Source organism: Humulus lupulus, chromosome 7 (genome assembly GCF_963169125.1).
Source record: "Humulus lupulus chromosome 7, drHumLupu1.1, whole genome shotgun sequence".
Classification (NCBI taxonomy): domain Eukaryota; kingdom Viridiplantae; phylum Streptophyta; class Magnoliopsida; order Rosales; family Cannabaceae; genus Humulus; species Humulus lupulus.
In genome coordinates, this window is record NC_084799.1 from 55,916,968 (window position 1) to 55,989,056 (window position 72,089).

At 35.7% G+C, this 72,089-nt stretch overlaps 2 long non-coding RNA genes and 2 other non-coding genes across 9 annotated transcripts; 2 read left to right on the forward strand and 2 right to left on the reverse strand.

Moving 5' to 3' along the window:
- Positions 1-4,253: 4,253 nt before the first annotated feature.
- On the forward strand, positions 4,254-4,360 carry LOC133793330 (small nucleolar RNA R71). Its single transcript, XR_009874778.1, has one exon. It is a non-coding gene; the product is annotated as a small nucleolar RNA R71 (small nucleolar RNA).
- Positions 4,361-12,920: 8,560 nt separating this feature from the next.
- On the reverse strand, positions 12,921-15,524 carry LOC133789617 (uncharacterized). Its single transcript, XR_009873635.1, has 3 exons — positions 15,438-15,524; positions 15,273-15,320; positions 12,921-13,001 (listed from the first exon to the last, which is right to left on the reverse strand). It is a non-coding gene; the product is annotated as an uncharacterized LOC133789617 (long non-coding RNA).
- Positions 15,525-24,372: 8,848 nt separating this feature from the next.
- Positions 24,373-31,163, reverse strand: LOC133789618 (uncharacterized). Of its 6 annotated transcripts, XR_009873638.1 has the most exons (9): positions 30,965-31,161; positions 30,800-30,863; positions 28,060-28,628; positions 27,121-27,356; positions 26,856-26,960; positions 26,445-26,531; positions 25,872-26,057; positions 24,710-24,978; positions 24,373-24,629 (listed from the first exon to the last, which is right to left on the reverse strand). It is a non-coding gene; the product is annotated as an uncharacterized LOC133789618 (long non-coding RNA). The 6 variants fall into 6 exon arrangements; XR_009873639.1 differs by having other exon boundaries at positions 26,856-27,406; positions 30,965-31,163; XR_009873636.1 differs by having other exon boundaries at positions 26,856-27,356; positions 30,965-31,162.
- Positions 31,164-32,475: 1,312 nt separating this feature from the next.
- On the forward strand, positions 32,476-32,582 carry LOC133793038 (small nucleolar RNA R71). Its single transcript, XR_009874501.1, has one exon. It is a non-coding gene; the product is annotated as a small nucleolar RNA R71 (small nucleolar RNA).
- Positions 32,583-72,089: the final 39,507 nt, after the last annotated feature.

Sequence of the window (72,089 nt, forward strand, 5' to 3'; positions counted from 1 at the left end):
TGAGGCAACAATGCATCAAATTGCTTATTGCAGACATTGTTTCCTTCATTACTAACTATAGCTCTAAGAGTTCCAAATCGAGTAAAAATAAATTTTGAAGGAAATTGAGAACCATTTTCACGTCGTTAGCTAGTGTTGTTGCTGCTTCAACACAATTTGATACATAATAAACATCAAGCAATATATAGAGATTGTTGTATGATGACGGAAAAGGCCCCATAAAGTTAATTCCCCAAACATTGAAGAGTTCCACTTCCAAAATTCCTGTCAGAGGCATTTCGTTCCTCCTTGAGATGTTTCTGGTTCGTTGGCAAAGATCACAAGCCCTGATGAAGTTATGAGCATCTTTAAAAAGACTAGGCCAGAAGAATCCTGATTGAAGTACCTTGGCTACTATTCTATTGCCCCCAAAATGTCCCCCACATTGAAGAGTGTGGCAGTGAGACAATATGGAATAAATTTCCTCTTCAGGCACGCAACGACGAATGATTTGATTGGCACAATGCTTGTAGAGGATCAGTTCTCCCCAATAATAGTGTTTTACTTCAGAATAAATTTTTTTGAGCTGGTGTCTAGACATCTTCGAAGGAACTATGTTAGCTGCAAGAAGTTCACATAATCAGCATACCATGCGACAATCACCTCTTCTCTAATTGCAAATAATTTTTCATTGGGGAAGTTTTCATTTATCTGCATTTCTTTCATACTTAGTGTCTCTGCAACCTCCAACCTCGATAAGTGGTCAGCTACTAAATTCTCTGTTCCTTTCTTATCTCTTATCTCCACATCAAACTCCTACAATAATAGTATCCACTTAATCAATCGAGGCTTGGCGTCATTCTTTGTCATGAGGTACTTTATTGCTGAATGATTAGTGTACACTATCACCTTATTTCCAACGAGAAAGGGGTGAAACTTATCAAAGGTAAACACTATTGTAAGCAGTCCTTTCTTGTGGTGGTATAGTTTCACTGAGCGTCATTCAATGTTCTGCTTGCATAATAAATAGTACGAAAGACCTTATCAACTCTTTTACCCAAGTCTGCCCCAACTGCATAGTCAGTGACATCACACATCAATTCGAATGGAAGGTCCCATTTTTGTGCAACAACTATTGGTGCATAAATTAACTTCTCTTTTAACGTTTGGAAAGCTTTTAAATAATCTCCATTAAAGTCAAATTGCACACTATTCATCAACAAGGTCGAAAGAGACTTTGAAATTTTTGAAAAATCCTTGATAAATCTTCTGTAAAATCCAACATGCCCAAGGAATTTTCTTACCCCTTTCACTGACACCGGTGGTGGAAGAATTTCAATTGTTGAGATTTTGGCTCGATTCACCTCAATACCTTTACTAGAAATTATGTGCCCAAGTACTATGCCTTCGTTTACCATAAAATGATATTTTCCCAACTGAACACCAGATTTGCTTTTTCACATCGGTTCAATACATTCTCCAAGTTACCCAAACACACATCAAACGAAGAGCCCAAAACAGAAAAATCATCCATGAAAATCTCAATGCTCCTTTCCACCATATTCGAAAAGATAGCAACCATGCACCGTTGGAATGTTGTTGGTGCATTACATAGTCCATGGCATTCTCTTGAAAGAAAACGTTCCATAGGGACATGTAAATGTCGTTTTCCCTTGGTCCTCTAGTGTAGTGGAAATTTGATGATACCTTGAATAACCATCTATGAAGCAATAATACTCATGACCAGCCAACCTATCCAACATCTGATCAACAAAGGGAAGTGGGAAGTGATCTTTTCGTGTTGCCTTATTTAACTTGTGATATTCAATGCAAATGCGCCATCTGGTCACAGCTCGAGTTGGGATTAGCTCGTTATTTTCATTCTTTACTACTGTTATTCCACCCTTCTTTGGAACCACCTGCACTGGACTCACCCAAACACTATCAGAAATTGGGTAGATCACCCCGACGTCCAACCATTTAAGGATCTACTCAAGTACAACCTCCTTCATAGCTGGATTGAGTCTTCTCTAAGCCTCTATAGATGACTTGCTATCTTCCTCCAATAAAATTCTATGCATTATTGTTGAAGGGCTTATTCATCTAATATCCGCCAATGTCCACCCTATGGCCAATTTATGAGAACCCTCAACAATTTCTCGAATTTAGTTTTTGAGAGGTCAGCAGAAATAATTACCGATAAAGTCTCCTTCTCACCCAAGTATGCATAACACAAATGATCCAGAAGAGACTTTAATTCCAACTATGGTGGCTGCTGAATAGATGTTAATGGTCGTTTGGGTCCCTCTGCCAACTGTTCAAATTTCTTCTTGTACGGTTGGTAAGAGTTAATCCACTTTACATATTCTCTCGTCTCGACATCATCATCATCTTCCTCACCACCTGCCAACACCACCTCGAAGGCATCACTACTCACCCTTCTTCCTGGGACTGCTTTATCTATCACATCCACACTGTAGCAACTGCCACTAGCCATCGGATATGTCCTTCCCTTGAAGACATTGAATACCACCTCATCCCCTTGAACTCTGAGTTTAAGCTCTCTCTTTTGAACATCAATGAAAGCTTGTCCTCCATGTCTAACACAATAAAGTGTGCTGGAAAAATAAATTTATCTACCTTCACGGGGACATCTTCAATTATCCCCCTCGGATAGGCCATCGATCGATCCGCCAACTATAGGGTAATAGTGGTTGCCTTTGCCTGACCCAAACCAAGTCTTTTGAATACTCATAGAGGCATGAGATTGATGCTGGCTCTTAAATCACAAAGTGCATGTTTACACTCAAAGTTACCAATTGTGCATGGGATTGTGAAACTGCCAGGATCCCTCAACTTTTGTGGAAGCTTCCCTTGCAGAATAGCACTGCACTCTTCGGTCAAGGCCACACTTTCATAAATTGAACTTAACTGGGCATCTTTTTTAGTGCTTCTACAAAGGGGATGCTGCTATGCAGCCTCTTGAATACCTTTAAGTACTTTGCAAACTTCTTGTCAAGATGGCTCTTTTGGAGTCTCTGCGGATATGGAACCTTTATGTGGTGATCTATAGACACTAGAGGTACCACTTCTCTTGCTAGAAGATTATCAATAACCTTCTCTTCTTGTCCTCAATAGTAGGCGCATGTTGATCCTGCTTCTGCTCAACTTTCTTTTCCATACTTGGTCCCTGATACATGGCTTTCCTCCTCAAGGTAATAGCGTGGCACTGTTCATTAATATTTCCCTTTGGATTTACTTCAGTAGTGCTTGGCAAGTTCCCTTGAGCTCGGTTTGCCATTAACGTAGCCAACTATCCAATATGAGTTTCCAAGCTCTGAATTGATGACCTCGTTTCTATCATAAATTGAGTTAACACATCAGCCTAACTATCTTGTTTTGCTTGCATCGGTTGCTGTGCAGGTCTTACTAGTTGCTGCTGATAAAACCCAAGAAGAGGTCGTGGATACTGCGGTTGATTCTGTTGAAATTGTTGCTGACTACCCTGACCACTTGTCCAAGAAAAATTTGGGTGATTCTACAACCTAGGATTGTAATTCATGGAATATGGGTTATTGGAGGGCCTTGGGAAGTTCCTTATTGCTTGCACATGCTCCATAGGAATGTTATTAAAATCCCTCATTGTGCAATGTTCAAATAAATGCGGTCCCCCACATAACTCACATATGACTTGCATCTGTGTAACTAGAGCTTGAATATTGTTCTATTGTAACTGTTCGGTCAATGTTTCCACTTGAGCTAACAACATCGAGATGGCATCCAATTCATGCACTCCCCAACAACGGCGCCAAAAACTTGTTACAAATTTTCTACACTCAAGTATACACGTTCATTTAACAAGTAATATAATGTAAGAAAGGTCGAACCCACAAGGACTGTTACCAAGTACCAATCATTAATCCTAATATTCTATTTGGTAAACAATAATTTGATTATAAGAATTAAGTAAAACTATTGAAATAAGAACGTAATTGTAGGAATAAAAGATAGCGAAGGAAATAGAATTCAATAATTAAATGAACTAAGGCAATGAACTTCATCTACCATCCACTTTATATTTCAGTATTACAAATTATACTATTTAATTCTCTTTCTGATGGCAACTGATAGTTATTCATAGCCATTTCTTCCAACAGATCATAAGCCTCATTAGTGCTCTTTCTCATGAATGCTCCTCCAGACGCTGCATCAATGATTGTGCGGTAGTACCGCATAAACCATTGTAAGAAATATGGACTAACATCCATTTCTCAATTCCATGGTAGGGACATTATCTTAACAACTCCTTAAACCTCTCCCACGCATCATACAACGACTCACCATCTATTTGGTGAAAATTGTTGATTTCACCTCTATACCTTGCAGATAATGATGATGGGAAAAATTTGGCCAAAAATTTCTGAGTGAGGTCCTCCCATGTTGTAATAGAGTTAGCTACCAAAGAAATAAGCCAAGTCTTTGCTTAGTCCCTTAATGAAAATGGAAACAACCTCAACTTTACTGCATCATTTTTTACTCCATTCATTTTAAATGTGAGGCATAGCTCTAAGAAATTTTCCAAATGTAAGTTTGGATCTTCCGTTGGTAATCCCCCAAATTGAATTGATGCTTGTACCATTTTCAGAATAACGGGCTTGATCTCAAAGTTATTGGCCTCAACTGCTGGAGGTGTAATACATGATTGTGCCCCTGTGACAGTACGTAGCATGTAATCTCTCAAACTTCTTTGTGCTGGTTGTTGAACTAGTGCCTCTTGTTCCGCAACTCCGGCAACACCAATATTACCAGCTTGATTATGAGCCATTCTTTCTACCCGTTTCTATTTCTGATTTCTTCTACAAGTTTTCTCGATTTCAGGATCAACAGGCACCCTTGATTCTGATCCTGTCGTCACATAAACTACTTGAACACCTGAAATCACAAATTGCGAAAAACCAGAATTATAAAGTATAAAAGAATAATAACCAAATTAGAAAAAGAATTGGTTTCCTTGATATTAGCAAAAACAGTCCCTGGCAACGGTGCCAAAAACTTGTTACATATTTTCTTCACGCAAGTATATGCATTCGTTTAACAAGTAATACAATGTAATAAAGGTCAAACCCATAAGGATTGTTATCAAGTATTTAACACCTGGATAACCAAGATCGTTACACTATGTATTTGAAATGGTGCAAGCCTTGCTAATCAAGTCATTTGAATAAAAAAATATGATCATAAAGTCATAAACAGGTTAGGGTTAAAAGATTTTGATCATAAACGGTTAATTTTCATTAAAATAGATGTTTGGTACATGGGATTCCAAAAACAGAGTTTAAAAGAAAAATTTACAAACTCTCAAAAGTTATATATAATTATTGGCCACTTTAATGGAAAAATACAAGTTTTAGGCTTCCGTCAATGTACTTCCCACGACCGTGGTGGATGAGCAGCTGATAATGTACACCTCGACCCCAGAGCTCTCCAACTCATGGCTGATCCATCTTGGCCTTTCCTTTACCTACACCACGTACACCATGATAGTAGACACATATTCAGTGATGAAAATTAATGAATCGTAAATCAATCATCCAAATAATCAACAAGCCCTAGACATTAGATTAATAGCAGTAAACATATACATATTCATCAATTTATCTCAATCATCATGTAATACTCAGGGTCGACGCCCTTAGGCTGCACCCTTTGTTCAACCCACCGACTCCGGCTCGCTTAGGTCAAGTCTAGTGTATATCTAGCTGACCCCAGCTCACAGTGGCCAAGTCGCGTCCTATGCGCAAATTATCAGCCCCCGACTCTCTTAGGAAATTCATTTCATGCTCACATGGCATCATCACAGTTATACATCATATGTATTCAATTACAGGGAATCTCAGTCCCAACACAGCCAAACAAGTGTGCAGTTTTCTTACCTTTAATTCCAAACTAAGATAATGGAATGGTCTTGAGCACGATCCTCAGTCCTGACCCTTGGAGATAAACCTAGTCACAGTGTCCAATGGGTAATTGTTAACTTCCAATCCAAATAAATACTTAGGAGGCAAAAACTAGCCTCTAGGACCTTAATTTCTACTAAACCGGGTAGTAGAAATTGTCCCGAGCGCCTAGGTTCGAACCCCCGAGCCTTACCAATTCGAAAATCCACTCCAAGGCTAAAATCCCTAGACAGGTCGCAACCTGGCTTAGTGGGTCGCGACTTGCCCTTATGTCAGAGAGCAAGGACCCAAGCCAAAGGGGAGGCGGACTGCAACTTGGCTTAGTGGGTCGTGGCGCGCCCCCATATGAGAGAGCATCCCAGGGCCAGAAGGCCACACGCGCCACAGTGCCCCAGGGCTGGGTCGCGGTGCGCTCCATTCGAGCCCAGAAATTCTGGGTTCCTTCCACACATTCCCCAGCCAATTAACCCATAATTTCCCCTAACAAACCTCCCTAATTCAACATCAAACTAGCTACGAATTCAAAACTATAGCACACATTTTTAGACCCCAAAAACATAACAACTATAACAAAATCACTATCCCAATTCAACAACCATTATCACCCAAAATCCTTGTCTAATTCTACTCAGATACCAGAATTCCTAACATAATCAATAATAGAGAACTTACCTTAATTGTGTTTGAATCTCCCACCAGCTTTCAATCTACTAATCTTGAGCTTAAATCCTTAAGCAACTAAGCTTAATTTCCGACTTCCAAGCCTCAGCTCAGCCTTTCCCTTAAATTTTCCTTCAATGAACACAAGCTCAAGGCCTAGGTTTCTTCCCCTTCCTTCCTTAACCTCAAAGCACAATGAGAAAGATGAGAGAAATCGTGAGATTGAAGGAGAGAGCTTGAGTTGTTTCTACTTCCTTCTACATTAATCCCAAGTAACTTTTGAGTATATCACTTGCCTACCAAAAGACCATTATGCCTCTGAAGCCTTCTAACCTTCTTAGGGTACTAAAGGGTACAATGGTCATTTTCCACAATTCCCACTAATTCCTCAAATGTTCCTTATATTTACCAATTAATCTCGTCATTCCAATTTATTACCATTCACTTATTCACTATCTAATAATTCCCTAGAAAAGTTCACCAGTCTGAAGTAGGGCAACTTAACAGTAGCAGAGTATGCTCGACAGTTCGATCGACTAGCCAAGTTTGGACCAGAGTTGGTCCCAACCGACTTTTTGAGGGTCACTAAGTTTGTTAGAGGAATCAGACCAAAGATTGAGCTAGGAGTCAAACTAGCAAATCCTGGAACCACTTCTTACGTCGATGCTGTAGAAACAGTTATAGAAGTGGAAAGGCTTCACGCGAATGTTAGTAAGGAGGAGGCTAGTAAGCCTTAACCTAAGCAGTAGAATCAACCTCAGAATGGTCGAAACCACAATAAAAATCATAAGCATAGCAACAATAATGGCCATAGGAGAAGGCATCGTGATAGTAAGCAAGCCGACAATGAGAAAAGAGCACGGACTAGCAATGGAAAAAATAGGTCGGGTTATGTAGAATACCCACAGTGCTCCAAATGCCAAAAGAAACATCCTGGGGAGTGTCACGCAAACACTAAAGGATGTTACAATTGTGGTCAGGAAGGTCATCGGAAGAAGGAATGTCCACAACTCACACAAGAAGAGAAAATGGACAACAAGATGGTTCCAGCCAGAGTCTTTGCCTTGACCCAGGGAAAAACTGAAGCTAGTAACAAAGTGGTTATAGGTCAGATTCCTATCCTTGATAAAATATTTTCAGTATTATTTGATTCGGGAGAAACACACTCGTATATCTCATTAGGAATGATAGAGAAATTAGACAAACCTTATGAAAGATTTAGAACTAGGTTTGTGATAGAATTACCTTTGAGCGAAGCAGTCCTATCATCACGGATAGTACTAGGCGTACTGATCAAAATTGAGAACATAGAACTAGAAGAAGACTTGATAGAGCTAGATATAAAAGAATTCAACGTGATACTGGGCATGGATTGGCTAGCAAGGCATGGTGCAACCATCGACTGTAGACGCAAGAAAGTGATGTTAGGAACTCCTGAAGGTCAGAGACTATGTTTTATGGTAAAGGTTTCAGGACTATGAACACCACATATTTCATCTCTCAAAGCTCAGAGGGTGATAGAGAAAGGACATCACACATTCTTAGCCAGCGTCACAGATGTGGTAAAGGAAACACCAGTAAAGGTTGGAGACGTCCGCATTATAAAATAGTTCCTAGAAGTATTTCCTAATGACTTACCAGGGTTGTCGCCGACTTGGGAAATTGACTTCACAATTGAACTAGTACCGGGAACCGAGCCTATCTCAAAGACAACCATACCAGATGGCACCAAGTGAACTCAAGGAGTTGAAAACGCAGCTACAAGAACTCTTAGACTTGGGTTTCATTCGACCAAGCCATTCACCATGGGGAGCATCAGTTCTATTTGTGAAGAAAAAGGATTGAAGCATGCGAATATGTATAGATTACCACGAGCTGAATAAGGTGACAATTAAGAATAAGTACCCGCTACCCCGGATCGACGACTTATTTGATCAACTCCAAGGAGCGACTGTGTTTTCTAAGATTGATCTACGGCCCGGGTTTCACCAGCTCAAGGTACGGGAAGAAGATATTCCAAAGACAGCTTTTAGAACTCGATATGGACATTATGAGTTTCTAGTTATGTCTTTTGGTCTTACCAACGTTCTAGCCGCATTTATGGATTTAATGAATTGGGTCTTCAAGGATTACTTGGAAAAATTCATCGTAGTGTTCATTGGCAATATTTTGGTGTACTCCAAGGAAAAAGTTGAGCACGAGGAACATTTAAGAATGACCATGTTCCGAATGAAGGAGCATCAACTTTATGCTAAGTTCAAGAAGTGCGAATTTTGGCTATCGCAAGTAGCCTTCCTCGGCCATATAGTTTCCATGGATGGAGTTACTGTAGACCCAGCTAAGGTAGAGGTTGTGAAGAATTGGCGAAGACTTAAGAATGTGCCAGAGGTTAGAAGTTATCTCGGGCTAGCAGGCTATTATCAAAGGTTTGTGGAAGGCTTTTCTAAGATAGCCACTCCGCTTACCAACCTGGCCCAGAAACAACGGAAGTTCAACTGGACAGATAGATGTGAAAAAAGCTTCCAGTTAGCATCCTAGATAGAGGGATGAAGGAATTCTGGTCTAAGAGTATTCCGATAGTCAAGGTCCTATGGAGTAATAGTTCTGAACGGGAGGCAACGTGAGAGTTGGAGGAAGACATCTTAGCACAGTATCCTGAATTGTTTGGTAAGTAAATTATGGGACGAAATTCTTTTAAGTAGGGGAGAATTGTAGTGTCCAAGAATTTTTAATTAGCTAGATAGTAGTAGCAGTTAGTAGTAATTAGTAGTAGTTTGTAGTATGTTAGTTTTCGTGGATTTTGGTTCAAGCGAGGACTTAGTTAGAAACTCATAGCAATAGTTATGGATTTTATAAGTTTAACCTATAGTTTAGAAATATTAATTATAACATAAGGTTTGATTAATATTGCTGGTCCTAGAAATATTAATTATTATAACCTAAGGTTTAGATAGAATTATTAAGAATGTGACACTTGTCATAATCATGTTTATTAAGGATTTAAGTATTTTTGATGAATAGTTTAAATTAAAAGAAAGATCTAGAATCTCTAGAACCTTCCAGTCAAAGTTGTTAGGATCACGTTTTGACTCAGTCAAAGTTGTTTAATCAATTCAAAATATGCTGAAAAAGTGCAAATACGTGTTTGATATATCAACATATGCCGATATATCGCAACTATAGGGGCTGGTATATCGTCTGTGGGAGATATGAAAAATACGTCGACTCCGCACGAACGAACAAACGGGGCTCGGGATATAGGTTTAAACCATATATCGCCCAGGGTAGGCGATATATCGCCCCTAGGAGTGATTTTTTGAAGCGTGAGGTTTTTAAATTTAAAAACAGACTTAACCACTTGGACCTACCCTTGAAGGATTTTGACCGAGTTCTAGACATCTGCTGAATGAAAATTCAAATTTTTTTCATTTTTACTCAAATTAAAAGGGGTTAGTTTCACTCCTTGAACTCTATAAATAGGACCTAGTACTCAGCCATTTCGTTCATCATTCAAGCATTGTTCAAAGCCTCCAAGCATCTAAGTTTACTATAGAGAGAAACACTTGGGTTTTGGGACAAAATCTTTTCCAATCTAAGCTTTTCTAAACACTTGGGAAGTAAGATATAGTGTTATTTCAATATCGAGGTGTAGATCAAGTCATAGTTAACCAAGGTATTCTTATCCTTAAGTTCAGTTCTTCATGGTTCTATAGTTTTCTTTTATTTTCTTTCAGATCCTAACTCTTGTTTATGATTCTTTATTAGGTATTGAAGTTTCTTGAAACTTAAGGTTCTTTTCGGTAAGTTTCTTCTTTGATGGTTTAGGTTTTTTCATCCATTTTCTTTAGAAACTCATGGTTTTACTATTGGTTTTTGGAGTGTTCCAAATCACGTTCTTGTCTCCATATCCCGGTTTTTGGTAAGGAAACTAGGGTAGATTATGTGTGTTTATATCTTTGATATGTTTTATGCTATGATATGTGCTATGAATATATGTATAAATATGTTTTGTAGTCACTTGGGGCTTATAGTTGCTTAGATAGCAAACCCCAATAATTTTTATCATTTTCATGGTTTAGAGTTATGATTTACCCTACCTCGATTAGTAGACACATGACCTAGATGGGTTATCATATACTATAGTTGTGATCTAACCTACCTCGATTAGTAGACAGAGGACCTAGATGGTTTTATCACATACCATGTTAATGAGTTAATGGCCATTAATATTTTAGTCCTATATGATATACGTTTTTATAGTCATATGTTTTATAGTATACGTTTATGATATAGTCTTATGTTTATGATTTTTGATATATGTTGTTAGTAGATTTTCCTTGCTGGGCATTAGGATCATTCCTTTCTTTTTAGAATGATGCAGGAAAATGAACATGGAAGGCAGGAAGGATTCGTGGCAGCTTGGCATGTGTGTTGAGGATGAATGGACTGAGTGGACTGCTGGAAGATCAAGGATGAAGTCTTTTGTTTTATGTCTTTATGTATTTTCACACTTAGTTTTTAAACATTTGATTAAAGTTATGATGTTTTATTTATGTTTTTATGTACTAAACAATGGGTACCCATACCGTATTTTATATTTCATACTTACTTTGTATTTTGCACAATATTTTGTGTTTTAAATAAAGATATGTTATTTCTTATGTATGTATTCAAATTAGTAGCTATGTCTTAGTAGATTTTAATGGTCTAAAGTCTTAGAAATAGTCGGGTCATTACAAGCTTGGAAAACAGTGGATGTGAAATGGCCTGAATTCGGCGATGAACCGAGGAATATTCCCTTGGGTCTTTCTGCTGACAGAATTAATCGACACACTTCCTTTAGTAGTAAATATAGTTGTCGGCCTGTAATGCTAGTAATCTATAATTTACTGCCATATTTGTGTATGAAGAGGAAGTTTACCATCTTGACCTTGTTCATATCTAGTCCTAAACAACCTCGAAATAATATTGATGTATACCTAGCTCCTTTAACTGATGATTTGAGCACATTGTGGTATGAAGGGGTTAATATTTACGATGCTTATAGGAAAGAAAATTTCAATCTTAAAGTAGTGCAGTTGTGGACCATTAATGATTTTCCAGCCTTAGGTAATCTTTCTGGATTTAGTGTGAAAGGATACAAGGCATGTCCCATTTGTGAAGAAGGGATTCATTCTGAATATTTAAAATACTCTAGAAAGATTTGTTATATGGGACACCAAAAGTAATTACAAGAAGAACATGAATTTCAAAGTTAGACAGATGCTTTAGTGGTAAACTTGAATTTAGAAAGGCTCCACCACCTTTACATGGAGGACAATTGTTAACAAAGTTGAACAAAGTCCAATGCAAGTTTGGTAAGCCTAGAAATTATACAAATAAGAGAAAAAATGTTAGACGTGAAAAAACAAAGGAGATTGTAGATGGTGCGACAAGTTGTTGGAAGAAGAAATCTATTTTTTCTAATCTTGAATAATGGGAGCATTTGGTTTTGCGGCATAACTTGGATGTGATGCACATTGAGAAAAACGTGTCAGATAGCTTAATTAGTACATTGCTGAATATTTCTGGTCGGAGTAAGGATGGAATTAAAGCTCGATTGGATTTAAAAGTAATGGGCATACACAAATTCGGCCCACCGAGTACGGCTTTTACTTATCGTATTGAAATTTTTGACATATTTTTATTATAATAACTTGCAAAATATAATGCTTACATTTGGATAACTATGTTGTAATAGTGTCGAAACCAAACCGGGCCAACCAAGTGTGTCTTTTACATTATGAAGTTTGCGAGAGAGTTGATTTCACAACCTAGAGCAAAGATCTATTTGGAAACGAGGTATTGTTATATCTTTTAATTTTAATTGATACTATCGCTCATGATTTTATGTGGATAATTTCTAACTTATTATTTTAAATATTTCCTAATTAGTTTACGAATAAGGCACCATATTTTGCTGACGAAATCAACGAGATACAGGATGAGTGGACTGAATTAATTATGGAGTATCTCAGTTAGCAAATGAGCAAGTTGGTGAGGAAATTTTAGTTTCAGTAGTGTTTAATACTTATGTAAAACGCCCTTAAACTAATACTTTGTAAAACATTTACATGCTTATAAACTTAAAGAAGAAAACCACTTATTATATGAAAATCCTAGTGGGGCCTTGCTAAAACATGTAACTTGGGTCGAATAGTTTAAAATAAAATTAAAGTTCTCATGCAACGTTTTAAAAATATATATAAGTTCAAGTCCCACTGATAAGTTCTAAAAAAAAACATAACATATTTTGGTGTTAAGCTGATCGTTTGCTCACCCATAGGATACCCCCACATCATACACACCCCGACGTCGCAACTCCCCACATCACCATGCGTGCCAAAGAGAAACCATATTTTCTACCTGAAGGGAAAGTAAGGGAGTGAGTTAAAAGGCCAGTAAGGAAGTACAAATAACAGACAACGAACAACACAACAAAACATAATCTTATCGTAAGACTTCTACAACGTCATATACATACATCGTCAAACATTGCACTTAACGTCATCATTATACATCGTTATCAAGCATCATATATCATAGTCATGATCAAACATCATCATCATAAACATTATCATCATAAGCATCATCATCATATCTTTGTGAACATGGCCCCCTACCTTGTCCATGTCACATCTTGAGGTAAATATGAGGTTTTATTCCTTGAATAACCTTGGCACGCCCGCCCTATGAGTTACGTCTTTATATCCTTAGTAACTCATTTGTTGTGTCGTGTTCAACACGCTAACAACCATTTACATATCATACAACATACAGAAATACATCCAATCCAATAGCATCATCACAAAAAGGATATACATGGTTCATCAAATCTCACCATATCAATAAACAACAACATTTCATACTTCATATCAAAAAGTATATCATCACACATTGCATTTATCTTCATACAAACCAATCATACCGTTGACACCATAAATAAACAAAATTCTATCTAACTTCTTTACTTTTGATCCGAGCAAAAGCAAAAATTGAACAACTGCACAACGAGCCTATAATTATAATCAAATAGCATTCCTTAGTATCACATAAGACTTTCTTGTGCCCAACTCATATACCCCATGTGTGCATTGGTCATGCACACACTTTGAAATCTACACATATTTTCCAAGCAGACACATTTTATACTTACAATCACAAAAGAATAATGCAACTTCTGCCTATTATTATACATGCATGGTTTTCAAGTAAAAATCATATGGTTGAATATTAGACATATTTTTAAACGTAAAAGTGCATTTGCTTGCGAATTGCATACGTGGGAACGTTGTTAAAAAGTGACGTTAAAAACAATAATTTCTACGTGCTTATTTCTATCATTTTCAAAATAAGGGTTTAGCAACATACTTTCTCACCCTTATTTATTTCTTTTAAATCCCTTGTTTATTAAACCTCTTAAGACATTATATTTTATTCCATAAAAATAATTTATTTAGCCATTTAAAAATACAATAAATTCATTTATTATTTTTAAATTGCATTGGACTAACAAAAACTTGAAACTATTTAAAGTACTTATAAATATCATGTTCCCTTAGAAAAATAACAATTTTATTTAAATTAATAAAATTATAAAATTGATGTGAGGAAAATATAATTTTAAGTGTGAGAAAATATATTTTGCTTGTATTATTTAAGACTTGATTTTATGTAATATAACCTTAGATGTGATCATCAAATAATTATTTTAATTTATTAAACTAAACTTTCAACCACCATTTATTTAATTTAAAGATAACAAGTGAAGTAATCTCAACATTTTTCTTGATTAAAATAGAGAAATCATACCCATTAAAAGTGAACACTCAAGGTTACATTTAAAATTACCGTTTTTAATATTTACATAGTTTAGGGTGTTATATTATTTCAACAAACATACAAACTTTCTTTCATTTAAAAGACTTTTTCAACATTTTTACAAGAAATTCCAGGAACAAAATAAACCCTCAAAAATCACCATCTTGAAATTAAAAACTCATATTTTCTCTAACAAATCATGAAATCCATCTTTTTACATCATGCTTCATAAAAATTTACACAATAATCATACATGTTTAAATTTATATAAATAAATCACCAACCCTAGCATGTATCTATTATCATGTTGTTATTCTAAGACAATCCATATCATCGCATATATATTCAACCTATAGGCATAATTCTAGATCAATCATACATATACATGGCACAAGAACCCTAGGCCGAAATTCATATGACCTAAACATAAAAGAAAACCAAAATTCTCATAAACATATTCATCAACTGTCATGAATTCAATAACAAGAAATCCAAATAAATTATCGTGCCAATATTTACACAGGATCCTAGAACTTGGATCTAAGAAAATTAAAATAACAATCCTACAAGGAGGATCCCTATACATGCATAAGCCAAAACCTATCATGAACATGAACATAGAATATCCAAAAATCAACATATCCCAAACATTCAAACTCACAAGTATGCTTATCAACATAAAAAAAAAACACGATGAACCCTAGATTAAGACTAGGCCGAAACCCTTCATCAAAACAATCCCTCAAAACCACAACAAACACAACATTTATAAATCAAGATCCATCACCACAACAACCAAAAGGCTAGATTCACTACCTCCTTGATAGAAATCAATACCACAAGGTTGATTCTCCTCTTGTGCACCTATAATTTTTGAACCCCAACAAGAACAAGGAAGAAAACAAAAGAAAAAGAAGAACATCATTACTTTAGATTCAAGAAGAAGAGAATAAAAGAAAAAGAAACAACATAATAGAGTACCTACACCTAGGGATTTTGAATCCCTTCTTCTTCTTCCTCTCCTTCTTTCTTTCCTTCTTCATTTCTCTCTCTAGCTCATGCTCTTCCTCTCTCTCTCTAGCCGTGGATTCCAATGAGCAAAAATGCTCTTCTCTTCTTTCCTTCCCTCTTTATTCTAACCTAGCCCATAATAGCCTAATGAAAGAAAAAATAAGTTTCCTATTTGTCTTTATTTTCATTTATTTGTTTTTTTATTTGATTATTTTCTTAATTATAGGAAAATAAGAATGCATATAGATGACAACATCTTTTCCTATTTTATCTAAAATCACCCAAATAAAAAATGGTAATGAAACCCTCCTTTCCCACCAAGCCTCACACGTCCACCTCTTCCTTTCCTCTCTTTTATTTATTTATTTATTTAAATAAACAAGATAAATCTAATAAAAGGAAACAATAAAGTGTGTAGAAAATTCTATACAAGTGCACCATGTAACCATGCACATGCACACACTCAATCACTAGGGTGCATCGCTACCTACCATGCACCTTGGTGCATTCAACCAGAACTCAATTATTCACAAATTTAATAAATAAATAAAGAATTAATAATTAAATTTAGAAAATTCTACCAAACAATTCTAAAAATTAATTTAAACAAATAAATAAAATAAATCACAACACCTAACAATTAATTAAAATAAAGCACACTATTTAATAAATAATAAAAAAAAATTGGTGCACTACAATACACCCTCTTGAAAAGGAATTTCGTCCCAAAATTCTTTCTTACCAAATAATTCAGGGTATCTTTCTCTCATGTCCTCCTCCAACTCCCATGTTGCTTCTCGTTCCGTACTATTCCTCCACAGGACCTTAACTAATGGAATCCTTTTGGATCTCAGTTCCTTGATTCCCCTTTCAATAACACGCTCTGGTTATTCATCATAACTTAGGTTCTACTTCAGCTGTAACGGCTCGTAACTCAAAACATGAGAGGGATCTGACACGTACTTATGCAACATCGAGATGTGAAAGAAATTATGTGTTTCAGCTAGTGCTGGGGGCAATGCCAAACGATACACAACTTGCCCTACTCTGTCCAAAATCTCAAATGGACCTATATATCTAGGGCATAACTTCCCTTTCTTTCCAAAACACATAACACCCTTCATCGGCGAGACTCTCAAGAAGACAAACTTGCCCATTGAAAACTCGATCTCACTTCTCTTAAGGTCCGTGTAACAATTTTGCCTACTCTGGACAGTAAGCATCCTTTGGCGAATCTTCTCGATTGCCTCACTGGCTTCCCAAACTACCTCAAGGCCTAAGATCTGTTTCTCCCCAACTTCATCCCAGTGTAAAGGAGATCTACAAACTCGCCCATATATCATTTCATAAGGAGCCATCCCAATAGTGGATTGGTAACTGTTATTATAGGAGAACTCCTTTAGGGGTAGGTATCGGTTCCAAGAATCTGAAAAGTCCAAGGCACAACATCTCAACATGTCCTCTAGAATCTGTATAGTTCTCTAAGACTTCCTATCAGTCTAAGGATGAAATGTGGTGCTAAACTTTATCCTTGATCCCATAACTCTCTATAGTCCCTTCCGAAAGTTCGATGTGAACACTGACCCTCGATCAGAAATTATCAACTTTGGAACCCCATGAAGTCTCACTATTTCACTCACATACAAATATGCATACTGGTTCGTCGAGTAAGTGGTCTTAACTGGTAGAAAATGGACGGACTTAGGGAGTTTATCCAATATTACCCAAACAGAATCATGCTGCTTTGTGGTCCTAGGGAACCCTATCACAAAATCCATTGTTATATCCTCCCATTTCCATTCCAGAACATAAAGCGGTTGAAGTAACCCTGCTAGCCTTTGGTGTTCTGCCTTAACTTGCTGGCATGTCAAACATCTGGCAACAAACTCAGCAATATCCCTCTTCATACCAGGCCACCAATACAGCGCCTTAAGGTCTTGGTACATCTTCGTTGACCCTGGGTGCAAGGAGTAGGGTGTTTTATGTGCCTCTTTCATACTACTTTCCTTAATTTCGTCATTATCAGGCACACAAATCCTGTCCTTATATCGCAGCAATCCACCGTTGGACATGGTGAAATCACTGCTACCACTTTCTTGCACGAAAGTCTCTTGCTTCATTAGGGCTTAATCCACTTTCTTTCCTTCTCTAATTTGTCGCGTTAGGTTTGATGTCGACGTTTATAATCTCCTTCTAAAGAGGCATCTCTATTGCATTCAGTAATGAGACGCTCCCATGTCCCCGCCTACTCAATGCATCAGCAACTACATTAGCCTTGCCTGGGTGGTATAGAATTTCACAATTGTAGTCTTTCACTAATTCCAACCACCTCTGTTGCCTCATATTTAGTTCCTTCTGCGTAAAGAAGTATTTCGGAATTTTGTGGTCAATGTAGATTTTGCAATTGTCCTCGTATAGGTGATGTCTCCATTTCTTTAGTGTGAACACCACTGCTACCAACTCCAGATCATGAGTGGGATATCGTTGCTCATAATCCTTGAGTTGTTTGGAAGCATAAGCTACCACCTTCCCATCTTGCATCAACACACACCCTAAGCCATTCTTTGACTCATCACAATATACCACAAACTTCTCGCCCTCTGTGGGAACACAAAGGTTTGGTGCAGAAATCAACTTATCCTTCATGGTCTGAAAGCTTTCTTCACATTTCTCGGTCCATGCAAACTTTTGAAGTTTGCGGGTTAAGTTGGTCAAGGATGTGGCGATCTTTGAGAAACCCTCAACAAACTTCCGACAATAACCTGCCAATCCTAAGAAGCTTTGAACCTCTGAGGCATTCTTCGGCTGAGGCCAGTCTCTAATGACCTCGATCTTGGACGGATCTACTGCTATCCCACTCTTGGACACTATATGCCCAAGGAAAGTTACTTGTTCCAGCCAAAACTCACACTTAGAGAACTTAGCATATAGCTGATGTTGTCGTAGTCTTTTCAAGGTCAACCTCAAATGCTCCTCATGCTCCTATTTTGTCTTCGGGTAGATAATGATATCATCTATGAAGACTACCACAAACATGTCCAAATAGTCCTTAAATACCACGTTTCATCATGTCCATGAATGTTTCTGGGGCGTTAGTGAGTCCAAAAGACATCACTAGGAACTCATAGCGTCCGTAACGAGTTCTGAAAGCTGTCTTCGGAATGTCTCCCTCTTTCACTTTTAACTGATGGTACCCAGATCGCAGATCAATCTTTGAGAATACTGCTGCCCCTTGTAGTTGATCAAAAAGGTAATCTATCCTAGGCAAATGATATTTGTTCTTGATGGTGACCTTATTGAGTTCTCGGTAATCGATGGACATTCTCATGATCCTGTCCTTCTTTTTCACAAATAGAACTGGTGCTCCCCACAGCGAGTGACTAGGTCTTATGAACCCTTTGTCAAACAACTCCTGTAGCTGGTTTTTAAGTTCCTTCAACTCCATAGGTGCCATTCGATATGGAGCTTTACAGATTGGTGCTATTTATGGTGGAAGTTCGATCACGAATTCGATTTCTCTATCCAGGGGTAATCCTGGTAACTCCTTGGGAAACACTTCCGGAAACTCACAAACGATATGCAAATTTTCTGGTTTTAATTTTGACTCCTTGGATTTATCTACCACACTAGCCAGATATGCCAAACAGCCATGTTGCATCATATTCCGTGCTTTAAGTGCCGATATTATGGGCGTAAAAAAATCCGCTAACTCTCCTTTAAAAGAAAAGAGTTCCGCTTTTTCTGGTCACTCCACAGTCTTTTTCCGACAGTCAATTGTTGCTCCATGTTTAGATAAGATCCATGCCAAGTATGGCATCATGATCTGATATACTTAGTTATATAAGGTTTTTTGGGCATTCCCTGCCCTCTATTGTTATAGGTGTTGATGGTAACCACCTAGTTGACAACATCATGTCTCCCGATGGTAACATCGTACTAAAACTATGCTAAAAAAGTTTACAAGGCATACCTAACTTATCAATCACATTCATGGAAACATACGAGTGAGTCGCTCCAAAATCAATAAGAACTCTACACAGTCGACCAGATATAGGGAGCTGATCTGTGACTACGGTGTTGTTGTTGGCAGCTTCATTCTGAGTTAAGGCAAAAACCCGTGCTGGTACCAGATTATTTTTAGTATTCTGTACCGCTTTCCATTAGGGAAAATATTTTCTTAGATGTCCCACTTGACCGCACTTGAAACATTTGTTGGTGCTAACCTGGCATTCTCCTAGGTGACTTTTCGAGCATTAGGACAAGTAGGGTGCTTTACTTTGTGGCTTTGGTGATTCCCACGGTTCTGATCATTATAGTGACTGTTGCGGTTGTTATAGTGATTCTGAGTGTTTTGACTGTTGTTATTCATGGCCGGGGGTCTTGGTCTCTTATCAGTTCCACTATTCTGCCTTTCATTAGCTTTTCTCTTGTTGCCCTCGTTGGAGCCCTTGTTTCGATGGGCCTCTCTTCTAGCAGCATTTTCCTTCCATATTTGATCCTCCAAGTATTTTGCCTCAAGTGCCCTATCTCGTACTTTGGCATAATTGACCACTTCAGTACATGTTATCTTAACATCCCTCGCAATCCTAGGCTTGAGTCCCCTCATGAACCTTTGGACTCGCAGAGCTTTAGTTGGTACAAATTCAGGAGCGAATTTTGCCAATCTATCGAACTTCTGTGCATAATCAAATACAGATAAATTTCCCTGAATCGAAGTCATGAACTTATCTACTTTGGTTGCCAACATGGCCGAACTGTAATACTTCTTTCTAAAATCCTGCAAGAATTCTTCCCAAGTCATGGTATTCAGATCTGGAGTCTGTTTAATCACATCCCACCATATCTATGCATCCAACTTAAGTATGTGGCTGCACATGAGATTCTTTGGCGATCATTTAACTCCATATGATCGAAGATGGCCTCGACCGACCTTAACCAACTTCTGCCACCATGGGATCAGCTTCCCCTTCAAAGGTTGGTGGGGCTTGTTTTCTAAAACGTTCATACACTGGCTCAAACCCTTAAGTCAAAGGTAGTGGTCCAAGAGGTTGTGTTGGTGGCTGAGGATACGCCACTAGTACTTGAGGCACTTGGGGCATTTGGGGTACTTTCCTAGGATGTGCTAATTCCTCATCTCTCAGCCATATTTATTCCATTAATCTTGCTACCTTTACGGCTAGATCCACAGTTGGAGCAGCTAGGGCTGCAAGTTGGACTGATGGCATTCGTACTTCAGGAGTCGTCGTGGCCTTAGAGCTTGTGGAGACACCCTTTCCTCAGCCTCCTCCTCTTCCCTTACCTCCTCTTCCTCTAGTCGACATCATGATATTCTAAGGCACCAAAAAGAAAATCATAAGGGAGGATAATCACATAATAGTTTGATAAATATTCATGAAAATCATACATTCCAAATTCACATCACTTCGAGTTGCAAGCTGAAAATATTAAACAGTAGCATTCAAAAGTGTTCAAAAATTATTCCAAAATTCAAACAACTCATAAAGCGTTTAATCACCAAAAACATAAGTGCTTAGGGTATTTTTAAAAAAATCCCATCTTATTCATTAACATTTCATGGAAAAATCTATGCGACGGACTCTAGTCCTCAACTGTGGACTCGTTCGTGAGCTGTAATTAAAGACATCCCCTGGAATGTGGAAGTAGTCGAGGGCGCTCACCATCACCCTCATCCTAGTAGTCACTCATGGTATGGCATGAACCACTTCCTGACATGCCATGGCTCCCTCCAAATCATGCACCGTCTCATATCGCTCCTCCATCTATCCATTGTCTGTCTTTACCAAAACCAACTCACAATTAAATTCGTAGTTGCCGATAAGATCATAGATCACGTACTCTATGGTGCTAAAGTCTAGGTCATCCTGAATGACGTCGTGCCCTGCCACATCTAACTGGAGAAGGGCCTCGGAGTACATCGACAGTGCTTCCCCTAACACCCAATATTGCTCTCTAGGCCATATCAATGCACCTCTTTTGTTCATGATTCCTTGCATACGATCGCAAACCACTGTCATTGTTTTTAACACCGCAATCCTCCAATTGTAGGGGTCCTCCTCAAGCTGGACCTTGGGTATTGCGCAAATTTCCTTATGTAGTTGTTTCTTAGTATTTTTTTTAACAGGAGGCATCTTACTATACTTAAGTAATAAAACTATAAAATAAAATAAAATAGAAACAAATAATATCACATAAATTAAATACTTAAAACGCGGTGAGGTGAGATTTTTCCATCTTTAGCGTGTATGGGGAGGGTCCTTGGAAACATGGACAACCTATCTCTGATACCATTTGTAAAATGCCCTTAAACTAATACTTTGTAAAACATTTACATGCTTATAAACTTAAAGAAGAAAACTACTTAATATATGAAAATCGTAGTGGGGCCTTGCTAAAACAAGAAAGTTGGGCCCAATAGTTTAAAATAAAATTAATGTTCTAATCCAACGTTTTAAAAATATATATAAAGTTCAAGTCCCACTGATAAGTTCTAAAAAAAACATAACATCGTTCTTTAGAAATTGGCGTTAAGCTGATCATTTGCTCGTCCATAGGATACCCCCAAGCTATACACACCCCGACGTCGGAACTTCCCATATCACCACGTGTGCTAAAGAGAAACCCTATTTACTACCTGGAAGGGAAAGTAAGGGGTGAGCTAAAATCCAGTAATGAAGTACAAATAACAGACAAGGAAAAACATAATCTTATCATAAGACTCCTACAACGTCATGTACATACATCGTCAAACATTGCACTTAACGTCATCATTATACATCGTTATCATGCATCATATATCATAATCATGATCAAACATCATCATCATAAACATCATCCTCATAAACATTATCATCATAAACATTATCTTCATAAGAATCACCATCAAATCTTTGTGAACATGGCCCCTATCTTCTCCATGTCACATGTTGAGGTAAACAGGAGGCTCTGGTCCTTGAATAACCACGGTGCGTCCGCCCTATGAGTTACGCCTCTATATCCTTAGTAACTCGGGTTATGTCTTAGACCCTTAGTAACCCATTTTTTGTGTCGCGTTCAACAGGCTAACAACCATTTACATATCATACAACATACATAAATACATGCAATCCAGTAGCATTAACCCAAAAAGGATATACATGGTTCATAAGATTTCATCATATCAATTAACAACAACATTTCATACTTCATATCACTAAGTATATCATCATACATAGCATTTATCTTCATACAAACCAATATTACCGTTCATAGTATAAATAAACAAAATTCTATCTAACTTCCTTATCTCAGATCCGAGCAAAGCAAAAATTGAACAACTTCACAACGAGCCTATAACCATACAAAAAATATCATTCCTTAGTTTCACATAAGACTTTCTTGTGTCGAACTCATATACCCCATGTGTGCATGGGCCATGCCTACACGGTGAAATCTACACATATTTTCCAAGCAGACACATTTTATACTTAAAATCACAAAAGAATAATGCAACTTCTACCTATTATACGTGCATGGTTTTCAAGTAAAAATGATATGTTTAAATTATAGACATATTTTAAACGTAAAAGTGCATTTGCATGCGACATGCATACGTGGGAACGTTGTTAAAAAGTGACGTTAAAAACAATAAATTCTACACGCTTATTTCTATCATTTTCAAAATAAGGGTTTAGCAACATACTTTCTCACCCTTATTTATTTCTTTTAAATCCCTAGTTGATTAAACTTCTTAAGACATTATATTTTATTCCATAAAAATAATTTATTTAGCCATTTAAAAATACAATAAATTCATTTATTATTTTTAAATTGCATTGGACTAACAAAAACTTGAAACTATTTAAAGTACTTATAAATATCATGTTCCCTTAGAAAAATAACAATTTTATTTAAATTAATAAAATTATAAAATTGATGTGAGGAAAATATAATTGTAGGTGTGAGAAAATATATTTTGCTTGTATTATTTAAGACTTGATTTTATGTAATATAACCTTAGATGTGATCATCAAATAATTATTTTAATTTATTAAACTAAACTTTCAACCACCATTTATTTAATTTAAAGATAACAAGTGAATTAATCTCAACATTTTTCTTGATTAATATAGAGAAATCATACCCATTAAAAGTGAACACTCAAGGTTACATTTAACATTACCGTTTTTAATATTTACATAGTTTAGGGTGTGATATTATTTCAACAAACACATAAACTTTCTTACATTTAAAAGACTTTTTCACAATTTTTACCAACAATTCCAGCAACAAAATAAACCCTCAAAAATCACCCTCTTGAAATTAAGAGCTCATATTTTCTCTAAAAATATAAAAAAATTGAAGGTATTTATTCGAGTCACTACAAGAAAAAACAGTATTCATAACACTTAAAAACTGCTAACTAGGAGTATTGATAACGCTTCTGAAAACGCTAACATAGCCTCTGTTATTAAAAATCCTGTCTTTTCTATAACAGCATTCAAATGTTATGTTCGATGTTATCTTAATCTATTCAATAACACATTTTAAGTTGCTATAATATTCAAATAATAACATTTAGTTACAGTATTTGGTTATAAATTTGAAGTTTAATCTTATACTTTATGCATAACACTTTTCAACTATTACATTTGATTATTTTGATAGCGTTTTTAGTTTGTTATATTATATAAATCATAACGATTTGTTATGCTTATAATATGTTTCGAAATCATAACATATTAAAACTCCAGTAATAAAATTTTGTTACTTTAGTCTGGATAAATATTTTAATTTTTTTTGTGATAAGGAGACTTATAAGGTTTTTTTTTTTAATTAAAAGATTTTCATTATTGTGTTTTGATAAAAAAAAAAATCAAAATTAATCATAAAATGTAATTCTCAATAGTTTGATAAACCATAAGTATTACTTTAAACAATAACTAATTCAAACCATGAATGTGTCTACTTCATGAGATCTTAGTTCTAACTTAAGTTTGAAAGCATAACATAATAAAGTTTTATAATCTTGAACAATTTTTACTTCAAAAATGAAAAACAGAAACATTACATGATACACAAAAGTAAACCATGCATGAAACTTTCTCCATCCTTCAATTCATCATCCTTTGTGCACTTGTCTTTGTTGTTAGTCCATTTGCTTAGCTACAACAAAATTTAAATAATTAATGCTTCAACTTAAAGTTAATAGTAAACTAAAAGAGTACATAAAAAAAGTTAATTACCTAATTATGATTTTATCAGCTGTCCATGCCATTAAACTACCTATAGTATCTTCTATAGTAGACATAATTGTTGAAGGCCTCCACAGAAATGCATCACTCTTTTTCACAAGATCTATCCCCACTTTCATAGCACTAGGCCCTAGAGGAACATGGTGAACCTCATCCTTTGGGTCACTTGAAATAAAATAGCCTTCTGCAATAATTTCTCCAGATCCAATCCAATCTAATATTTTGCATTATTTGGTGCCAAATTTGTGGTTCTTGACACTCTAACAATATATCAATAAAACAAATTCAACAACCGTAAATGATTTTATATTGAATATTATATGATTTTATATTTAACTAACTACCATTTGTAATATTTTCAAAGATCTGATAAGCAAATGGAGATCATAACTAGTTAGTTAGCTATACAGAATATTTACACTAGACTTTTAGTATCTCAATATCTTTAATATAACAAAAAGACAATCCTTTCATTTGTTATGTACATCATTGCTTGTGCTAAGCATGCTATTTATGATATCTTGTCTATCTGATAGAGTGAACCACAGGGAAACCAGTCGAATTTCTGTTAGCTACTTGTTAGTTTCTTGAGGAATAACAATTACAACAATGACAATGTCATGTGTAATCCTTTCAACTAAAAATCATACAATTTCAGCGGTATATAACATAAAAGATAATAACAAGCAAAAGTTAACTTACTGACTTTGAGAGCCAGATATAAAAAGACAATAACAAGCAAAAGGTTTCTAACTGACTTTGAGAGCCAGATAATTAGCATGTTACCAAAGTATTCTTGGAAAGAAGTAAGAGGAAATCAAGGATTATATAGCTGTTATTTCCTTTTTTATAGGATTTGTAGTTAATTATGTTTATTACCTTTTATTCTGTAATTAAGAGTAGTAGTTGTATAAACCCTATATATATGTACTGGTTGTATTGCGTTTTATTCTACAAGATATAAAAGGCAGTTTTGTTTTAAAAAAAGAAAGAAATATTTCTTTAACAATAAAAAGCCTCAAGTCCAGTATGACCATCTCAATTATAGTGGAGCAAGTACCTATAGTAGAGATAAACTATGCCCCAGAAGTTCCACTATATAGATGGTAGAATTATATTGAAGTAAAAAAGAAATCTTAACTCATCATTGTACCTGAGCAAATTTTCATCGAAATGGCCACTTTTAGTTTGCTCACTCTGTTAATTATCTCCCATGTCAAGCAAGGAAAAATTCCAGTTTCCAGCACACTAAGCAGCCTCATACTACAAAATAATTGATGACCAAAAAGACAGATCGTAAATACTACACTAGAGAGGCCAGCTGATAATGATATCACCCCTAAGAAAAAGAAAAAAAAAAGGGACAACCATGAGTACATGCTTATTTCATGAATTTATAACAACAGGTTAATGACAGATGCAAGAAAGTTGAGCACAACAACTTTTCACTCCTCTTTCATAGATGTCCATCAGAATACAAGTGATAAGGTTTTAAATTTTCACATAACCTTGGCACATGGAACATACAAGGACAATTAAGGTAAAAGAAGTTAATTTTTTGGGAAGAGTGTGATAAATCACTAACAAATTAGTAAATCTCAAAACAACAATCTCTTAACAAAAAAAAAACCAATCTAGATGGTCAAAACTATTATAGCAAAGCTTGCTCAGTTGTATTACTTACCTTTAACTACAATTCAAAGCTAAGTATACATGTATTACTTACCTTGTGGGACTGAATGATCCCATATAAGCTGTTAGGTTCATTGATATGAGTGACTGCTGAGACAAGTATCTCAATATGTTGAGGTAACTGAAGCAAAAATACCAAATAATACAGATTAGAGAAATGGTATCAAACCAGAGGATAGGTAAAGTTAAACATATATACATAAATACACAAACATAAAATACACACATAAAAGAAAAGCTAGATTCCCTGTCTTTTATTTCTTTTTTGGTCTGTTTTGATGGAGTTTTCCTTCTTTACTTGTATTTTTCTTAAGTAATAATACAAGTAGTTTTGTTTAAAAAAAAAAAATTATGCTACACCAATTTGTAAACAATATATTATGGAGATCATCTGAAACTCAATAAAAAAAAAGGTATATGACATAGTATTTTTTTAGCGACTAACCATTTCAATGTCAGAAAAATCTGGGCTACCCAATGTTAGGCTCCTAAAATTCTCCTCACACCAATGCTCCACATACATCACAGAAGTGAAGTAGGAGCCACAAATCTATACACACATGTTAATGAAATTAACACATGCCTACAACCATGAAAGGTCAAAAGGCCACCAGAAGTACAGGAAGAAAAATTTAATAGTATGAAAGCATCGAAACTGTCAATTGCGGACTTTGCAACTGCAAGATAATCAATAGAACGCAACAAAACACCTGGGAACATAAACTTGTTTGAACCATCTCCTTCCTTGTAATTGTTCCATCTTAGTGTCTACCCATGTTAATTAACTAACCCTTTCAGAGAATTCCTCCCACTCCTCCTCCCACCAGCACCCGAGTCTCAGTCAACCACCTTCCTCCCTTGAAAAATGTCAAACTTTAACTGCCAGACCACAACAGAGAATTCTTTTGCAAAGAAGACCATACCACGGAATTCTTTTTCACCCAACCTTCAGATTTTGCAGAGATAATTAGAGAGACATATTCTTCAAAATGGGCCCTATGAAGAACATATGAACATGCCGCATGTAGTTGGAACAATGAATAAGCTAAATGTACTAATATAGGTTGTTTTGGCAAGCTGCTGATTTATGGCACAATTGCAGTAACAACTTACCAAGTATTTTAACAAAACCACAGACAAAGATAAACTCGTACAATTTTTACGTATCTAAAACCACACAAAAAGATAAAATTGTGGAATCCATCTAAATTCCTAAAGGATAATTAGTGAAGGTACTAATAGAATGCCATTTGGTATTTCAGAAGATATTTGAGCTTTGGAAGTTAGCTAAGACCAGAACTAAGTCAAATTAGACCAGCACCCCAATTCACCAAATCCTATATTATAGGCTTGAAAAGGCTACCCCCAAATTCCAGATAGCTATAATACTATGTGCCCAATTGTTTGACCAAAAAAGGGGCTAACAGAAAGAAAAAAAAAATAAGGCATTTAGCACCCCAACTCCCATAATCTTACTATTATCTTGAGATCAGAATCGTAATCTCAACTCAAAATCCCTTCTGGGTTTTAGAGAACTTTCACTTTGATCAACATTAATGCATGAAAAAGAAGACTTAATCATGATAAAATACTCTAAAGCACTATGTTTGACCCAAACAAAGATAAAAAAGAAGAGATTTTGTTGGTACCTGTTAAACTGTGGCGTACTAGAGCTTAGATGGTTGGTGGCTGAGTTAAACAGTGGCCTTGGCATTATGAATTCGAATCTGATGAGACGCCATTACGAAAACACATCCCTTTTAATTTCTTCAAAACATCATAGCACTTGCAAAATCATTTAAGCATGCAAAATCATTATTTTCATCATATTCTAAACCATTTATACACAAATATCAGCAAGCATAACAAGTCATGAAATGTAATGACCCAACTATTTCTATGACCTCGAACCATTAGATCTACTATACATAGCTACTATTTTGGGAAAGATACATAAGAAATAATATAAATTTATTAAATCTCAAAATATTGTATCAAATACATAATAATAGAAAATATGGCATGGGTACCCATTGTTTAAAAGAAAAACATAAACTTTAATTCAATTGTTTAAAAAAACTAAATGCGAAAAAACATGATCTAAAAGACTAAATAAAAATAACTTCATCCTCGATCGACACACAGTCCATTCATCCTCAACAAACATGCCAAGCTACCAAGAATCCTTCCACCCCCGTATCTAGTTTCCTGCATCACACTAAAAAAATAAAGGAATGAGCCTAATGCCCAGCAAGGAAAACCTAACACATAACTCATATACATAAAATTCATAACGTAGCATATAATGAAACATATCATAAACATATGTTACACATACTATAATGGCCATTATTACTTGCGGTCCCATAACTAAACAAGTCATATGCCCATTAGATTTGTGGGGCTTGCTAGCTAAGCAAGTCATATGCCCATAAATTTATTGGGGCTTGTTAGTGTACAGGTCATATGCCCAAGTCTACAAACATAAACAATATAACATTTCATAACACAACATAACATAAGATAACATATCACATATCATATAACATATAAAATCCTATCCTATTTTCCTTACCAATATACCAGGATGATGAGAACAAAGTCGGGATTTTGGAACACTCCTAAAAACCATAATATAGAGGTGAGTATACTAAAGAAAAGGGATGAAAAGAATAAACTACACCATCGAAACGATACATACCAATGAAAACCTTAAGTTCGAAGAACTTAGATGCCTAAGAATAGAAAAGACTGAGTTAGGATTTAAGTAGAGAAGAACTATAAGAATCAATACAGAAAGGAACTAGAATTAGGAATACCTTGAATGCTTCTATGACCGAACTATACCTCGAAACTGAAATAAACTATAACCTGACTTCCCAAGTGTTTATTATGCTTATAATGATTAAGCTTATAACCCCAATCCAAGTGTTTATCACTCTATAGTCTCACTAGCACATGGAAGGCTCTGATCAATGCTTGAAGAATGAATGAAAAGGCTTGGTGCTAGGTCCTATTTATAGAGTTCTAGGAATAAAAATCTTTTTTTTGGCTTTGAATAAAAATAATAAATTTAATTGAAAATATTTGAATATCTTTCAGCCAAAGGCTTAGGAATTGGTCAAATTTTTCAGAGAGATTTAAGGATTCAAAGCTTTATTTTTAAAATAATAAAAACAAATAGAATCCTAACTTCTAACTCCCTAAATCTCGTAACTCTAAACTCCTCTGAAGTAAAATCAACATATCTGGAGCTGTAGAACTCCAATTTGGAATCTCTTTATACCATTAGAAAGCTAATTAATTTATCTACAACTTTCTAGAAATACTATTTTTCGAAATTCATAACAGAACTGGGTCAAAAACAGGTCGAAAGTTACAGTACCCTAAAGTTACGAAAAATCTATTTACATCCTAATCCACAAATAAATAAAATTGTGACAAATATCATGCTCCTATCAGATTTTGGTGAAGACTAAGTCTTATATTTCTCTTATTTTATCATTAAAATAATAATTATACATATGACAAATGTCATATTCTTATTAGCTCTATCTAAACCTTAGGTTATAATAATTATCATATTAATAACCAGCAATATTAATCAAAACTTATGTTATAATTAATATTCTTAAACTATAGGTTAAACTTATAAAATCCATAACTATTGCTAGGAGTTTCCAGCTAAGTCCCGGCTTGAACCAAAATCTATAGTAATGAACATACTATAACTAATACTAGTTATTACTACTACTACTACTACTACTACTACTACTACTATCTAACTAGCTAAGTAAATTCTGGGACTCTACATGAAATCCATCTTTTAACATCATGCTTCACAAAAATTTACACAATAATCATACATGTTTAAATCTATACAAATAAATCACCAACCCTAGCATGTGTCTATTTTCATGTTGTTATTCTAAGAAAATCCCTATCATCACATATACATTCAAACTATAGGAATAATTCTAGATCAATCATACATATACATGGCACAAGAACCCTAGGCTGAAATTCATATTACCTAAACATAAAATAAAATCAAAATTCTCATAAACATATTCATAAACTTTCATGGATTCAATAACAAGAAATCCAAATAAATTATCATGCCAATATTTACATAGGATCCTAGAACATGGATCTATAAAAGGAGGATCCCTATACATGCATAAGCCAAAACCTATCATGAACATGAACATAGAATATCCAAAAAATCAACCTCACAAGTATGCTTATCAATAGAAGAAAAAAATCATGAACCCTAGATTAAGACTAGGCCGAAAACTCTCATCAAAACAATCCCTCAAAACCACAACCAACATAACATTTATTAATCAAGATCCATCACCACAACAACCAAAAGGCTAGATTCACTACCTCCTTGATAGAAATCAATACGACAAGGTTTATTCTCCTCTTGGGCACCTATAATTTTCAAACCCTGACAAGAACAAGGAAGAAAACAAAAGAAAAAGAAGAATATCATTACTTTAGATTCAAGAAGAAGAGAATAAAAAAAAAAGAAACAACATAATTGAGTACCTACACCTAGGGATTTCGAATCCCTTCTTCTTCTTCCTCTCCTTCTTTAATTCCTTCTTCATTTCTCTCTCTAGCTTGTGCTCTTCCTCTCTCTCTCTCTCTCTAGCTGTTCTCTTCCTCTCTTTCTCTCTCTCTAGCAGTGCGTTCCAATGAGCAAAATGATGTTCTCTTATTTCCTTCCCTCTTTATTCTAACCTAGCCCATAATAGCCTAATGAAAGAAAAGGTAAGTTTCCTATTTGTGTTTATTTTCATTATTTTTATTTTTTTCTTAATTGTAGGAAAATAAGAGTGCATAAAGATGACAACATCTTTTCCTATTTTATCTAAAATCACCCAAATAAAAAATAGTAATGAAATCCCTCCTTTCCCACCATGCTTCAAACGTCTACCTCTTCCTTTTCCTTTCTTTTATTTTTTATTTATCTAAATAAACAAGATAAATCTAATAAAAAGAAACAATAAAGTGTGTAGAAAATTCTATACAAGTGCACCATGTAACTATGCACATGCACACACTCAATCACTAGGGTGCATCACTACCTACCATGCACCTTGGTGCATTCAATTAGAACTCAATTATTCACAAATTAAATAAATAAATAAATAATTAACAGTTGAATTCACAAAATTCTACCAAAAAATTCTAACAATTAATTGAAATAAATAAATAAATAAAATAAATTACAACACTTAACAAGTAATTAAAATAAAGCACATAATTTAATAAATAATAAAAAAAATTGGTGCGCTACAACTTAGAAATTTAGAACACAAGTTATAACTATATACATAGATTTACTTTGAAATCTAAATTACTTTTGAAGATTTGATAACAAATGTTAACTTTACACAAATGTATAAAAAATTTATGCTATATTTTTTTTCTATTTATGATGCTATTTTTCAGTTTCTACTGTTGTTTTTCTGTTTCTACTGCTGTTTTTTGATTTATACTGCTGTTTTTTTTTATCAAAATAGGCCAGGGAAATTGGCATAAACATTTACAATTTCCCTGGTTAATACTTTATGTGGCAGTTGTGAACTGACGCAAAAACCTCATTTTTTAACATTTGTGGCAGTTCCCCACTGACACAAATAGGCTGACATTTGCGTCAATAGGGAACTGTCACAAATTTGGCATTTGTGATAGTTAGGTACTGACGTAAATGCCTGCCTAGTTTGCATCAAGGGATTCCATGTCACTTTGAAAAATGATGCACAAACGCCATTTTGGCAGTTAGGAACTGACACAAATGCCCGTTTTCATACTAGTGTGGGTTCCTCTACCTTCTTTGGTTGCGAGAGCCTTGACTTTTTTAGTTAGAGACTAAATTTGAGCTTTAAGGCTATCTTCTTCCTTCAGTTGGTAGACTCTAGCTAATTTTAGATATTCAAAAGCCTCATCAAGATATTTTTGAAGGAATTCGCCATTTTCACATCATTTATACGCACTGTCTTTCTCTGGTTGTGAGTCCATCATAGAAATAGCTGATCAAGCACCATCGTTCATATCCATGATGTGGGCATTGATTTAACAAATATTTAAACTTCTCCCATACCTAATAGAAAGTCTCATGGTCTTTTTGGTTGAAAGTAGAGATTTGTCTTTTAATGCTACTAGTCTATTGGAGTGGGAGATATTTCGCAAAGAATGTCGTTGTCATTTCATCCTAAGTGCAAATATATCTAGGCTTTAAGGAATACTACCAACTTTTAGCTCTGTCATTGAGAAAGAAGGGAAAGAATTTCACTCTCACAGTATTTGTGACGTCAACTCAGTTGTTGAATGTGGCCACTACCTCTTTTGAGTTCTCGAATGTGCACATACAAACTCATTTTCCAAACCATGAAAGATTTGTAAAATTTGAATCATGTCGGGTTTGAAATCAAAATTTGGCATATTCATGTGATACATTATCGTGAAGGTGTGGCTATTCGCGTAGGATGTAGATAATCCTATAGCGTTCTTGGTTGGACTTCATCTTGATGAGCCAGCGGTGGTTCAGAAAGTCTAAATGAAATTGGTGAATGAGAGAGAGCGGAAGAGAATGGCAAGCTAGGAGAGTTTAGTAAATTAGGAAATTAGAAATAAGAAACTTGGAAATAATGTAATTTTGAGAAAGATGATTGTTATAAAAATTGAACACTAAATTAAAAAGAATTTTAATCGAAAAGAGAACATGGAAGGCACTAGTTTCATTCATGCGAACATATTTTTTTTAATAAAATTTATTCATTCTACACAACTATAACTCTACACCATTAATTATAGTTGGAAAATATATATAATAAAGCTAACCTTAAAATATATTCTCAATTAAATTTATACTAACTTCCATTTTTTAAATCTATCATATTATATACCTTAGAGTGACAAAATACCAATGACACAATTCAGTAAAAAACATATAATATAACAAATATTCTAAACTAAATGAAATGCCTAAATTACATAAGAAAAACTTTATTAAGCTTATGTAAAAGAAACCAATAAATTTAGAATAAAAATTAAAAGAAAAAGAAATTTAATTGAAACAAATATAGAAATGAAGAACAAAGATAATCAATATATTAGAAAAATAATGTTGAACATGAACTCCTCTCTAGCCTTTCCACGAGAAATTTTAGCCTAAAATAGGCATTGTAATCACTCAAAAATATAAAAGAAATAAAAGAAACATAAAATGACAAAGTGTAATTTCTCCCTAAAATTTTACTCTCTAATATGATAATTTCTCACTTCATTTCGGCCTCTATTTATAGTGGAAATAGACCACAAAATGTGATAAAATCATGTACAACATAGTGGAAAAATGGCTCAAAAAGGTGAGACAAGCGAGACACATGGCAAGCTGAGATTGGTGTGTTGAAGAGATAGCTGGTGGAGTGGGGAACAACTTGTAGACGGGTGCCATACTCAGAGCAGCTGAACAGAGAGTGGGAGACAGCCATACACGCATAGACTTATAGGCGAAGGTGCTTTAGGCGTTGCAGTTGGTTGGGGAGACATGGCTAACATGTGTTGAGCTCTGGGAGCATCGATAAGGAGACATGGAAGACAGGGGGACATGTGTTAATCACTGCAGACTCGGCTAGAAGTGGCAGACTGCTTGGTTCCAAAATGACTTCGACTCGATTTTATTTCCTAAAATTTGAATAAACAAATTAAATTAAAGTTAATATTTTCAATTATAAAATATATTACAATAAATTTATGAAAATATTAATTAAACTTAATTTATTACTAAACTTTAAGACTAATAAAGAGACATTTTTGAGCACTCATCAATGTCCTATTTAAATTGGGAAATATTTTTTTGTACCTAGTAACTTTGTACTACAAAGAAATAACATGAGTGAAACATATGAATTAAGTAATTAGATCACCCCAATTTGAGATTAAAAAAAATAATAAACAAAAGTACCCTGGTAATTGCAATCGATAAAATTTACAAAGAAAAGAACAAAATGTACACTGATACTTTTGAATTGATAAAATTAACAAAGATCAAAATAAAAAGTAACATAATACATTGTAATATTCGATCACACAATTTAATAATTGTTTATTTAGTTGTTTGTTTATTAACATAATAATAATCTATTTATTTAATAATTGTTTGTTTAACTATTTATTTATTTTTTATTCATTGTTTATTAGATAATTATTGTTAGTTGCCATTTATATGTGACTGTGTGTGTGCGCATATTGTCTTGGGCATGTGAGAAAAGAAGAGGAGAAAGGTGGCTATTTTGGTAACAATAAAACGAATGTGAAATGATCAAATATGACATTTATGATGGCTATTGAATTGTGATTTTCCCACATGGAAAATTTGAAAATTGGGTAACAAATTAAAAGGGAATTGATATCTCTTTGATTGCGATTAATGCATGAAGGTGATGAGCTGATTTTGGGAGCTCACTATAGGAAATTTTGAAAATCAAAGGGAAGAGGGAATCAAGTGAGTTAAAAATTGAAACTACGGTATCGTTACTATGGTTGATTTGATTTGGGTTTTGATGGCCATTAAGTGTGATTGAGTGATTAGAATCTTGGGTGATTTGGCCATTAAGTGACGTACAATGCATGACATTAGGACGAAGATCAAGATTTCATAATAAGACTTTGAGAGCATCAAAGCATTGATTGAGGATCATAGAAATTAATGGGAATCAATCACCATTAAAGGAGGGGTGCTACACACCTATATAAAGAGGCGGTTGCCTCTCATTTTTCTTCACACATCAGAAGGAGAAGAGAGCTAGAAGGTGGCGTGAAGCAAAGAGAAGGGGAAAGCTATAAGGTGGTGTGAGCAATAGAGAAGGAAGGCTTGAGTGAGGCTTGACATTTTGGAAGAAAGAATAGAGAAGTAATCAAGATTTGGTAAGCTTTTGTGATTAGTCTCTTCATGAGTCGTTCTTATTTATTTCATGGTTACCTAAGATCTGTTCTTTTGATGGTTTTGTAAGGAGCAATTCCAAGTGTGCAACGTAAATTGCGGTAGTGGTAGTATTGTATACAACAACAAAAATTCATATAAACAACTTTATATGACAATCATTTAATATGCAATATGTTAATCAACAAAATATGTATATGTAAAATAATAAGAAATGATTTACCTCGTGTAGCCTATCAAGAATCCTTGAATCTTTTCGTATATATTTTGATCTCCCTATCCTCGTTGGAGTACTAACACCAAGATATCCAAGACATTCTCTACACCTCAAGATGTGGGTGGGCACATAGAGAACAAGAATCAAATTTGTGAATCAAAAGTATTCTCAACACATGAGACTTTTTTTTATAGGCTAGAAAGAAAGGTTCATCTTTTTGAGTGAAACAGATGATGAGTTTTTTCTGATTTTTCTTGTAAAATTGTTATATCCCTATTTTCTATCATATAGAATATATAAGCATTATTATCATATTAATAATAATAAAATTGATCATCTTATTAATAATAAATAAATGATAATTAAAGACAAAGTATTACATTCCATTTTAAAAACCCTTTTTCAAAATGTTTAATTTATCAATTAAATAAGAAAAAAAAAACAAATAACTCATCACTATCAGTAGTGGTACACGCATAGGGCAGTCCAGGAAGCCCTATCCGTGTAACACTTCCCTGAAATAAGGGGATTTTATTTTTCATGCATTTTATTTTAATTAATTAATAATTATAAATTCAAATAAGGTATCATCTTTTTAAGGAAAATATAAAAACTTAATTTTCAAATTTCAAAATTCAAAATTTGAATTTCCGTTATCATCTTATTATTAATTAAATAAATATAATAATCAAAACCAATTTTTAATATCCATATTTATCCTTTCACACTTAAATAAAATAATTGATTAAAATCAACTTCTTTTATTTCTACACAATTTCAAAAATTTCACTAATGCAATAATAAATTGTGCAACTTCAATTATCACATAATTGTAAAAGCAAATTAACTAGAATATATACATAAGAAAGAAGTTGATGCACTAGTGGGTCAAGTAGAAGGCGTGTGAAGTTTCTCTCTTCTCTCCATAATGAAGAAGAAGAAAGTGACTCGAAAGCTTGCATCTAGAGCTCGGATTGAGGAGACTATTACACCATCGATACTAACTGAAACCTCCATTCAGATTCAGCCTAATTTACAGACTGAGGAAGATGTTTCTCCGACAGTGTTGGAAGGAAAGCAAGGATTGAATTCGCAGGAGCCGAGTACAGATGGTAATCAACTTCACCTGGTGGAAGTTGAGTTGGTTAAGGAAATGGATTCAAATGTCTGGAAGGATAACTTTCAAGCCTCTGCTCAATCTCATTGGGCGAATCTCAGAGATAAGCTTCTAATTAATGAAACGTCAAAGCTTCATTATGAGGAATCCATGTTGAAAAATGGAATGAAAGTAGCCCAAATTGATTTGGATGAGGTATCTGAACAGGCTCAGAATTGGAATTCAGCTGTGATATGTATGGTTTTGGGTGCAAATCCCCCATTTGCTGTGTTTGAAGGCTTTGTTAAAAGAATTTGGGGTCATTTGGGTGTTGAACGGGTAGTGAGGATGCACATGGGTCTCACCATTGTCAAGTTCAATGATGAGGCTACAAGAGATTTTGTTTTGGAGAATGGTATTGTGCAGTTTGATAGGAAGTCGGTTATTGTGAGACCTTGGACTCAAGAACTTGATTCGATCAGATTAGTCTGATCTGTTCCATTATGGATTCGTTTGCCAAATCTAGGTCAGCAATATTGAGGGAAAATTTGTCTAAGTGCCTTGGTTAGTACAATTGGAAAACCTATTATGGTGGATAAGTTTACAAAGGATAGATCTATGATTAGGTTTGCTAGAGTTCTGGTTGAGATGGAGATTACAGATGATCCTCCTTTCATCATCCATTTTGTCAATGAACGTGGGAAAATTCAAGAGAAATTTGTGGAATATGAATGGCTTCCCATTTAGTGTTCGACTTGCAAAGGATATCGTCATAATGCAGCAGAATGCAAGAAAACTGAAACAAAAGCTTGGGTTACTAAGAGCAAACCAGAACAAGATTCGACCAATCCTGCTCCTGATACTGTGGCTACTAAGGCCAAAGCAGGAGAGACATCTGAGGTTCAAGAGGAGCCTAAAGTTGTGGAGACAAAGAATAATACAGCTGAAACAGTTACACATGAGACTGCTATTCAGAACAGGGCTCGGATTCAGGTTCTGACTCGGTCTCCACCAAACAAAGAGAACTGGGAAATCCCAAGGAAAATTGGGGCCTCTAAGAGCAAAGGTAAGACTGTGAGTTCACATCTGGACAGTGACAAGAATGTGTTTAAAGTGCTTCAAGAACAGGTAACAGAGGAGATGAGTGGGGTACCAATTGATTCTTCTCCTGATGGATTGCACAAACATACTTAGCTGGAATGTAAGGGGTTTGAATAAGAGAGACAAAAAACATGCTATTTTGCGTCTCTTAAAGTTGTATAAAGTGGGTATAGGTGCTCTGTTAGAGAATAAATTAAAGGGAGATAAGGTTCATGATATGATTTCTAAAGTGATGGTTGGCTGGGATTACTATAGTAGTACGGCTACTGAAGGTAGGATACTGGTTCTGTGGAGGAGATCCTTTGTCAATGTTAAGGTGTTGCTGGAACACTAACAATTCATACATTGCCTGGTTAAGTTTTCTGGTTTACAGCAGGAATTGGTTATTACATTTGTTAATGGGTTTAGCTTGTTGACTGAGATGTTGGAGATGTGGAGGGATTTATCTTCCCTGTCTATTCTAAACATGCCATGGCTGGTTGTGGGAGATTTTAATGCAGTGTTTAATTTTGATGATAGAGTGGGAGGAAGGGAGATTAGTGGTAATGAGATTGTTGATTCTACTGCTTGGCTAGCTCATTCTCATCGTGCTAAACTCAAATATGTTGGTTCATTTTTTACCTGGTCTAATAAACAGGAGGGGGGAGATCAGGTCTATTCAAAAATAGATCATGCATTTATCAATGAAGAATGGATAGACTCTTTGCTTAATTCCATTGCTGAGCTACATTGGGAGGTTTATTCAGATCATTGATTTTTCCTCATTAAGACTCTCACGGCTGGGAATCTAGGAGTGCAACCTTTCCGGTTCTTTAATTGTTGGATTACTCACAGCAAATTTAAAGAAACTGTTATGGAAAATTGGCTCAAGCCTATGACAGCTAGAGGATTATGGGGAGTGACTAAGAAGTTGTTACGTCTGAAACATGTTCTGAGGATGTTTAATAGGATGGAAATTGGAGATATTGAGCAAAGATTTCATCAAGCTAAAGGTGTATATCAGGAAGCTTTAACTAAAGTTCAAGAGTTTCCCTTTGATGTCACTGCTCAGGAGGCAGAAAGGAAAGCAGCGATCTGCTATAAAACTCACTATGCTAGATATAGGAGCTTCTTAATTCAGCGTAGCAAGGTAACATGGCTGCAAAAAGGAGATGAAAATATTGCCTATTTTCATGCGTGCATTAAAAAAAGGAGAGAGGAGAATCGAATAGTTTCATTTTTAAATGATCAAGGGGACATCATTGATGACTATAATGCAGTAGTGCATCATTTCTTAGATCACTTCAAAAGCTATATGGGCAGTTCTGGTTTTGCTACTGGGTTTGTTAAGACAGAATGTATAGAATTGGGGCCTTGTTTAGATATAGATAAGCAGCTGGGATTAATTAGAGATTTTACTAAAGTTGATGTGAGGAAATCTCTTTTCAGCATTCCGGGTACAAAGAGCCCAGGCCTGGACGGGTATAACTCAGATTTTTACAAAGTTTTATGGAAGCAAATTGGTGATGAAATCTCAGTGGCTGTTTTGGATTTTTTCAATTCTGGAAGGATACCTACTGAGATTAATAAAACAGTGTTAACCTTGGTCCCCAAAACTGATGCTCTTAGCAGGGCGATAGATTATAGACCCATAGCTTGCTGCAACACTCTCTATAAATGCATTTCTAAAATGCTCTGCAGTAGACTTTCAGAAGTTCTTCCTTATCTAATTAGTCCTAATCAGGGAGCTTTTATTAGAGGGAGATCACTAGCTCACAATATCCTCATTTTTCAGGATTTAATTAAGAATTATAATAGGAAGAACACCTCCCCAAGATGTGTTTTGAAGATCGATCTTAGCAAGGCTTACGATACAACTGACTGGAGTTCTTGGAAAGATTATTGATCAGTCTTCGGTTCCCCACCAGATTCATAAACTGGGTAATGGTTTGTCTCAGAGGTACTTCATATGTTCTTATGATGAATGGTGTAGAGTCCAAGAACTTTACTTAGCTAAGATAGATAATAGTATGATAGTATTTATAGCATTATCTTTGTTACTGTGGATTTTTGGTTCAGACCGGGAATTATTTGGACACTCATAGTAGTACTTATAGATTTTCTAAGTTTAATCTATAGTTTAAGAATACTAAGTTTAACCTAAGGTTTGATTAATGTGACTGATATTAAGGATTATATTTATTATACTATAAGGTTTAGATATCAACCAATAGGATTTTAAGCACATGTTATGAATGGTGATTAAGGATTAAGTATTTTTGAGGATTAAAAATAATAAGGAGTAAAGTTAGAATGTTATAGGGTCAGTCAGCAGCTTTGAATACGTTAAGGGCTTAGTCAAGGCTGTTTACTCCATTCAAACTTAGCTAAAAATGTGTAATTTCGTGTTTAAATATTCAGCGTGTGCCGATATATCGCAGCTATAGGGGGCGATATATCGCAGCACGTAGATACGGAAAACACGAGACGATGCACGGTCGCCTCGGGCATACTGGCCCAGGCGATATATCGCCTACAGGGGGCGATATATCGCCTCCTCTAGCATAAATTCAAACATTTTTGAATTCCTTTCCTTTCAGCCATTCAATCTTCTTCTTAAGTCCAGCATCTTTTGAACGAGTCTTCAGCCTCTGCTGAACGATTATTCAAATTATTTTCACCTAAAAAGCCATTATTTTTATTCAAGTAAAATCAAGATACTTTCATGCCCAAACTCTATAAATAGGACCTAGTACCCAGCCATTAATCACCTTTTACTCTAAGTTCAGAAGCTGCAAGTGCTAGGAAAGTGTGAGAGTTAAACACCTGGGTTTGGGAAATCATAAGCTTAAACATCATAAGCTTATCAAACACTTTGGGAAGTGAGATTCTATAGTATTTCGGTTGTGGTGTAGATTGGTCTTGCAAGTCTTTGAGGTAAACCCAAAACTCTAGTTCAGTTGATTTATGTTATGTTTCCCTTCTCTTAGTCTTCTACTCAGTCCCCTAACCTCATTCTTATTTTGGTTAGGGAATCCAAGTTCTTAAGCACATAAGTTGTGGTAAGCATATTTCTCAATGGTTTAGTCTTCCTATTCATTTTCATTTCTTCTTCTTCATAAGACTCACTCTTTCTCATATGGTTTTAGGAGTGTTCCAAAAGTCCCAACTCAGTCCATCATATCCCGGTAACTTTGGTAAGGAAAATAGGCTAGAATCTATATGTTTATGTTTATGTTATCTTATGTGTTATGTTATGAAACATGCTATGAATATGTTATGAATGTGTATGTTTGTAGGCTTGGGCTTATGCCCTATTTGACTAACAAGACCCCAAAAAGATTATGGGCATATGCCTACTTAGCTAGTAGGACCCCACTAATCTCATGGGCATAAGCTTGTTTATTCTATGGGACCCCAAGAAATAATGGCCATTATAATAAGTGTATTAAGTGTTATGATATGTCTTTACGTTTATTATGAAGTTTATGTGTATGACTATGTGTTAGATTTTCCTTACTGGGCATTAGGCTCATTCCTTTCTGTTTTATGTGCAGGAAAATAAGCTTTAGAGGCGGTAAGATTCGTGACGATTAGAGGATGTGTATCGATGGTGAATGGAGTCAAGGGGGCCGAGCGTTATTCGATTCGAGGATGTAGTCTTGTTTATGTTTTTATGGTTTTAGATGTATTTTCCGCATTTTCTATGTAACTCTTTTTTTACTTTAAGTTATTTTTGTTTTAAAGACAATGGGTACCCATATCCTACTTATTTTTATGAAAGTAACCTTTGTTTCTACAAGTTTATAATAAATTATGGTATTTTCGCAAATGTATGTTTTAGTAAGAATTTGTATGTATAGTTCGACAATGGTCCAAGAGTCTAGATTAGTGGGTCATTACAAATGGGCGGCTGCAGGGGGGTTTTCAAGGGGTTAAGGGACTTCGTCAAGGGGACCCTATATCACCATTACTGTTCGTTTTAGTAATGGAATACCTTTCTCGGCTGCTTCAACTTGGAGCTATGCAACCTGCTTTTCGGTTCCACCCAATGTGTAAAAGTCTCAAGATCATAAACTTATGCTTTGCTAATGATTTAGTGATTTTTTGCAAAGCTAACTATGGCTCTGTTCAGATTATAAAACAGGTGTTTGATGATTTTTGCAACAATTCGGGTATGAATGCTAATCTCAGTAAGTCTCAAGTGTTTTTTGGTGGCATATCTGCTCAAGATAAGGCTCAGTTACGGGAATTTCTTCATCTTGAGGAAGGCTCTTTCCCTCTCAAATATCTTGGGATTCTTATGCATCCTACTAAATGGAAAGAGGCTGACTGTGGTGAAATTCTGAAAAAAAAATTAAGCTTCGTCTTCACACTTGGTCTAGTAGGCATTTATCTTATGCAGGTAAGGTTCAACTTATTACCTCAGTTCTTTTAGGGCTGCACAACTATTGGATGAATATTTTCTTATTGCCTCAAAGTGTAATAAAAGAAGTTGACAAACTTTGTATGTGGTTTCTTTGGGGAAACAATGGGTCCAGGAGTAACTTTCATCTCACTTCCTGGTCTAAAGTTTGTTTGCCGAAATCTTTTGGAGGATTGGGCTTTGGTGAAGGATCTAAATGGAACAAGGCCATGCTTTGGAAATATATTTAGGCAATAAACCATCAACCAGAGACTTTATGGGTTAAGTGGATTCATGCAGTGTACTTAAAAGGTAATAATTTCTGGAACTACCAGCTTAAGACTGACACACGTTGGTACTGGAAAAAACTCTGCCAGTTACGAAGCTTGTTTGTTCAGGAGGATATTGATAATGCTAGTAGTCATGGGAAGTTTAAAATTGGGCTGTTGTATGCTAGGCTTATTCACCAAGCTCCTATCAAATACCATCAATTTGTTTGGAGCCGAATGAGTGTTCCCAAGCATAAATTCATCACTTGGCAAGCTGTAAACTCTAAGCTCTTAACTAGAGATCATCTTCTTCGAGTTTTTATGGTTCTTCAATCTGCTTTGTGCCCTGTTGGTGAGCTGGTTGATGAGAGCCACAACCACTTGTTTTGTAGAGTCCAAGAACTTTACTTAGCTAGTTAGATAGTAGTATTATAGTATTTATAGTATTATCTTTGTAACTGTGGATTTTTGGTTCAGACCGGGAATTATTTGGACACTCATAGTAGTACTTATAGATTTTCTAAGTTTAACCTATAGTTTAACAATATTAATGTTAACCTAAGGTTTGATTATATGACTGATATTAAGGATAATATTTATTGTACTTTAAGGTTTAAATAAGGACCAATAGGATTTTAAGCACATGTTATGAATGGGTGATTAAGGATTAAGTATTTTGAGGATTTAATTTAATAAGGAGTAAAGTTTGAATGCTATAAGATCAGTCAGCAGCTTTGAATACGTTGAGGGCTTAGTCAAGGCTGTTTACTCCATTCAAACTTAGCTAAAAATGTGTAATTTCATGTTTAATTAATCATCGTGTGCCGATATATCGCAGCTATAGGGGGCGATATATCGCAGCACGTAGATACGGAAAACATGAGACGATGCACGACAGCCTCGGGCATACTGGCCCAGGCGATATATCGCCTACAGGGGGCGATATATCGCCTCCTTCAACATATTTCAAAAGTTTTTGAATTCTTTTTCCTTTCAGCCATTCAACCTCTTGATAAGTCCAGCATCTTTTTGAACGAGTCTTCAGCCTCTGCTGAACAATTATTCAAATTATTTTCACCTAAAAAGCTATTATTTTTATTCAAGTAAAATTAAGATCCTTTCATTCCTAAACTCTATAAATAGGACCTAGTACCCAGCCATTATTCATCTTTTGCTCTAAGTTCAAAGGCTGCAAGTGCTAAGTGAGTGTGAGAGTGTAAACACCTGGGTTGGGGAATCATAAGCTTAATCACCATAAGCTTATCAAACACTTTGGGAAGTAAGGTTTCATAGTATTTCGGTTCGAGGTTTAGATTGGTCTACAAGTCTTCAAGGTATTTCCACACTCTCTAGTTCATTGGTTTCATGTTATTTTTCGTTCTCATAGTCTTCTACTCAGTCTTCTAACCTTATTCTTATTTTGGTTAGGAAATCTAAGAACTTGCTCATAAGTTTTTGGTAAGTATGTTTCTCAAAGGTTTAGTCATTCCATGCCTTCCATTCTTTTCATTACTTTTCTTCAATCTACTCACCCTGTTATATATGGTTTTAGGAGTGTTCCAAAAGTCCCAACGCTGTCCTCTTATCCCGGTAACTTTAGTAAGGAAAATAGGATAGAAATGCATATGTTATATGTTCTATATGTTATCTTATGTTTCTTATGTTATGATAAGTGTTATGATATTTATGTTTGTAGGCTTGGGCATATGACCCATATGACTAACAAGACCCCAAATAGATTATGGGCATATGACCTACTTAGCTAGTAGGACCCCACTAATCTCATGGGCATATGACTTGTTTAGTCTATGGGACCCCAAGTAATAATGGCCATTATAGTATGTGTATGTAATAAGTGTTATGTTATGTCTTTATGTTTATTGTGAAATTTATGTACATGATGTATGTGTTAGATTTTCCTTGCTGGGCATTAGGCTCATTCCTTTTTGTTTTATGTGCAGGAAAATAGCGTTAGTGGCGGTAAGGTTCGTGGATGCTTGGGATTGTGTATCGATGGTGAATGGATTCAAGGAGTCGAGTGTTCGATTTCGAGGATGTAGTCTTTTCTTTATGGGTTTATGTGTAATTTTTCCGCACTTTCTATGTAATTCCTTTATTTTAAATTATGTTTTGTTTTTAAGACAATGGGATCCCATATCCTTCTTGATATTTTGTAAGTAACTCTTATTTTTACAAGTTACCTAATAAAATTATGGTATTTTCGCAATGTAAGCTTTATTAAGGGTTTGTATGTATAGTTGCATTAATGGTCCAAAAGTCTAGAGTAGTTGGGTCATTACATGTTTTTTGAGTGTATTTTTTCCCAGCAGGTGGTTCGGCTGGTTCAGGATTGGGTTAGATGTACTTGGCCTCTTTGTTTCTCTGCCTGGACCGGTTGGATTGAAGACATGAGGGGGGGAGTTCATGCCTCGTTAGTGGCAGCTGTATTCTCAGCCACAGTTTATTATCTTTGGCATAACAGAAACATATGTTTTATTCATCACTATTCTCTTAGTGTCAAAGCTGTAATAGATTTGATCAAAAAAGACATCATGTTTAGACTTAGTTGTTTTTCCCATAAGAATTTGAGAGGCATTGAGCTTAGTTTCTGAAGTTGGTTGCCTTGTGTTTGTTTGTATATGAGTTTGGTCCTTTGGACTGAGTTATGGTGTATTTGGTTTGTGATTAATGAAGTCAATCTTTCTTGATCAAAAAAAAAAAATTATCACATAATTGCATATTTATCCCGAAAAATAAATATTCTCTCTAATAGCCCATTCACAGTTTGACCATTGTATCAACTCTTACCTTGAATAGTATTGATAGAGCCGCCCCAGGGACCTATGGTCCAATAATTCCAAGCACCAATACATGATAGATTATTAACCAAAACTCTTTGATTAAATAATCATATTTATTAATATCATTATTACTCCACTATAAATATGAGACTGCACTCTTGAGAATTAAAGACATATATTTACTAAGTACTTTATTGTAACCATAAAGCGTCCATTGATATAATCATTACATACAATCCTCTATTGATGATTCATAATTAAGTGGGAATAAAATTACCGTTTTGCCCTTTTAATTATATCTTGATTCCTAGTGTAATATTGACTTTACTAGTGAGGGTTAATTCATAGTCTAATTTTGAATTTGACATCAATAACCTCTTGCTTTCCAAAAACCAACCCAATAGGGAACCATCATTCAATCTATAAGAAGGTATAGATTCCATATATGTTAAGCTATGTCCCCAACCATATACATCATTGAGTCCCCAAAACAATAGTTCTTAGGCTAATCATTCTAACAAACCGTAACACATGAATCAAAGGATCAAATGACATATATAGGAGTTCATAGTAACTTCATGAGTAAGATAAGTTTATATATGATCATCAGTTGATGTGTTTTATAATACTACGAAACATTATTCAAACAAGTATTATTAAATCACATATGGTCTAGTTCTACATACTCTTAGTATGCAAAGTACCTCCACTAAAGTGTCCCACTACACTGATAACCCAGATCTAGGTCACATGTATTCATAATACTAGTGAACTGTACTAGCAGTAATTAATCTAAAGATTCCATAACTTTATTTTACTACGAACTATTTAAGTCCATTATCTCAATCTCGATCCTCTCATAGCAATATAAGATTGAGACAACATAGATGAACTTGAGAATTTTCTGATATTTACTTAATATTATTAAAAATAATATAGTACATAAGGTACATATATAAATAATTCAATTCATTCATTTGTTTCATTAAAACCATTGTCAACTATAATTGCTTTAATAAGGGCACAATTCCCAACATGTTTAGAGGTGTTCAATCTATACTACAAGTGGGTGTGGTTGAGCAGTCCAGGAGGTACCAATTGTTTCGATTTGAGGTTATTATATGTTAGGGTTGTTTTATGACTTTGGTGGAATAGAATTTTGGAGATTTATTGTTTTGCATGGCCCATGCAAACTCGTGTAGGGCTTAGATCTTTGGTGGTTATATTTTATGGTTATTATTTTAAGCAAAGACTATTATGGTGATAGGCTTGTGACTTGAAGTGAGGTTTTTGTTTTTCTCAAAGACTTTCTCTCTCTCTCTCTCTCTCTCTCTCTCTCACATACCAGGTAAGGAAGTAGACATGTTTTTTGCTATATGATTTGATATGAAATTGTATGTGGGATGCTAAGTTTCAAGAAACGTGTTCTTGGAAGGATGAAAAGTTTGGCATCAGTTGCTGTAGTATGACCGAGGCGGTCTCCGAGGACCTTAAGTGCGTCCTCCTAATCATCGTTTCCATTTACATGTAGTTGTGTGCATAAGTGTTTATATGTTTATGTTATGTTGTTATGACTTGTGATTTGTGATCTGCTGTCTTCTATGTTTAATTTCCTCACTAAAATATTAGCTCACCCCCTTACCTTTTCCCTCTATAGGTAATAAGTGAAGGCATGTTATGTGATATATGGCGGGTTGAGATCCTTTCCAAGGGACGTATGGCTGAGAGGGGCCTTATGAACAAAAGCGATCAAGCACGCTATAGGATCTATTTTATTATTATTAGTTATTTTATTATGGAACAAACACTTATTGCATGAAATTTTTTTTTTTTTAAACAAGACATTCAGATGTTATTGCATGTTTTTAAATAAGTTTAAGAATGAATTTTCCATTTTCAGTTTAAAGTGAAGATATGTTTCAAAATATCTGTAACATTGAGATAGGTCAAATTAGGGCGTTACAAAGAGGTATAGAAGTGGTCAAATTATAGAATATTATTGAGAAGATTTGTGATAGCTAAATAAAGTATATGAGATGTATCTAGTGCCCTGAAATAATGGATAGGGAGAGATTTTTATAGTGGCTCAACCCCGAAAAGATGGCCTACATCCACTTAGTCACTATCATTGTTTTTGCCAGCCATGGATTGCATTTGTATTTAGCTTTTAGCTATTTAACACTTTTGAAGATGGAGAGCTCTCTTAGTACAAAGCTCCTGCCCCTTTTCTCTCTCTTGTCCCCTTTTTCTTGGTTCTTATTCCTCTTATTTATATTGAAAAGCTAGGGTTACACTTGGGTGTGGGCTTAAGTTATTGGGATTAACCCAAAAATTATACAAAGTTACAATTCAGTAGGTCGTAGGCATGATCTAGGCTGATGGGTAGTGATACTCCAAGAATGGGTATAACAATTGCCCCACAGGTCAGTCTTCATGTTTGCATAAGGCTAACTTATCCTGTGAACTCTCATCAAGTTTCTCTTTAAAAGTACTAGACCTTTAGGCCTTGGACGTATCATTATTTGACTTCCCCGATCATTAATAATGATTCTGGTGCGTATAGCCTCACAATTTTTCTTGTAGGCCATTTGAGATGCTTCAGATTTGAGCGTGGCAAATAGTGATAGTAAAAAGATTCGAGATGCTCGAAGACCTAAGTCAAAACTTATGCTTGAAGATCCAAGTGATTCAAGGAGCCAAATTCATCCTGCTTGGTTCCTAAGTCCTCCAAGAACCAAGCAGGATGAATGCTCCAGGTTCCTAGGACCTCAAGGAACCAAGTAAGATAAATGCTCTAGGTTTCGAGGTCTTTCAGGAACCAAGCAAGATGAATGCTCCAGGTTCCTAGGAGCTCAAGGAACCGAGAAAGATGAATGCTCAAGGTTTTGATGTCCTCCAAGAACCAAGCAACACTAGAAGAAAAAATACTTTCAATAAGACCGAAAAAGTATTATCAAATATATACCATAACACTTTTTGATGTGTTAAGGAAAGCGGTGTTATAGTAGGTCTGAGCACTTTGCATAACACTTTTCCATAGCTATAGACATGTGTTATGGTATAGCCTACGATAACACTTTTGTTGTGTTATTTTAATAGTTAGATAAGTATTTCATTATGCTATTTATAAATAGATTATATAACACTTTTTTGTACTTATAAAGTAGTGTTATGATACACTTTATAATAACACATTTTCTGCATTATAGAAAATAGTTTACATAACATAATTTTATGCTTATAAACCAGTGTTATTGTAAAAGATACAATAACACATTTTTTGTATTATTCTAATATTTGGATAAGCTTAAATTATTATTATATAAACTATTACATTATAATTATTTTTTTATTGCTTTAATTCAAACTCGCTTCATTTAATATACTTAAGACACCCTTAACATTGTACAAATATATTTTTAAGTACCAATTATATGGTTCATAACACATATAACAAAATAATTGTGTCAAAATAAATTCAAGATTATCTAAAAAACAATCCAAAAGTCTTAAGATATCCAACACTGCCTAATTAACATAAACAAAACATTATCACAATAGTCAACAAAATAATCTTAAACAGTTGCATATTCAAAAGTAAAGCTAGGAATTCATGATCTTTCAAATGTCAGCACACCAAAGCCTTCCAAATCAGATTTTCTTTTACACTTCACTTGTTGAATCTGGTAAATAAAACATAAAAGAAAAACTAATGAGATCATAAAATATCATATAATTCATCTAAAATAGTCAATAATATCATGACGCATAACCAAATTTACAATAATTAAGTTTGAATAATAAACAAGTTATTATATTACACACATTACTACAACTATCTATACTCAAGTGACCTTAAAAATTTAAATAAATGGTGCATAATAAACATCAAAGCATAGTCTACTCTATCTGCACCAGTAACAAGCCAAATAGTGAAACAGTGCTGCTGTCGCTGCTAGTTTTATTTCTTTCTCTTAGAGCCATATTAATAAAAATTCTTTATAAAACTGAACTAACGATTTATTTATATATATATATAAACTGAAACTCTAAGTGTAGAAGACTTACCATCCAAAGATCTGAAGCCGAAACTATTCGAGGACTGATGAGGAGAAGCTGAGAGGTGTGAGTGCGTGATTGTGTGTCTCAGGAAACTAACTTTAGTGAGCTGTCTATGGAGTGGCGAGGAGAAACATCAATTTCAGAATAGAGGGATGATAAGGCTTTCGGGTGCTGAAGAGGGAAAGGGAAAAATCATAAATAAGGTGTCACCAGAAATCTAAGCTTGTGAGATATATATTATAATGAAACAAAAATGATAAAGAAGAGTCGGAGTGTATGCGCACAAATTTGGGGACAAAACCAACTAATCCAGGTTTGTACAACTTGCACTGAATTATGTTGTCAATTGTTCCAACTGTGTACAAATATGTAATACAACAGAGTAACAAATTTTACTGAACCATATGAATTAGATATGCATTTATATAGTGTTGACAAGATTTTCCTCAAAAATAAAAATGACCTGGAGTTAATTTCTCAGCTATAAAAAATAGAGGATAAAACAATAATGAACACACCCATTCAATTAAAAGAAAAATGGACAAAAAGAAAGAATTATATAATAAAGAAATGCTCCAATTAAAAAACAAAAACTAACTAATTAATCAAAGACAAATAATTATTTGTTCCTTCCTTATATCAAATATATATGTAATGTTGATCTTAGTACCATGTGTATAAGCTCCAAAAAAAAATGATCAGAGCTTATTCACTTCAATTGCTCTCAGGTGGAACACAGATACCCTTCAATTGCTTATCCACTTAATCATTCCAGTCAAGCATATCATTTATAGTCTTTTGCCTCTAAAACCATCCAAATTCAAGTAAAAAAAGCCTACCCCAGAATCGTGTTGATGCCTGAATCTTTGTGAGGTATTCAATGGTAGCCTTCCCAGGTTTTACATTTGGTATCCGAGCACCCATCTTGTTCAATTAATCAGAAATTTACTTAGGCAAGTTTGCCCGGACAAAAATTAACGATCATTCAAAAAAGATGGAGCTTGGAAAAATACAATGGAAAGATGAGTGCTGACAGTAGTTGAGACTAAGGTTTTAATAGAAAAATCATAAATGAAGGTAAGCTGGAACAGCTTTTAAAAAAATGCAAGTAAAGTAAGAGGAAATAAGCCAAAAGGAGACTATTTAATTTACAAGATAAGACATTCTTGAGAAAGAAAAATAAATGTCATGCAAAGTAGCACATGCAATGCTAGCATTAAAAAAAAATTCAATAAAATGAAACTTACAATGTCAAATATATTGAATAGAAGACGAAAAATGCATATATTGATTAGTACACCCAAGGTTTAGCGCCAATAAAAGTTTCAGGATTCAATATCTCCTTGGCATGCTCCCAAAAACGTGAACTGAGAAGACTACAAATGAACACTATTAGACTGCTACCATGGTAAATATTCATCCAAGAAATTTAGTTTATTTTATTAATGAGGGGAAAATAGAATCTACAAAAATTTCCATGGTCTGAAAATGAGTTTGATGGAAACAAGGTAATGTAACTAACAAAGAAATAAGTGATAAGAAAACAACCTAATAAATTGAGGCTGAACTATTTAAAGACGTGAGGGTTCATTTGGTTTTAAAGTGAACAACACACATAAACTCTAAATTTAAGTTTTGCACCACAGTCAAAAATTAATAGAACCTTGCAAGAATGCTGGGGACGGCCAACAAATAATTAGTTGTAAGAACAGGCTGCATTCTTGCTGGGTTGATATTAAAAGGAATATAAGGCTGCACTTCAGTTACTGGAGAGTCATCTCTGTGAGCAAAATAAAGTCAGTAAGTTCCAATATGCAGTGCAAATAGCTTCTAAACCCATATAAGTTAATTAGCAACCAACATGCAAGAACATATAATTATCTTGCTAATATACCACATATATTTGGGAAAAAGGAATTATAACCCCAGTTGACACATGCATAACTTGCTGAATATATGAAGGACCAAAAATCTAAGTAGTGAATGAGTATTACCTAGTAGCCGATGCAAGTTTAAAACCATAGTATTGCAGCTTTACATTCCTGCAACCTTCAGTTACCACAACAGCCCACATAGTGACCATGGTAGAAACACCTAGCAAATCTAGTACATATGGACCCCAGCTCATAATACTTCCTGCAACAAATATTGAAATGCTTAACTCAACAAGTTCCTAGTCCCCGAGTTTTATAAATGTCACAAATACAGTAACACATAGCCATGATGTTGTATCAAATAGCTAACTACATTTTACTATTTCAAAGGTGTTTGTGCTCACTACGCTATCTTCAAATCTAATGGGTTTATTACATGTTTGTTGCAGTCACACATAAGTTGATATCAATAATTAACTAATGAGTAGTCTACAACTTTAAGATGATTATCTTACTATATGATACCTAAAAGAATATAATCAATATCTAAAAGATTAATACAAAATTAAAATTAAATGATACAATAAAACCATAAAATTCATGAAATTACTTGCTGCGAGTCTTAAAATCATAAACTATATTCATTAATGGTTCGAACTTAACATAAAGAAACATATTCCAACTCAAATGTCCAAAAAAAATCATCATTTTCATAATTATCATCATTTCCGCTCATTCTATCTTAAATTCAGCTACTAAAATACTAAAATAAACAATATTTCAGCAACTTAAAAAGAAAGGTAAGAGTGGAGATTATCATGCTCTTAGGGCCAAAAAAAATGTTGGAGCTTATTTGTTCAAGTCAGTATTGAGATGGCTAATTAAGATTCAAACCCCATTGGACAGTATGTGGATTCGAGAAAGAAATAATGAGCTTTAATGCAACCACACCTTGTTTGATTTAAAACATGAAAATTTAAGCAATAGCATGCTAGAGAGGCTGATGTATAACTTACTAATTACAGAGTGTCAAGTGTCTTACACAGATTAAATACTTTTATATAGTGATAATAATAAATAAACCTGAAGGGCTCGATGAGCTAACTAAGTTGAACGTATCCTGTGAGCAATGCTAGAAACTCTCTCTCAAGCAAAAGAATCATCATGAACAGAATCACCTCCTACTGCACGAACAACAGCTGCCATGGCTGCTACTTCCTTGCTTCCAGCATTAGGAATAGAGGATATGAGAGAAGCTTCTATCACCTTCCAGTTACGTTCGTCCTTCTCCAAGAGAGCCTTTCATCTTTCTTTACCTCTACCCTCCTCTTCATGTCTTTGCATTAATAACGCATCTTCCATCTCTTTCTCTCTTATGTAACTGCAAATTGGTACATACAAGAGTATTTAGAAACTTGCACAAGACACTGCACGGTCTCATACATCGTAAAAGAACGATTTTCCTCTTATGATCATTTAAAGGTAAGTAAAAATATATACACGTATTTACTTGCACATTAGAAAAGTTGAATACTTGAATTCAAGTGTCAAAACTCAACATGTTCACATATATTCTGATGCATTCAGAATCAAGAAAATGACCAGAAAGAAATAAGAGAAAATTTAAAGATGTTGAAGACAATGTGGATTGTTTATGCCAAAATTAAATTTAGACTGGCTCTTTGGCTAATTGATGTAAAAGATTCTGTGAAGGATATCAAATTAAAAAAAAAAACAAAAAAGTAAAAATAAAATAAAAAAAAAGTATATTTTTTAAAAAACCTCTAGTATAAAAGGAAAATGAGGAAATTAAGGGCTATATGTAGCCTTCTTGCACACAAGCAGGCATGATGTCATCATGCATGCTAAAAGTCATTATGACTCTAGCTGATGTGACGTCAGCATGTATATGGAATTGAAAAGCCGTCAGTTGTCTTACCAAGGAAAGAGTCATCATTGCTCCAAATGAAGAGTAAAAGTTTATCGAGTGTTGGTCACGACATGAAAAAATGACACATGGCAACTAGAAGCATTAATTTCATTAGCCCTGATCGAATGGTCTCGACGAAAAGATGAAGAATTTCCCCCATGAGTTTACGTGAAAATAACGAAGATGCTGATCGAAGAAGTACAAGCTAAGCAACATGCAATCTGCTCGAAGACGTAACATTAGTCGAATGAGGATCCCAGAATCAACTTCAATGACCTGATCAATCTGCATTTGATGAGATATTTATTTAACTGTATTTTGAATGTATATATTTATTTGTAAAAGACCCACATTATGCGTGTAGGGTCCATTTCATACCTGTAAGGCCCAAAGCCCACTACAAACTATATAAATAAGAGCTCCTAGTGTCATTGGAGAGGATCCGGGAAAAAAACACACTTACATACATAAACCATTTTGTACTGTATTTTCTCTGTCATGCTTAAGAAACTCAGTTGACTCTAGTTCATCTGATCTTGAGTTTAAGACCTTCGTGATTAATAAAAGACAAGTGGACGTAGGTCATTACCAACTCTTGGGACCGAAACACTATAAAATTGTTTATGTGGTTTACTTAACTTCAACTATTTTTATTAACTTAATTCTTTTTAATTGACTTAGTGTCGGTTGACAAAAATGCTGATCAACAATAATGAAATAGCTCTAGAGCAAACTACCCTTCCAGAGATGAAATGACCAAATAGGTCAATGCCCAAAGTGAGGAAACAAATGTTGATCCTCGCTTTGGGGATTATGATACTCGAGTAAAACCCATTTAGGAGTTTGGAGAAGTCTTGCTCAATGAAAAAGATCTAACTACAATAGTAAAAATTGGAAAAAAAAATATGGCTTAGGAAGATAGAAATGAACTGGTAGATTTTTTAAAAGATAACCACAATGTATTTGCTTGGTCACATAAAGACATGGTAGGCATCATCCCCACGATAATCAGTCATGCTCTCAATATTTCCAAAGACAACTTGAAGCCCGTTCAACATAGAAGAAGGTTGCTTGACAAAGAAAGGTCAAAGTCATTAAAAGAAGATGTTGAGAGACTGAAAGAAAATTGGTTCATATGGGATGCTATTTACCCACATTGGGTCGCAAACCCTGTCCTAGTACCTAAACCAATGGAAAATTCAGAACATGTGTTGGATTCACAAATTTGAAAAATTCTTGCCCAAAAGACTGTTTTCCATTTCCCAGGATCGACTAGTTGGTCGATGAAACAGTAGGTCATGAAATTTTATCTTTCATGGATGCATATTCTTGGTACAATCAGATCTTTATTCAAACTCCCAATGATGAGCAGACCAGCTTTTGAATAGACACGGGCTTATTTTTTTACAAAGTAATGCGTTTTGGACAAAAAAATGTTGGTGCGACGTACCGGTGACTAGTAAATATGATGTTGAAAAACAAAATAGGCAACAACATGAAGGTTTATATCAATGACATGTTGTTTAAATCCAAAAAGACTGGGAGGCATGTTTGAGGCCTAGAAGAGTTCTTTAACATTCTAAAGCACTATAATATGAAACTCAATCCCCTAAAATTCTCATTCAGTGTGGGCTCTGTAAATTTTCTCAGGTTCATTGTAAATTGATGAGGAATAAAGGCAAACCCAGAGAAAATTAAATCTCCAATTGACATGAAGTCACTAACTAGGATCAATGATGTTCAAAGCCTCATTAGAAAAATAGCAGCTCTTAGTAGGTTCCTATTGAAATCAATGGACAAGTGCGTTCCATTTTTTAACTTGCTTGCAAGGAGTAATAATTGTTCATGGATAGAGGAATGCGAGCAAGCATTCCAAGCTATCAAGGACCATCTGGAACAACCACCTATTCTATCAAAACCTATTGAGGGGGAAAATCTTCTTGTGTATCTAGCAGTCATTAAAGATGTTGTTAGTGCAATACTTGTACGAGAAGAAGACAAAATTCAACATCCTGTATACTACATCAACAAAAGGATAATTAAAGCATAATCGAGACATCTTATGATCGAGAAGCTAGCATATTGTTTGCTACTCGCATCAAGGAAACTTGCACAACATTTTTGAGCTCATCCTATTAAATTCTTGACCGACCAGCCCCTCGGGCAAGTTTTATAAAAACCTGAAGCATCTGGTCGTTTCCTCAAATGGGCGGAAAAACATGGACAATATGAAATCACCTGCCAGCCGTGAACAACAATCAAAGGACATGCACTAGCCAATTTCATTGTTGAACGTACATGTATACAAGAAGATAATGAATAAAATGTTGAACATAAAATGGATGTTGAGGAGCCTAGTTGGCTGATTTGGAGATTACACGTCGATGGCTCCCCGAATGAGCACAATTCAAGAGATGGCATAATCTTAACCACACCAGAAGGACAATGTATTCATTTTGAGCTAAGATTAAAGTTTAATGTATCATACAAAGAAGAATAATACAATGCCTTTCTTGTGGATTAAGGCTCGCTCGAGATGTTAAAGCCATGTCAGTAGAAATATACAGTCATTCGCAGTTGGTCGTGAATCAAATCTTAGGTGAATTCCAAGCTCGAGGTATGCTAATTGATGCATGCTTAAGCAAAGCAAAAGAATAGCTTGCACAGTTGAAGAAGTACACAATACAATACGTACCACGGGACCAAAACTCTAACCCCAAAGCCTTGACACAAGTTGCTAGTGCTAAATATGCAGACAAACTCAATGTCATACCAGTCGAATATCTCGCTCAACCTAGTATCGACGAGCAAGAATCTGTAGTTTTACTCGATAATTCTCCTTCCTGGATGACTCCAATCACTACCTATCTCAAGCAGGGGATCTTTCCCATAGGAAAGAGTGAAGCCAGAAAAATGCCACGATAAACTGCTCGATACGTTATAGTTGATGGAGTTATGTATAGGTGGGGGTATTCAATACCTTTACTTCGATGTGTAACCAAAAAGAAAGATTAACTATTGCAGATTGGAGTGCATCAAGGGTTATGTGGCAATCAAGCCAGCAGGCAAGGTCTAGCAAAGATAATATTAAGGCAAGGATACATTTTGCCAACTATGAATGGAGATGTACTTGAGTACGTAAACATATGAAATAAATGCCAACGGTTTGCCAAAATAACCCGAGCACTCCCTAATGAGCTTGAACAGACGCAAAGTCATTGGCCCTTCACCATACAGGGAATAGATTGGATCGAAAAACTACCCACATGAAAAGGAGGAGTCAAGTTCGTTGTCATTGTCGTAGATCACCTATCTAAGGGGATTAAAATTGAACCCCTAGCAACAATTATCACGTTGAAATTACTTGACTTCATGGTGAAAAATATCATGTCGTTATGGATTAACATAGAAAATTTTCTCTAATAATGGCACAAAGTTCGACAGTGATTTATTCACAGAATTTTGTGCTAGACATGGCATCATGAATAGTTTCTCTATAGTTGCGCATCCTTAGGCAAACAGACAAGTCGAGGTTGTTAACAAGACTTTAAAAGATACCATGAAGAAACGACTTAAGTAAGCCAAAGATACCAGATCATATGATTATTACAACATGGCAATTACAAGTTGGCTCACCTAAATTGAAAACTGGTCCCAAGATACTGAAATGGTGAACATCTATGAAAGTAATACCAATAAAACTGCCTTCAACGCAATAACTCAAAGTGTCAAATTCACCTTTATTATGAGTTTCAATGTAGAGTTGGTCATAAGGCACGATTTTTCCCACTTTATAACAATCCACTATTTATCAATTTTTAAACCATTTGTTTAGTGCTCGTATTACACGATTTTGCTCATTTTGTAACGACCAGCTATTTATAAGTTTTAGACCATTAGTTTTTATTTCTTTTAAATTAATGTGATTTTCACAAGTATTGCTTAACATGTATGGATTTACTTTAAATGTATACTATTTATATTGTGATAATTGACGAACAAAAAGATTAGTTCGAACAGACCTGGTCATTTGCCAAGTGACCAAAGACTTTAACCTCCTCAATCATATGGGGGGCACATAGGGTATGCACAATCGTATGTAAGCAAATAATTCAAAAGCATGCCTAGGTAGTACTTAGAAATTATATATATGTATATATAAAACACGAGAATGATGAGCTTATTGTTGGTCGACTCGATCTTCAACTGCCCCCTCTTGGTAACCATCAAGGTTCAAAGAGAATTTTGACTCAGGAGTTCCCGAAACAACAACTTCTACAGCATCTCGAGCAATGCACTACTCGTTCTCCTTTTTTAGAACTTCAACAGGGAGATATGAGATATTGGCCCCTTGTTGTTCCTCCAGTACATGTAGAAGGTATTAGAGGAAGCATTTCTAAACCTGGTCATATCAGAAGAATATTTTTCCTTCTGTTGACCAATGTCTCCTTCCAGCTCCATATTCTACTGCTCGCTTTCCTTGAGCTTCTAGTTGCGAGGCTCAAGGAGTCGAGCATGCTCTTTCTCTTTGTCCTAGAGAGCCTTGATGACTTTACTCTTTTGCTCGAGCTCATTATTCTTCTCGATAATCTATTTCTCAATCTGCTCGACTGCATCCTTATTATATGCGACAATGCTCTGGGAACGCTTCAAAGAAGCCTTAGACTTCTTCAACTGATCTTCCACTTCGTTTTCTCATTGTCGGGTGAAGCTCAAAGTTATTAGCCCTACAAAAATATAAAGAGTATGAAACTAAATGAAAATATTCTATACTTGGTCGAATTAAGAAATGGTGAAGGTACTTACCAACAAAACCTTGTTAAGAGCCCAACCCATGGATGTCTTCACAATGGAATCTAACAAGGTAGCAAAAGCCTCTGTGCTCAGAAGGTGTTGACATATTTTAGCTGCTCGATAACCTATCTCCTCAATAGCCATTGTAAGCATCTCTAGGATGGTGGGAGAAGTGTTGGGATCAGCTGAGTGAGTAGGTGAGCTTGTTGAAGGAGGAGTTTTTTGCTCGGTTAGAGTAGGCAAGTTGGCAACTAGAGGATCGTTGGTCCTGGATTGCTTGGTCGGGGGTTTCTCTCTTCTTGACCCTCCATCAGTGTATTTTTTTATTTTTTTTTGCATGGGACTTTCTATTCAGGGCAGCAGAAGAGGATGAGGCATAGATGTTGAAGGCATCAAGGTCTCACGTAACTACAAGTAGAACAAGTATGTTAGTACTACAAATAAAAAGTAAATGATTCGAGCATAGAAAACTATGATAAGCAAAATATCCATACAAGTTATGTCTAAACTATCCTCTGAGAAACAGTATTTTAGAAATGAAGCATTAGTATACTTAGAAAGGTTCTCTTGGTTATCACTAATGGAAACTTTTGGTATTAAATAAGAAAAAAGACAGGGTCGCAGTGAAAGGTGGTGGGGTTTTTAAAAATCATTAATACCGAGCAAAAATCAATACATATAAAAGAACAAAATAATACATCTAGAAGACTATCAAGAATCCTTGAGTCTTTTAGTATTATCAAACGATCTTCCTATCCACATGTAGATCTGATCAAGACTCACACCACATTCTTCCAAGGCGATCCTTTAACACACAAGGACGTGTGTGGGCACGTGAGATGAAAATATTTTATATCTAGGCTCTCTAGATGTTCTCAACACGTGATATCTAGAAATTTTGGAGAAGAGAAGGCTTAGAGAGTTTTTTCAGTTTTTCATGCTTAGAAAAACAATCGACATTATGCGTCTGATATAATTGATCGCTTGTTTTTTTTTTAAACCTAGAGAATGTAATACTATCTTATATCTCTAATTCAAAACCTATTGTTTATTTAATTATTTATTTTAATCACATTAAAAAATTAATTACTATAAACAAATAATATTTAAATTTGAACAATTAAAATTCAAATATAAGACATACAGTAATATTGTGTGGCGCCAGTCACTTTGACTGGCATGTGGTACACTCCACTGCCCTGATTTTTTCTTATTTGTTTGTTTAATTAAAATTAAGAAAATATATTTATTTATTTAAATAAAATAAATATTATTGCAAAAAATAAATACAAGTTTATTATAAACTAACTTAATCTTAATTTATCATATTTGAATTATTATCTTATACTAAGATAATATTAAACTCTCTATAATATAAATCCAAAAACTAATTAATATTAATTTAAACTAATATTAAGTTTTTCAAATAAAAACTAATTAGTTAAATAATTAAATAATTATCAGTTTTCTATGGAAATTAATTGCTTTTCAATTTATTCATTCTCTCCAATAATGTTACTATGACATCTTTACCCTTAAAAATGTAGTACAGAGGCGACTCGAAACCATGGACCTATAATACTAAGCATCAATAAACGAGACTAGTAATTAAACTCTTTAATTAAATAACTTATTTATTAATTCAATTATTACTCCACTATAAATATTGAATTGCACTCTTAATAATTATAGAATTATATTTACAGAGTAATCTCTAGCAGTCAATTGGTATAATCAATACATATAGTTTTGTCCTCCAATTATTGGTTGGTAAATTAGAGCTGGTAAAATTTTACCGTTGGACCCCTCTAATTACCTTTTGTTCCTTAAGTACCAATAATTCATCAGTAAATAATTAATTTATAATCATATTATAGATTTGAGCTTGTTGTACCCTAATTTTAGTTCAAGTCATCCAATCAGTTCAGGTATAGCTGAGAAATAAATATACGGAGAAATAACCAAGGAGATAATATTTGTTTATTATCCACGTAAGCAACTTTGGTTTCATATGGGCATGTGTGGTGTTAGGCATCCTGGGTTTAACCCGAGCTACAAACATAAAGGCTGTGAAGCACGAGCTCGTAATATTCTAACAGTTGTCGAAGTACGAGCTCAGACAAATATCATCCAGCTTGTGGTATCTCTGATATATTGCGTACCGGTGGATCCCCAAAGACTCGAGTATTTTTATATGATTATTTATGACCAGCCTGTCATATTTAATGTCCCAAATATTAGGAGAACATTTACTTTATGATCAAATCATATCCTGGTATAAATGGGAATAGTTTATATTAAATGTAATAAATATGTAATTCCGTGATTGACTCATGCAGTTACCCAAACCTGTCCATGGAATTTCTCTATAAATATTGAGAATATTGGACAGGAAACGGGACGGTTATTCTGTAATACTGAAACTCTGCCAAAATAGAGAGAGAAACAATAATAATATAGACTCGTGGACTAGGTGGATTTTAACCACTGAACCACGTAAAAGATTTGTGTTCTTATGAGTTCATTTCATCTTTCGTTACAGTTTATTACTAAGCACTAATCAACCTTATTATTTATTTATACACTGTTGGAGAAAAACTGCGTCAACAGTTTGGTGCTTTCATTGAGAGAGAAATTAGTGCTTTCATCAAAATCCTAGTCAAATCTCATCATGGTGCTCACTCGCTCAATGCACGACAATGAGATTGAACAGCCTGGTGGGCAAGAGGCCTATCATACCGCTGTTTCAAATGAGCATGGCCCTAAAGTCCAGAAACGTCCGAGAAAGCAATCGGCAGGTCACGGCGATACTGGGAGTTCGACGCCATTGCCACCAAATCCAAACCCAGACTACATAACTGCAGTTGATTTTGAAAATATACTGTTAAGAAGCCATCTTGCTAAGACAAACAAGCAAAATTGAGAAGGTTTTGGCTCATTTACCCCTTCTTGCAACCGATGTTAATGTCGAAAAGAGGCAAAGTGGGTCTCATAAGTCCCACAGGAATAACTGATCCAAACCGAGTCGGTCAGTCAGAACTGCCACCCCAAGTTCTGTGCCTACAGCGCGAGATCGCCAAAATGCTCAACCTAGTGGCCCTCATAGGGGTCATCAGTAGGTCAGTCGATCAGTTAGAACCGCGACCCCAAGTTTGGTGCCTCCTTCACAAGCACCTATGAATGCCCAGGGCATCCAACGAGGAGGGGCTGGGACAAGCTCATGAAGACAAAATGTTCCAGCAAACCCTCCTACATCTTGATCGGATCGTTAGACGCAGAGAGCTAGGAATAATGGGACAGAACAAAGGCAGGCTAATTTAGTTCGTCATAGAGAAGAAATACATCTCGAGATGAGGGTGCTAGTTACACTTGTCAAGAGGGAGGTCCTTCCAAAGTACGTGATAATAGGAATGCCCCACAAAACCAAGCTCGAGCTTGGAGGGACAACAACCCATCAAACGCGTATGATAGGATGGGAGCTGTTGAACAGCCCCATAATAACATAGGGACTAGGGACCAAACCCTCGAGAGACTAGCACAGATGGAAGAGAAAATGAAGAAGCTCAAATCTGGAAAAGATAAAGACAATTGTGACCCAGAGGATGAGCTCGATCTTTTTGCTCTGAATATTGCAGCGGCCACATATCCGGTGGGTTTCAGAATGCCACATTTGTCAAAGTTTGACGGAGATGGGGATCTGTCTGATCACCTTGGGATGTTTAACATCATGATGATGGCCCACAACGTCAGATTCGATCTAAGGTGCATTTTGTTCCCCTCAACTCTAATTGGGCTAGCCAGGCAGTGGTTTAAACAATATAAGAGGCATTCAATTAGCTCGTGCAATAAGTTTTCTGCTGATTTCAAGAGAGCATTAAGGGCTTCCTAGACAGCTAGAGTTAAGGCTGATTCATTAGCTATTGTAAAGCAGTAAACAGGCGAATCATTGAAGGCATATCTAAGTAGGTTTTCCAATGTCGCTGCATGAGCTAGAGATGCTGATGACAGTTCCAAGCTCATGGAAATGAGGACGGGAATCCTTGTTGGAGGCGACCTGTGGAAGGAATTATAGAGAAAGGGAGTTAATAGTGTGGATGACTTCTTGGCACGAGCTCAAACATGGGTCAACCTGGAAGAGGTGCGGGCTTTTGTCGTAGGAACCAGCCAGATCCCTGTCCAGCCCGTTGGAGCGGTAACGGATGTTGCAGCTATGGCTTAAGTCATTATCCAGAATAACCAAGGGGGAAGTAACAAAAGGAAGGGAAATAGTGAGGGCGACCAGAGCAGAACAAAGAATAATAAGTCCTGGGAGAAATTCAAACTTGTTTACACAACCTATACCGATCTCATAGATACTAGAGAGCACATCTTCCTAGCCAATTATACTCGCCTTCCATGGAAGAAGCTAGAACCATTGAGAAACCAAAGAGCGAAGAGAGATCCTTTGAAGTTCTACCTATTTCACAATGATATCGGTAATAACAATGATGACTGTAGATAGCTGAAGGATGAGATCAATACCCTTATCAGGGCAGGACGTTTGGCCCAATACGCCCGAAACTGAATGATCCCTAGTTAGCCCGCTGGACAAAACCCTCTGTCAGCTCCTGAAGCCCTAGTGAATCAAGCTGAAGTTCAAGCGAATTAGGACAACCCTCCTCCGATAATAGGGGGAGATATAGCCACCATTTCGGGGGGACCCCATCTGGAAGGCACTAGCAGAGGTGCCAAGAAGAGGTACATTAACGAAATAAAATCCTATAACGAAGTGGAGTTCGTCCCGGAACAGCGATTATCAAAGCAACAACGATTGGAAAAACAACCAATCATTTTTACAAAAGAAGATGCTAGCCATGTCTAGTTCCCACATAACGATCCTTTGGTCATAACCGTTCAGCTCGCCAATCGGAGAGTACGGAGGACACTAGTAGATAATGGGAGTTCTGTGAATCTACTTTTAGATCCACCTTAGAAAAAATGGGGTTGTCTGTAACAGAACTGAAGGCACCCTCAATGATTCTGTACGAATTTTTTGGCGAAGGATCAGTAGCCATCGGGACGATTGAGTTAGTGGTAACATTGTGCAAAGGCTCGCAAACTGTCTCCAAGTTACTCGAGTTCGTTGTGATCGACTGTCCAGCCGCTCTCAATGCAATTTTGGGCCGACTTGTGTTGATGGAATTTGAGGTCATAACCTATATCCACCACCTTGCAATCAAGCTCTCCTCAACTACGGGGATATGCACCGTCAAAGGTGATTAGTTCACTGCCAGGGAATGCTATAACATTTATATGAAGGGAAAATCACAACCTGGGCACCAAGCTATGGCCATAAGTGACGGAGGTGAGGAATCCCAGGAAGTGGAAGACACTTGTGGGACAGAAGAACCCCAAGAAGCAAAGGATAGCAACATCGTCCTACATGATGACATTGACCCACGAATGGGTGAGGACAGGTTAGAGCTCCAAGCCATTGAGGAGCTCGAGAAAGTAAACATAGATCCCAAAGAAGCTTCAAGAGTTGTTAAGATTGGAAAAAATCTTGATAAGGAAAGGAAGAAGGAGCTGATTAATTTATTACAAGGGAATCTAGATGTTTTCACCTGGTCACATGAAGACATGTTGGGAATAATCCCAAGTGTAATCATGCACACTCTTAACTTGGACCAGAACGTGCCTACAAAATCCTAAAAAACTGAGGCGTTTAAGAATAGTTCGAGCTAAAGCGTTGGAGGAAGAAGTAGCTTGATTGTTAAAATGCGAGTTTATTCGTGAGGCAAAATACCCGATCTGGGTTGCCAATCTCGTGCTAATCCCAAACCCAAATGGAAAATGGAGGACCTGCGTCGATTTCTTTGACCTGAATAAAGTTTGTTCCAAGGATTGTTTCCCACTGCCAAGGATTGATTATTTGTTAGATGCGACAGCAGGTCACAAACTCATGTCCTTTATGGATGCGTATTCTGGATATAACCAGATTGCGATGAATCCTGTTGTCCAAGAACATACTAGCTTTATGACCCTAACTAACGTATATTGTTATAAAGTCATGCCTTTGGGGTTGAAGAATGCCGGAGCTACCTATCAACGATTAGTCAACAAAATGTTTGTTGATCAGATCGGGAAGAATATGGAAGTGTATGTCGGTGATATGCTTGTCAAATCCAAGACTGCCGATAACCATGTATTTGATCTGAAAGAATGTTTTGAGATCTTAAGGAGGTATGATATGAGGCTGAATCCCCAAAAGTGTACTTTCAGAGTGGCATTGGGAAAATTTATGGGATTCATAGTCAATACAAGGGGAATAAAGGCGAATCTTGATAAAATCATATCATTGTTAGAAATGCCCTCGCCTAGGTCGCGTAAAGAAGTTCAAAGCCTGACGAGAAATGTGGCAGCCCTGAACCATTTTAGTTCAAAATCCACTGACAAGTGCTTACCATTCTACAACTTGCTCAGAGGAAACAAGACATTTGAATGGACTGAGGAGTGCGAGCAGCCATTCTTTGACCTAGAAACGCACTTGGCCGAGCCCCCAATATTGTCTAAGCCTATGACTGGAGAACCTCTATTCCTTTATGTGGCTGTGATAGAAAATGCATTCAGTGTCGTGTTAGTTCGAGAAGAAGACCGTGCTAAAAAACTGGAGTATTATATAAGCAAGAGACTTCTCGAAGCTGAATCACGGTATCCACTATTAGAGAAGATGGCATTCTGTCTGATATTGTGTTCCAGGAAGCTTCGACCATATTTCCAGTGCGATTCAATCAACGTCATGATCGAATAACCTTTAAGGTAGGTATTGCAAAAACCTGAAACGTCGGGACGTCTTTTAAAATGGGTAGTTAAACTCAGCCAGTTCGAGATATTGTACATGCCACAGACCTCAATCAAAAGCCAGGCCCTTGCTGATTTTGTGGCTGAATGCGCCGGGTTTCAAGAGCAGCTTTTGAAGGAAGTGGTGCAAGAGTTGTGGAAAATATTCATAGATGGATCATCGAACGAGAACGGATCAAGAGTTCGGATCATATTAATCTCCCCAGAAGGGCATCGATTCCATACAGCTCTGAGATTCAGATTCAAAGCATCTAACAATGAAGTTGAATATGAGGCCTTGCTACCTAGATTGAGAGTGGCGAAGGAGCTCAAAGCAAAGGTCGTCAATGTTATAACGATTCTCAGCTCGTGGTTAATCAGGTGTTGGGAGAGTATCAAGCTCGAGGCACCAAGATGGTGGCTTACCTAGCTAAGGTTAATGGGGATCTATCCGAATTTGAGTATAGTACTGTTGAACAGTTACCTCGCGAGCAGAATTCCAATGCTGATGCTTTGGCAAGGCTTGCCACCCCCAATGAAGCTGAGACCTTGAATGCAGTGCCTGCAGAATTCTTGTAGAGTCTGAGCGTTACAGAAAAAATGGTAGACGTCGAGATGATCAACACAAGACTCCCATAATGGAATACCTCACGACAGGAAGGCTACCCGAGGAAAGAAAGGATGCAAGGAAAATACTATATCAAGCTCCTAGGTATGTGATAATGGATGGGACATTGTACTGACGTGGTCATTCATTGCCTCTCCTATTGTGTGTTCTGCCCGAGGAGGCTAAAACCATTTTGTAGGAAGTGCATGAAGGCTTTTGTGGAGATCATGCTGGGGGGCAAAACCTAGAACTGAAAATATTGTGGCAGGGCTATTTTTGGCCCACTTTAACAAAAGACTCCGTCTCGTATGTTCAGTAATGTGACAAATGCCAGCGCTTTGCCATAGTTGCCCAAGCTGTGTTCCAGTCGAGCTAACGATGATCTCATCCTCGTGGCCATTTGCAATCTGGGGAATCGACCTAATAGGATCCTTACCTATGGGCAACGGAGGAGTTTGTTACGCCATGGTGGCAATCGACTATTTCAGGAAGTGGGTAGAGGCTGAGCCTTTAGCAACCATCACTTCAAAGAGAGTCCTGGACTTTGTGGTGAAGAATATTGAATGTCGGTTTGAGCTTCCTAAAAATATCATGTCAGACAATGGGATACAGTTTGACAGTGACCTCTTCACTAACTTCAATGAAAAATACGGCATTATTAAGAGTTTCTCCTTGGTAGCGTTTCCACAGGCCAATGGACAGGTCAAGGCTGTGAATAGAACCCTAAAGGCTAGCTTTAAGAAGAGAACCCTAAAAGCTCCCGCAGGTACTTTAGGAATACCAAACTTCTCACAAGACCTCCACGAGACACTTGTCTCCTTAACCTTTGGAAGCGAGGTCGTCCTTCAAGTCGAAGCAATGGTAACCTCTCACAGGCAAAGGAAATTTAGCCAGAAATGGAATGATGAATTACCTAATGCATTTCTCGACCTGATTAATGAGAAACGAGAGGATTCGCAGTTACAGCTCGCCCATTATCAACAGAAAATCACTCGTTACTTTAATTCTAAAGTCAAGATGCGTAGGTTCGGATTGGGCGACCTGGTTCTTCAAAGGTTCTTTCTGGCGAAGAAGGATCCCAAGGACGGTGTCCTTGGCCTGAACTAGGAGGGACCGTATCAGATCGTGGAAATCCTGCGTGAAGGAACTTTCAAGATAGCTCGGCTGAATGGGGAGATAGTCCCACAGACCTGGAACGCCATGCATTTAAAAAGTATTATCAATAGTACCATCATCCATGTAAGGCTTAAGTATAAAAGCCATTTAATTAAGTAACATATGGATTATTAAGTGATTTTTCTTGTTAAGGTGGTTTTAAATAATGTTGCTTGCTAAGGTTGTAGTAGCTCATGTATTGATGTTTCCAAAAGCAACCAAGAAAGTCTACATTCTAGTTATTTGGGGGGCATATAACCCGAGGTGGATCAGAATAATATTGCTGGATAAGTTTAAATTACTTGAAACCCTAGATACAACCATGTCCAAAACTTTGAAGCTTGGAAAATTGATTATTCGACGGTTGTTTAAGAGCTCAAGATGTCAATAAACCTAGCACAAACTAAGTTTAAATTACTTGAAACCCTAGATACAACCAGGTTCGAAACATAGAAGCTTGGAAAATTGAATATTCGATAGCTTTTTTAAGAGTTCGAGATGTCAATAAACCTAGTTTAAACAAAGTTTTGATCATTTAAAACCCAAGATACAACCAGGTAAAAAACTTGGAAAGTTGGGAAAATTGTTAAAAATTGAAAGCCTTTTAAAGCTCGAGTTATCAATAAACCTAACACGAACTAAGTTTAAAATATTTAAAATCCTGGATATAACCGGGTCCATGGTCCAATTCTTAACATGTATGATATAAATCAACACAAAAAGTTTGGATATAACTGAGCTAAAAATATCTATCCCGATCTAAAAATAGATTCCTCAAATCTCGAATGTACAAGTCTAAGGAGTCATAAACATGAGAGATAATTAGATAAAAAGTTAGATATATAAATTGAAAATAAAATTTTCTCGAGGCGAAAAACCTTGAAATGAGCGCAAAGGCAATTGTTTACAAACAAATATAAAAAACAAAAACAAAAGGAAAAAGATTGTCACTAAGCTCCTCCAGGTCGCCCTGAGGATATAACCTCCACTACAAGAAAATAAGAGTTTTATGACTTTATTTGGGAGACATTGAAAGTCTACAATGTCTCCTAATTGGGGAGACGTTGTTGCTAGGGTCATTGTAGGTGTATATCTCACGTCTCCCATTGGGAGAGGTAAGTCACTTCCCACGTCTCCCATTGGGAGAGGTTGAAAGTCAAATGTTGACTTTCAACCTCTCCCAATGGGAGATGTGGGAAGTCCCTAGGAGACATCCAATGTCTCCCATTGGGAGAGGTGAGTCACTTCCCACATCTCCCACCTCTCCCAGTGGGAGACATTGAAAATCTCCGACATTTAAAAAAAATAAATTAAATAGATTTATAATTAATATTATTTTAATTAGATTTAATAATTAATTAAATTGAAATTATTTTAATTTAAATTGAAAAGATTTTAATCTAAATTTAAATTGATTTAATAATCATTTAAATCGAAAGTACACAGTATTTGTTAGACATATACAAGAAAAAAATATATTTGTTAGACATATAGAAGAAATACAATATATGTTAGACATATTCAAAATGAACAAATATTGCATTGTGTATGAAGAAAGAGGTAAAAAAAAAAAAAACCTATCAACGAGGTCGGTAACTTTGGATTATCGGCAACATATATGTCGCCCATTCTTGTCGCAACTCATCAATTTGTGCCTCTGTATATGATGTGCTTGTTAGCTGCAAGAAATATAAAGTAAAATATATTAATTAATTATTTGATTACATTTATAGTTTCAAAAATAATTTGTAAATTTTAATTAATAATATCGTTCTCAAGTAATGTCCGGGACTCGCATGTTCAATCAAATCCTTCAACATCCTCATTAAGTAGTATCCACATGCCACATTGTCCGGTTGGTGTGGACACTAATTATTTAAAAGTATGAGTAATTCATTATTAAATTGAAACTTATTAAAAAATGGACACATATTATTCTACTTAATTATTATAAATGTTCAAAAATTTATGCTGAAGTTACTTACCTGAGGTTGCTTAATGCGTAGAGTATCATGGATCTCAACATCAGGAAGATTCATAGAGAAAAAAAGATTGAAAGCGCTGACGATCACTGATACAATCTCCTCACGGTTATTTAGCTTTGAATTCACCGGATCACAACAATAAATATGATATGCATATGGTGCCAAAATAAGCAACATCCAATGTTCACTGTATAAGGAAAACCAAAAAATTATAGCTCAAATGTTAAATAAAGAAATTATTGATATGGGTCGGAAAAATGACAACTTTTTAAACTTACCCATGGTTCCAATGTCAACTTCGTCATTATCTTCTATTGCGGTGAATGTGACAAGTTCTTCTTCGAGAGGCATATCATGTAAATCACCATCTTTAATGTTCCATTCTCTTGTTTGCATTGGAAGAACAATTGACTATTGGTTGTCTGAAGGATCATTCACATAAAATACTTGTTTCGCTTGTGAAGCTAATATAAATCGATCAGATTTGTGCCCAATTCGTTTTAGATTAACTAATGTGAAACCAAAATCTTCATATATTATGCCGCTGTCACTTTTCACCCAATCACAAAAGAAAACAGGTACTCGAGTTGTGATATAATCTAACTCCCAAATTTCATTAACTACTCCATAAAAAGTCATATCACATTCAACTGGATTTTTATCTTTTGCACTAGAGACTTGCACAATTTTAGCAACAAGGCTAACACCACTGTTTTGTGTGTTTCTGTTGTTATCGCGCTCCCTAGTGTTAAATAGAGTACCTTAATCATGTATGATGAAAACTTGATGACATTAACCGAAGGTCCTCGAGAAATCCACTTAGCAATGTCTGAAACCTTATTTGATGTGTTTTGTAATTCTGACACAACCTATCAAATTAACATACCAAAAACAACCAAAAATGTCATCTTGTAATTAATTACTAATTAATGACAACTTTCAATAATCAACACAATTTACCTTTTGTTTTATCCAACTACTAAAAGTTCGATAATGTTCGTCTTGCAACCATTTTGAGTTCCTTGACTTGGATGGAAATTTGGTCTTTATCCAATTAAAATGTTCCCTTCAATTATACACATGTTGTTAAACAATTGAATATACGAAATTACACAACTTAAACTTAATGTATTATATGAATATAACTCACTCGATAAAAGGTTGAATTTCATTTATATTCTGCAACACAAGACGATGCCCTTCATCTAGAAGATCTCGACTTACTTTGCATACAACGCTACCACGACGACTCTGAATCTCAACATTTTCAACATCATTTAACCCAATTTTCTATACACCAGTCATGTATTCAGAACAAATTCAACTGCCTCTTCTGCAATATAGCATTCGACGATGCATCCTTCCGGCCGACTTCTATTCCTAACATACCCCTTAAGAATCTTCATATATCACTCAAATGGATACATCCATCTTAAATAAACTGGACCACAATATCTTAGTTCTCTAACCAAGTGAACTGTCAAATGGATCATTATATCAAAAAATGCCGGCAGGAAATATTTCTCCAACTCACACAATACCTCAACAATTTCATCTCTTAACTTAGGTAACTTAAGCGGATCAATCACCTTACAACACAATGACTTGAAAAACAAGCATAACCTTGTGATTACATCTCGAACTTTCCTAGGCAACACAGATCGAATGGTCACTAGTAGTAAATGTTGCATTAGAATATGACAATCATGAGATTTCATGCCAATCAGAATACAACTTTTCATGTCTACCAATGACCTTATATTTGAGGAATATCCGTCTGGAACTTTTATATTAAACAAACATCTACAAATTTCCATTCTTTCCTCTTTAGTAAGAGTGTAAGCTGCAGGAGGTAAATATGTTCGTCTCTTATCTGGTTTTGGAGTTAATTCATCCCTTATACCCATTGCAACCAAGTCTTGTTTAGCCTTAATTCCATCCTTAGTTTTCCCAGGAATATTCAACAAAGTGCCAATCAAACTATCACATACATTTTTCTCTATGTGCATAACATCTAAATTATGACGTATGAGTAAGAAAGGCCAATATTCAAGTTCGAAGAAAACATATTTGTTTTTATAACACCCTTTTGGCTCCTCCACAACCTTGGCCTTGCGACTACGTTTCATCTTTGTAGGTGTACGAACTTTGGGCTTCCCTAACTTGAACACAATTTTAGACATCTTCTCAAGTACTTGGATCCCATTCAATGGCTCAAGAGCCTCCTCAAACTCTTGTTTACCATTGAATGCCTTCTTCCAAGTCCGAAGTTTATGCGTATTAGGCAAGAACTTCCTATGTCCCATATAACATATTTTCCGAGAGTGTTTCAAGTATTCAGAACATGTTTTTTCTTCACAAACGGGGCAAGCCTTATATCCTTTCACACTAAACCCAGATAAATTTCCATAAGCAGGAAAGTCATTAATTGTCCACAATAAGACCGCTCTAAGATTAAATTCTTCCTGCCTATGCGCATCATAAACCTTAACCCCTTCATCCCACAAAGTTTTCAAGTCATCTATAAGAGGAGCTAGATAGACGTCAATATCATTACCAGGTTGTTTAGGTCCTGATATCAACAAGGTCAAAAGCGTAAACTTTCTCTTCATACACAACCATGGGGGTAGATTGTAAATAACAAGCATAACAGGCCAACAACTATACTTACTACTAAGGGATGCGTGTGGATTAAACCCGTCAGTCGAAAGACCTAGACGACTATTACGAGATTCATTTCCAAAAGAAGGCCACTTCAAATCAACTCTCTTCCAAGCAAGGGTGTCAGCTGGATGTCTTAATTTACCATCCTTTATTCTTTCATTAGCATGCCACGACAAACTTTTAGCATGTTCGGCATTTCTAAACAATCGGATGAAACGAGGAATTGGCGGAAGGTACCACAAAACTTTGGCAGGTACTCCTTCCTTGACATCGTCACCATTTCTTTTCTTTTTCCATGGTGACTCACCACAAGTAGGATACCATTTTGTGTCTGCAAAACTATTTCGATATAATATGCAATCATTAGGACATGCATGAATTTTTTCGTACTGCATGCCTAATGAGCATAATGTCTTCTTTGCCTCATAAAATGAAATTGGAATTTCATTATGTTCAGGCAATAACTTCTTCAAAAAACTAAATAATTCAGTAATGCTTTTATCACTCCAGCCATGTTTAGCTTTTAGATTGTACACCCTAAGAAGCACAGATAATTTTGTAAATCTTGTACAACCAGGGTAAATTGGTTTTTCAGCATCATTAAGGAGTGTCTCAAACTTATTTGGGTCTACTCCTGATCCATAATGTGCGTCGTCAATCATTTCATCTAATGAATCCCAGTTCTCCTCCACTATATTCCTCCTCACTCCTTTTGGTCTACTTGGCAGAGTTGGAGCAATCAGAGCTATCTCCCAATGGTCATACCAAATTGTGTAACTCTTGTCCATCCCATTGAAATATAAGTGTTCTTTAATCTTTTTAAGATCAATCTTTTTAACATTTCCACACTTAAGACATGGACAATAAGTAAAATTTGGGTCTTTCACATTTTCCAAACAAAACCTTAAGAACAAATTGACCCCGTTCCTATATTCCGCAGATAATCTATTCGCTGACATCCA